General features: G+C 48.0%; 1 protein-coding gene and 1 pseudogene across 2 annotated transcripts; both read right to left on the bottom strand.

Moving 5' to 3' along the window:
• Positions 1–13,354: 13,354 nt before the first annotated feature.
• TMEM273 (transmembrane protein 273) lies at positions 13,355–45,939 on the bottom strand. Of its 2 annotated transcripts, none has more exons than XM_076010228.1 (6): positions 45,820–45,939; positions 26,031–26,084; positions 24,483–24,623; positions 23,409–23,439; positions 19,721–19,744; positions 13,355–14,513 (listed from the first exon to the last, which is right to left on the bottom strand). In XM_076010228.1, the coding sequence occupies exons 1-6, from the start codon at positions 45,863–45,865 to the stop codon at positions 14,489–14,491; spliced, it is 321 nt and encodes a 106-aa protein (XP_075866343.1). In that variant the 5' UTR covers positions 45,866–45,939; the 3' UTR covers positions 13,355–14,488. The 2 variants fall into 2 exon arrangements, with proteins under 2 accessions (XP_075866343.1, XP_012600023.2); XM_012744569.2 differs by lacking the exon at positions 13,355–14,513 and adding an exon at positions 17,319–18,569.
• A 7,534-nt stretch (positions 45,940–53,473) lies between these two features.
• Positions 53,474–54,297, bottom strand: LOC142875680 (small ribosomal subunit protein eS6-like; annotated as a pseudogene).
• Between the last annotated feature and the right edge of the window lie 17,472 nt (positions 54,298–71,769).

Here is a 71,769-nt window from a genome sequence, read left to right as displayed (position 1 = left end):
CACCATGCCACCCACCCAAGGCACCTGTGTCACCGCTGCAGCCAGCATGCAGGTCCACCTCTGGGGAGGACAGGGAAGCCTGCCAATGCCCGTGGGAAGGATGGAGTCAGCCTTGATTCCCCTCACCAGGGAAAGACAGCTATCTTCAGAAGCCAATTCAAATCCACCTGGGCCGTCAGAAATTCAACAAACATTGTAAAGATTAGAGGGAGCATCTATTTATTGTTTATAAGACAAGACTATAAGCATCTACATATTATTTAAATTTCAATGTATAGTTTTAAAATGATTCCCTGTGAACATAAAGATCATTCAGCAAATATGTTATTACTTTATTGGAACAAATATGTAACAGTCTATTTATGGGGCCCAATTCCACAGGTCGTGTACCTTACGGTGAAATACCACTGAACAGGCCAAAAGATAATTTCTTACATTACTTACCTGCTTCGGTGGAACAGGTATGAACGGCTCATGTTTGAGCCACAGCAGGAACACAGAGTCCACCTGGCGCATTTGGCAGATTGCAGGCCACAGGCATCAGTGATGAAATACAAACAGTCACACTGTAAGCTTCACCACCCAACCCACAACAAATCCAATCGATCACAGTAAAGCCAAACTAAGATAATTAAAAGGCAAGAATAGCCGCCGTTGAAGACGGATCTCTCAATACCTCAGTGGGGAGGTTCTGGACACAGAGCCTACTCCCCACATTGCAGTTCCCTCTCTCCACAGGTGTGGGGGCGCAGCTTGGCTGCATGTCTGAGCACCAGATGTCTGAGTAGGACCCCAAAGTTCAATCTTTGCAAAGCCTAATAATACTGGACTATTTTAAAATATAAGCGCCAAACATATATATCAAATAACTCAGATAACTGAGAATCAAAATAACTCAGATTGCCAATGTATAGCCCTCAGTCAAATGTAAAAATTCAAAGTCAGTGTAACTATTTCTCCATAAGGATGGAAAAGTGACTTGCATTTTCATGAGTTTATGACCAAGGGGGCACTGGTGGTACAGTGGGCCTGCTAGTGCTAGCTAATGAGGGCTAGTTGCTAAATCTTCCAAGAACTCACCACATAAACAGAAGCAAAAACAAAGACCATATGATCTTCTTAATATATGCAGAAAAAGCATTTGATAAAATTCAACACCCTTTTATGATAAGAATGCTAAACAAAATAGGCATAGACCGGGCTTACCTAAAAATGATACAAGCCATATATGACAAACCCACAGCCAACATCATACTGAATGGGGAAAAAGTGAAGGCATTCCCGCTTAGAACTGGAACAAGGCAAGGTTGCCCTCTGTCTCCACTTCTATTCAACATAGTGCTGGAAGTCCTTGCTATAACAATCAGACAAGAGAGCGGAATTAAGGGTATCCAAATGGGAGCAGAAGAGATCAAACTTTCACTCTTTGCTGATGATATGATATTATATCTAGAAAACCCCAAGGTTTCAACCATGATACTCCTTGAATTAATAAATGAATTCAGTAAAGTCTCAGGATACAAAATCAGCACACACAAATCAGGGGTGTTCATATACGCCAATAACAGTCAACATGGGAACCAAATCAAAGCCTCAATTGCCTTCAAAATAGCAACAAAGAAAATAAAAGTACCTAGGAATATATTTAACTAAGGAGGTAGAAGACCTCTACAGGGAGAACTATGAAACACTGAAGAAGGAAATAGCAGAGGATGTAAACAGATAGAAGACTATACCATGCTCCTGGGTCAGCAGAATCAACATTGTTAAAATGTCTGTACTACCCAAAGTGATCTACAGAGTCAATGCAATCCCTATTAAAATACCATCATCATTTTTCACAGATATAGAAAAAAATAATTTATGCTTTATATGGAACCAGAGAAGACCCTGTATAGCAAAAGCAATTCTAGGCAATAAAAACAAAATGGGAGGTATCCATTTACCAGACTTCAAACTATACTACAAGGCTATAGTAATTAAAACAGCTTTGTACTGGCACAAGAACAGGGACATTGACCAGTGGAACAAAACAGAGAACCCAGATATAAAGCCATCCTCCTATAACCATCTAATCTTTGACAAAGCAGACAAAAACGTACACTGGGGAAAAGAATCCTTATTCAATAAATGGTGCGGGGAAAACTGGCTAGCCACATGTAGAAGACTGAAACAGGAACCACACCTTTCACCTCTCACAAAAATCAACTCACGCTGGGTAACAGACTTGAACCTCAGGTGTGAAACTATTAGAATTCTAGAGGAAAACGTTGGAAATACTCTTCTAGACATTGGCCTAGGCAAAGAATTTATGAAGACCCCAAAGGCAATCACAGCCACAACAAAAATAAATAAATGGGACCTGATCAAACTAAAATGCTTCTGCACAGCCAAAGAAATTGTCAAGAGAGCAAACAGACAACCTACAGAATGGGAGAACATTTTCACAAGCTACACATCCAGTAAAGGGCTTTGGGGTCCTACTCAGACATCTGGTGCTCAGACATGCAACCAAGCTGCGCCCCCACACCTGTGCAGAGAGGGAACTGCAATGTGGGGAGTAGGCTCTGTGTCCAGAACCTCCCCACTGAGGTATTGAGAGATCCGTCTTCAACGGCGGCTATTCTTGCCTTTTAATTATCTTAGTTTGGCTTTACTGTGATCGATTGGATTTGTTGTGGGTTGGGTGGTGAAGCTTACAGTGTGACTGTTTGTATTTCATCACTGATGCCTGTGGCCTGCAATCTGCCAAATGCGCCAGGTGGACTCTGTGTTCCTGCTGTGGCTCAAACATGAGCCGTTCATACCTGTTCCACTGAAGCAGAATAACTAGAATCTATTTAGTACTCAGGAAAATCAGCAAGGAAAAATCAAACAACCCTATCAAAAAGTGGGCAAAGGATATGAACAGAAACTTTCCAAAAGAAGACAGAATAATGGCTAACAAATATATGAAAAAATGTTCAACATCTCTAATCATCAGGGAAATGCAAATCAAAACCACAATGAGATATCACTTATCTCCAGTGAGAATGGCCTTTATTAACAAGTTCCAAAACAATAAATGTTGTCATGGATGTGGAGAGATAGGAACACTCCCACATTGCTGGTGGGACTGCAAACTAGTTTAACCTCTATGGAAAGCAGTATGGAGATCCCTTAAAGCAATACAAGTGGATCTACCATTTGATCCAGCAATCCCATTACTGGGCATCTACCCAAAAGAACAAAAGACACTCAATTAAAAAGACATCTGCACTCGAATGTTTATAGCAGCACAATTCACAATTGCAAAGATGTGGAAATAACCCAAGTGCCCATCAATACATGAGAGGATTAATAAAATGTGGTATATGTATACCATGGAGTACTATTCAGCTTTAAGAAACAATGGTGATATAGCGCCTCTTATATTTTCCTGGATAGAGCTGGAACCCATTCTACTAAGTGAAGTATCCCAAGAATGGAAAAACAAGCACCACATGTACTCACCAGCAAATTGGTTTCACTGACCAACACCTAAGTGGACATATAGAAATAACATTTATTGGGTGTCGGACAGGTGGGGGGATAAGTATATACATACATAATTAGTGAAATGCATACCATCTGGGGAATGGACACACTTGAAACTCTGACTCAGGAGGGCAGGGGGAAGGGCAATATACATAACCTTATCATTTGTACGCCCCCCCCAATATGCTGAAATAAAAAAAAACTTTGTACCAAAATAAATAAATAAATCTTCCAAGAACTTTGCAAGCCAGTTGTTAAACAGAGCCATTATCAAAATTAAAATCATAGAAACCTATAATTAAATAAATTATGTTAAACAAAAAAGTAACAAATACTCAAAACTCTCTACTTCCTATTATTTTACTACATTTTAAGACAGAGGTTTGGTGGGAGTATTTACACCATGGTAAGAAGCAAAGGCTAAAATGAGAGCACCCCCTGCCCCCACCAGCAAGGTGTCGAATATTTACAATCACACTACTGGGGGCCTCCCACAGGCAAGAGTTCTGATTGTGAAGATAAGCCCTTAAGCAACATCTCCCTAGTAGTTCTAAGTTTCTGGAACAATTCCCACAGTATGGCCTGCGTCCTAATCCTCCAGGGAGATGTCTGAACCTCCCGCTTGCAGGTGAGTCACAGTTTAGAAAGGGCACTCCATCAACATTTCATGATTCTCACAGCAACCCGGAGCCGGGGGCCAGGCAGTATTCTTTCCCCTCTGACAGATGAAGAAACCGAGACAGACAGGCGAGGCAGGCTTCCTGGGTTTACACTCCCCGCACACTGGGAATCTGTCCTCATCGGCTATATTAGCTAGATGAGGTGGGCACATTTTATTGTTAATAGAAATAGAGAAATTAAATCAACACAAGGTCCAGAACTGGTGTCCTCTGTTGGAAAAATAAATTGAAACTAATTTTCTGGCAATAGGTAGTAAAACTTTAAACCTGTGATGCCATCTGTCTTGGCAATCCCACTTCTAGAAATTTACCCTTAAGGAAATTAAGGATGTGCCCAACATTTCAGTAACCCATTTTCAGTGCAGTGTTGTTTATATGAGTGAACTCAGAAGCAACATAAGTGTCCAAACCAGAGCTTGGGCTAAATCGGTGGGGTCACATTAGCTGCACTTGGGAACTTATGAGCAATGCAAATTCTCAGGTTTCACCCCAGAGGTGAAACCTGCCCCTGTCTGGAAAGGGTTAAAACCCAACTGGCTAGAGAGGGACTCCCAGAAAGACAGAAAGATGTGACATTTGTTTGCAAGGAAACACAAACAAGGACAAATGACGACAGTGGCATATGGCCCTGATCAAAGTCAGCCGGGCAAGCAGGCCAGGCTGCAGGGACAGAGATGCCCAGCCGCAGGCTTAGCTGGCCAGCACCTGGGGGAGGCCAGGGCAGCCCGCCCCTTCAGGGGTTGAGACCTGAACTAGCTGTTGCAGCTGCTGGGAGGAAGGCCCACCCTGATCGGTCTTCTCAGCCTCAGGCTGTCAAACAGAACAGAATCCGCATCCACCCGCCGCCATCCACGTGTGAGCACAGAGCAGGGACCTTCATTGTGTCACTGAGTCCTTATGACGGTCCTGGAGAAGAAACATTTTTCTCCCCCACTGCATTTCCAGGCTGCTGTGCCCGCGGCCGCGGCGCAGGCTTCGGAGCTGTGGGCCTGTGTGCTCTGCAGCGAGCAGGCTGTCTCCGTGGCAGCGAGCCAGACGGCAGTGCCCCTGGGGCACGCCTGTGCCTCCCCACACCCTGCTGCTCCGGGGACACCTGCCCCAGCCCCCAGCTCTGCACCCACACCTCCCGCCCCCTCTGAGCAGCAGAGCCCTTAAAGCGCTAGTGTGGGCCCGGCCCGCAGGTGCCAGCGCGGCTCTGCCACGTTTATGGAAAATCGCGCCACGGGAGAGCTGAGCACGTGTTGTGAATTGTCATTAACTGAAGACATATTTCCTTTTTGGAGACAAAATGCCTCACAGCTTCAACGAACAGCAGTTGTAGCTTAGACATCATGGTACAGTCACAAGTCTTCTCATCTGTCCCAGCCCAAATCCGACCTTTGGGTGTCTCCCACGCTGCTTTCAGATGACAGGCTCCCGCTCAGAACGCAGAGGGACGAGGGGCTCCCTCTGGGGCCCGGGTGATGACTGAGAATGTGACCTGCCCCACCTGCAGGTTCTGGGTGTCAACATTACCTCCTGTCACCGCCCTCTGATCGTGCCTGTTTCTTCCTCCCCGTCTCGCCCCGTCTTACCTTACACCGGTGAGTTGCCACCACCCCCCCACCCCCCGCGAAGTCACAGAGAAGGACGCACTCAGCTGGCCTGAGACCGCACCGTGCCCACCCTGGCCAGAATCCGTCTTTCCCTGAAGAAACATCAAGTGTTTTATGTGGTAAAACTTCCAAAAAATCCTCTTTAGACAGTATTCTGTCTCTAAAAATTTCACTCCCGTAGAACTTGTGAAGCCTCCGCCTTTGAGGACAATTCCCTCCTGCCATCCGCTCTCCCCCACCCCCTTCTCTGGGAAGCGGGACTGTCCCCTCGGCCTGAGCTTGCGTGTGGGGGGAGGCATCGCTGCGGCTCAGGTGCATGCACCCGGCCCCGGGCCGTCTACAGCTTCGGTCATTCCTCCATGGCTGGGCTGCGGGATCCATGGCCACCGTGAGGAGCTGAGTGCCTGCTCAGTGCCCGCTGCCGCTCCCAGAGATTCCTGCCCTGACTTAACACCGCCCTGTCTGTGCACCCGATTAATGGGGATAAAGGCCATCTCTCAGCTAGTTATTGAGTGACTAGCTTCCTGCTCGCTCCACCACTCTGACACCCACCGGGCCCCCAGCATGGCACGCCTGTACCTGCAGCTGTGGTGGCAGCATCCCCACCCCACTTCACCAGGGACTGGGCTATCTTTGATCCCTAATCTTAGCTTGTGTCCACCGCGCTGCTGCCCTTTCTGATCTCACAGGTCATTCTGTCTACACTGCTCTCCTACCCTGGGCTGCTCTTGGCCAAGACCACCTGTAAAAACAGCTCTCACCTCGCACAGTGTCCGCGTGAAGGCTGGCATCCTTGGAGCCAGACCTGAGGTGCAGACTCAGAGAGGCCAGAGAGGAAAGTGCTCCTGTTCCAAGTGAGGGGCCTTGCAGACCAGGCTCCCCTGAATAGCAATGCTATTACTCAAACCTTTTCTACACTAGTTACGCCACGTGCAAACTGCAGTTATAGGAGTCAAATTCTGTCCACCCCCAGGGAAATTCTCACGTGTGTGCCAAAAGAATACACATAAGAATTTTCATTGTATGTAGTTTATGGTAACAAAAAGTTAGAAAGGGCACACATTAAGAGACAGTGAAACAATGGAAATGATTTCAATGAAGAAAAGCATGGCAAAATGATTAGACGGCAAAAAGCCCTGGTGAATGTGGGGAAGGGAGCTATGAATGGGAATGGACTGGGAACGATTTGGTAATGAAGATTTAAGCAGTCTCTACTTTCATTTTTATTTTTAATTCCCCTCATCATAATTTACCTGTCTAGTTTTCCAGTTTCTTTTTAAGCCAAATGTTGTCATTTAAATTTTCTTAGAAATTCATTCATTTTATGCAGATTTACAGATTTATTTCTATAAACTATTTTTTATATTTGTTTATTCTCTGCATATTTTTCATGTCTGTAGTTCAGTAGCAATAAATATTTACTAAGCACCTATTTTCTGCCTCACACTGTGCTGGCATTCCTGTGAGGGATAACAAAAGGTAGATAAAAGCAGAAATATGTAACATAATGTTTGTGGCGACAAATCATTTCATGAAAAATACTGCATGGAAGTGGATACACAGCTATGGGCGTGCCCTCTGAGGGGCTCTCAGCAGGATGCTGTGAGGACAGGACTCAGGGTGGAGAAAGGGTCAGTCGCTTGAGACTCTGGGAAAAGATTTCCCAGCAGTAGAAACAGCAAGTGCAAAGACACAGGCTACATAATGCATTTTTCAGTTCTGGAAATTCCACATGATTCTTTCATAGAGTTTCCATTTACCCACCAAAGATTCCTCTATGTTCACCCTTCTGTTCATTTACCTGAAAAAAGTGTATATTTATATTAATGATATATGCATATCATATAAACATATTAAAGACTGCTAATTTGAATATCTGGAGTATCATAGATCCATTTCTATTGCCCGTTTTCTCTTAAGAGTTGCATTTTCCTGCTCCATTGAATGTCTGGTATTGCTCCACGAACACTGAACATTGTGGACGATATACCACGGAACTTCTGGATTTCACGGCATTCCTCTGAAGCGTGCCTATTTTCAGTTGTGCTGACTGCGTTAGATTCTGTGTTTGTCGATTTGGCATCTATTGATTACATGGACAAACTGACAGTCAGAACTGTTCGCACCATCCTTGCAGTCCGGCTTTCCTGAGTCTGGAAGCCGCCTGCTGCAGACTCCCGCTCTCGGGGGAGGGCAGTCTTCGCTCTGCGCTTGCCTTCACGTGGCCGAGGCCCAGCACGCCATCAAGCAGCCTGCTTCACCCCAAGTTCTCCAGGTCAAATGTGAGTCTCAGCCATGAGCACCCTCACGGAAACATCCAAAATGGTGTCGCATCAAACATCGGGGATTTAAGAGAAATTTTAAAGCAGACTTTGTGTTTCTCCTTCTAAGGTTGCTTTCTTCCTCGGGTTGCTCTTCTAAATTCTAGCCACTATGATGGTTTTAAACCCCCACCTCTGTCTTCTTGCCCAGCAAGACAGCCACTTCCTGCTCGAACCGTCTCTGTGGGCAGCATAAACTGGTCCAGTCCTCAGGGGCAGAGCTGAAAGATGTGACACCTATTTCTCTTTCTTCAGGTTGTCAATTTCCCTCTGGCTTACGGTGGCTCTTTGGTGACTCTGAACACTTGTTTAAGTGTATTTTGTACCGAGTTAGTAATTGTTATTAGCTCAAGGGTTGCAATGAGACACAACTCTGTCATTACCAGCTTCCGAATCCCTCAAGTTTTTTTTTCTAAGTATTTTAGGATGTGCAAGCAAAGAAATATTTTTGCACTAGCATTTTTGAATTTTTAGAATTTTTATTTCATTGTGGTCAGTGTAGAGCATATAATTTCAATCCTTTTTAATTTGTTGGGATTATTTTTGTTTCTGTGTGGCCTATCTAAGAAATTCCAAAGTTAGTATGTTGATATTTGGGAGAACTGGTTTCGAACCTCCTGCTATTTCTCGTTATGTGAATATCATGATTTACTATGATGTTATTTCAGAGCTATGTGGTCAGGCACATAAAGCGTCACGATGCTTTGATTATCCTGGTGGATTGTCAATGTTAAATATCCTTCTCTGTGCCTTGTTAAGTTTTTTACTTGAATTCAATTTTTTTTTGTGATATTACTATTTCTACATCTTTTTGTTTTTCAGTATTTGTCTGGTAAATTTTGTCATCCTTTTATTTTCAACCTCACTTTAATTTTTATTTTAGTTATGTCCTTTATAAATAGCATGTGGCTGAATTTTCAAAGTCAAAATATGTTTTAAATAGGTAAATTTAGTGAATTTAATCAGTTCACATTTATTTTTATGTATTATATTTATTTTGCCACCCTAATTTGTTATTTATTATGATGTTTGCTTGTTTGTTATTCTTTGATTTGATTGGATTTTCTTTGTTCTTGGTACTCTCAAATTTTGAATTTTCTGGATATAGTTGGCTTTGCATTTATCTCACTAGATTCTTCCCTCTAAACTAAGGTCTAGTGCCTTTCTGCAGCTATAGTAAATTTTATTCTCTCTCTTTTAATATATCCTTTTCTTTATTCTGTCTGCTCCCTCCTTCTAGAACACTTGTTAAATAAATATTAGAACTTCTGGATCTTTCCTCCACATCTCCAAACTTCCATTTAATATAGTCACTTATTGTCCTTCTGCAACTGGCTTTGTGAATGAGAAAACAGATTTCACAAACTTCAGACAGCATGTTAGCGCCTAGTTTGCACCAAGACTTCCCGACCCTCCTTCCCCTCGGCCGGCCGTGGCCCTGGGCACGGCGATTTCCTTGCCCTTCCGTCGCCTGCTGGGTTCTTTTGTACCCCTGGAATTGGCGTGCCAAGAGGCGGAAGGCTCTGCCCTCCTTCCTGACTGGCAAACTCCTCCGTGTCCAGGCCGAGACACCGCTCTGCTGGCTGTTAGGAGTTTCCCTTTTTTCCAGGCTCCAACAGGACACCGTTCACACCTCTAAATTTTAGAGCAGTGTTAGACCTGCCCAAAAGCTGGAAGTGTACTGAGAGTCGGCGCTGCCCCACAGCCAGCCTCCCCTGTGACTCACATCCTTCACCGGTCCGCGGCGTTCGTCACGGTCGATGAGCCGCCGCTGGTGCGTGATCATGGACTGAAGGCCACACGCTGTTTGGATTTGCTCAGCTTCCACCCAACACCCTTGTCCTGGCCCAGCAGCACCCCAGCCAGGAGGCCACGTGACTTCCTCAGCCTGCCTCCCTGGCCTGTTCAGACTTCCCTCGTTTCGGGTGACCTCGACAGTTTTGAGGAGCACTGCTCAGAGACTTTGTAGGCTGACCCTCACTGGGAGCTGTCTGATATTTTTCTCACGAAGATAAATTTCTTTTAAGCTAAACTTAAAATAAAATTGATTCTAATTATACAGAAGCTAAGCGTTCACTCATCTTTATTATTGCTCATGTAAATAAAATTAGCCAGGTAGCCGGCAAATCCCGCCGAGGTTCGCGGTGGGCGAGCTCTTGTTTAGCGCCAGCAAGGCAGCTGTTCTCTAGCGAGTGCGGGCGGCTGTGGCGGCTCCCGCGCCGCTGTGCTCCCTCGCCCAGCTCCGCCAGGCCCCTTTGCTCGCTCTGTCGCCGGGCGGGGGGCTCTTGGCAGCGTGGTGTGAGCTCCCCAGGGAAGCCCATCAGGGCTGCCCGTTATTATTTTTTTAGCAAAGAAGGAAGCATAAGGAAGCCTTTACAATGTGGTTCTGATTTTTTCCCTTTTCTGAGTTTAGATCAGGAGATGGCAACACACTGTGAGTCCAGCACAACTAGGAATTGAAACCATGTTCAAGAGTCACCCCAGAGCTGTTCTGATGGGGCACCTGCAGCCAGCAGCAAGGGCTCTGCTGCCGTCACCTGTAGACTCACTCTGAGAGGGGACATTCCGTGGACTCCCGCCTACAACGTCCAGAAGACGGGGCTGTGGGTGACACTCCTCTCACCCCCTGTTAGCCTCTGAAGTCCTGATGTCTGGCCCCGCTGACAATCCCTACTCCTCCGGTCAGGCCTTGACTGGGGTTCATTCAGTCTGGGCGTAAGCAGAATTGATGACCAGAAGGACAGTGAGACACAGTGGAGCAAGAGAAACCCTTCTCAATTAGAGGACAGTGACGGGCACCTGCTACCTTCATCGTAGCCTGTGGATCTCCGTCTTGCCTGCACTGCCAAGCCTGCTTCTTTAGACACGCTGCACTCTCTCCAGCAACCCGCCGCAACCACGCGCGTGCTCCTTTGGGTGGACGGTTCACTGGGGGTTCAGCGTGCGGGCTGGACCTACTTCCTGGTCCACCACTTACTGACCTCTGATGAGTGACTCAACTTCATCTTAGTTTGCTCAACCGTGAAATGAGGGTGATGATCACAGGGGACTGAATGACTTTCCAGAGTTACTGTATGCAAAACCCTTGGAACAGTGTCCAGAACTGGTAAACACCCTGTGAATGTTCCCTGTGCTAATGTCTGGTACGAGACTCTGCCTATGTGGGAAAGCACAGAACACAGAGATGCGGCCCTTAATCAGGGGAAACCACAGGCAAGCTGTCCCACCGCTAAAGGACCTGTCCACTCACACAGCAGCTTTTGGCTGCAGCCCCATGTGCTGCCCCACCGCCCCGCGCTGCACCACCGCTCCGCGCTGCACAGAGAAGGGCCACAAATGGAGAGAAAATCTCGAGTCGGTTGAAACTGCAGGACCATGAACGCTCGGACCTAAGATATGCCGCTAGGTGAGGCTGGGACATCCAAGGCCCGAGTGACATCCCTGCATCTGTATACGAGCCTGGGAGATGTGCCACTCAACTGTCATCTGACAATAATGTACTCATGAAAAATCATATTCTTTGAAGGAAGGTTAATTAATCTGACAAGTGTGAGATTATAACAAATGACCCCGAGGGAAAGAATCAGTCGTAGCGTGGGGCCAGCCCCGCATGGACGTCCCACAGCAGCCCACGGCTCCTTCTGCACATGCCACCTTAGGGCGCAGGAGCCTAACGACTCCTCCAGGCCAGTTGTCCCTGTTTTCTCTCATAAATCCCTGAGAAAGTCCTAGATCATTCTTCAACACATGTGTTCTTAACCCCACTTCACAGGCTCGAACACCTGCAGCAATGTGGGGCTCACTCTCTCCAAGTGCAGCCCATCCTTGGCCCCTAACAGCGGCCACAGCAGAGGCGAGACCCTGCTGCAGACCCTTCGCAAGTCCCAGGCAATGGCCCCAAGGCTGGGTGGTGACTGCCTTCTCCCTCCCTGTCCACTTCCATCCATCAGCAAGTCCTGGCATCTCTCCCCTAAGGTCCATCCCAAACCCACCATCCTCTGCCTCTTTGCCACTGGCACCCTACCCGAGCCACACTCACCTTTCCCTTGGACTGGGGCATGGACGCCCAGGCGACCCTAGGGGTTGGGACAGATGCTGACATGTGATGCCTCAGGCGAAACCACAGCAGCCCTGATGTCTTCGTCTCTGGCAGCCGAGCTCGGCTCAGCTGCTCCCAGATGACATGATGCAAGCTGCACCTTCGGCTCCACTCAGCTCGGCCGCCCTCTGCCTAGGCACCCTGCTGAGAAAGGAGCTTTAACTCCGCCAAACCACCATCCGTGTCTTAGAATCGTATGATTTATATTCCTTTAACACACAGAAGAGTATACACACACACGTTTACTTGTTAATGTATTGATTTTTATAGATTCAAAGTAAATATATTTTTAATTTATAGATCTATAGATTAATACACATATAGATGATTTTTAATTTATTGGCCTTGCCAGATAACCCTCTCCCACCTCGCCTTCCCCTCCCCTTGGTCCTGAGCCCTGCAGGCCCCAAACCGTGGCCATGCCGTTAGATGCAGGCTGGCTGCTGCCACCTGCAGCAGTGTGTTTGAGGGTCCTTTGTCCCCTTCCCTGTGGCCATGCTGCTCTTCATGCTGCATGGCTGGGGGGCAGCAGGGGAACCGTATGAGTTTTGGAGGCGCCAGGGCCTACTGGGCTGAGAGAGCAGGGGCTATCGCAGCTCTGGGGCTCTGCTCGCGCATCCCTAACAGCTGGACAGCACTCCCGAGCGGCCTGACTCCAGACGCTGCACCTGCAGCTTGTTGGGGCTGCCAGTCACGTCCAAGAGCTCCCTCTTGAAGGCCCTGTCCCCGGAGCTGCTCTGGGCAGGGGCTGTGAAGAGGGGCTTCAGAGAGCTTCCAGTGGCTCTGGAAGGACTCCCAGAAGGGAGCCGTTGAGCTTGGGTCTCGGGTACAAGCTAGGGAGAGCCCACTGCCAAGGGCCCCCAGCCCATTCTGCCTCCCAGATGACGTCAGCCTTTACCACCCAAGGCGAGGACGCTGGACTGCAGCATATTTCTCTGTTTTTCACACAGGAAACCTTGTGTGGGGCTGAAACAAAACCAGAGACCCGTGGTGGAGCTGGACGAGCATGTCATGAGTGGAGCGGGGAGAAGACCCACAGTTCTGTGCGCCGGAGCACTCACCTTCTGTTCGCTAGTGCTCCCGCCCTCACAGACCGGATGTCTTATTTAAAGTGCTGCTAAAGGAAGCAAATCAATTAGCGGATCCCTTACAAGATGGTTTATTCTATGTTACACACAGAACATTGCTCACGAACGTCGCATCACCACGCTCGGTTATCGGTTAACAAAGGCTGCCAATGAACAACATCATCACCAAGTCAGATGAAAGACACCCTGGGAATCCAGGCAAATTGTGATAAGGCAGCGCCCCGTGTTGAAATGTAGCTCCTCTTTCGTCACACGCAAGGAGGACAGCCCAGTCTCTGCCGATGAGAGGGCAAGGAGTCTTCTGTGACGCAGTCCCGGAAATACAGGCTTGCGTCACGGGCGGGAGGAATTTCTGTGGGGCCTGCACCGCAGAGCCCTGCCTTGACAGCAACAACATAGGGACAGGGGCTTCCTGAGCCTCTACCATGCGCGTCTTTCATGCAAAAGCCATGCAAGTTGTAATAATAACCGCAAAGCGATGACATCAGGCTGGTAGCGACAGCTGACATGTGCGTAGCTCTGCACAAGGCCCGGCGTCTGCCGTCTCACTTAGTCCTGGGTGGGCGCCGCCATGTGAAGGCCCGCAGAGCTGCAGGCCCCTTCCCGACCCGGCCCTTTCCACGGTGCCCCGCCTGCCGTTTCCCCTCCAGGCCAGACCCTCACAGGACTGGAGACTGCCTCGCGGTCGCCACGTCTCAGGGCTCCTGAGTGTTCACAGGATCTGTCTTTAACATGGGATTTTCCTGGAAGCTAAGAAGGTGAGGCCAACGGTTCTAGAAAGTGCTGCTTAGCTGTTGACAGGATGATAGTGCTCAGGAAGTTGTGTCTCAGGCGATTCCCATTTCCATGAGCCATTTGCTGTGGGACACAGTGCCATCACAAAAGCATGAACAGCTGCAACAGAGGGGACTACAACAGGTGGTGTGGACTTTTTGGCTTCCATCTTTTCCTACTGCTGGCTAAAGCGCTCAGGCCTCCCTCTGCGCAGCCAGCTTCTTGCAGAAGAGGAGTGACATTTTCTTCAGGACACAGGGACGTAAGTTCCGTTCTTTCCATTACTTGCCTCCGGTGTTGAGTCCACGTGAAGGTCTCTCACCAGCCACGGGTGTTCGAATTCAAAGCGTCCTGAGACCGCAGCGGCCCGCGAGTGGTCGCCCACACGGCTGAACCCTCCTGACGCGGCCGGCACCTACAGCTCAATCACTCGTGCATCTCTGGGAAGGAAGAGAACCAGCTGGAAGACACTGGCAGAGCGTGCTGTGCCTCATCGGCTCACGTGTGTCTGCGACCCACACAAACAGGTATGGAGGAGCTCGCCAGCAAAGCCCGGCAAGGCGGCATTTCCACGTGCAGCACAGGGAGGAACCTGAAGCCCAGGCCTCTGCGTCCGGGCCAGGGCTCGCCCCGCAGCTCGCCCCCGCCTGCCACGCTGGAGCCCACAGAGCCAGGCCTCACCCACGCTGCGTCGCAAAGGGAAGATGCCACCCCTGAGGTTAGTACGCATATTTCAGGGAAAGTGGCCCTTTCTGCTGTGGAAGACTTTGCACACATTTGGGCAGGTGCTACAGGGAACAAAGTAGACCTCTAGGGCTGTGGCTCCGCAATGACGCTTTCACGTCTGAACCGCAAGCTGTTGGCGAGGGTGGGACTTCTCTGTACTTACTGTCCCAGCCTTGATGGAAGGGAAGGGGAGGGCAGACGTATAAGAAACGAGGAACACAGGAGAAAAGATGAGGTCACCAAACAGGACCCTGAATAAGACAGCTTGGGCTGAAAGCCGGGCAAAGACCCTGCCGTGGCCACGCACGGCTGAGGGCCTCCCAGACCTCCACGCTCTGAGAACACATTCCCACCCTCACCGCAGCTCCACGCGACGCCACGTGCAGTGAGGGCAGACTGGCATGTTCGCACGCACGCTGAATGATGCGCGGTGTCTCTGACATTCCACTGCGCATGTTCAGCCACAGTCTCCTGACACCTAACTCACGTCTCCCCAGGAGAGAAGAGACGCCAGCGGCAGGAAGACAAGCCGAGTCGGAGACCGCAAGCTGGCCAGCACAGTCCCCCAGCCCGAGCGTGAGGACCAGGAGCCAGGGCAAGGCTGGCCCTGTAGAGCTTGACCGCGGCAGAGCCAGCACGGAGACAAGGCAGACGCTGGGAACAAGCAAGGCCGGGCGAGGGGAAGGGGAGGGCGCGGGTTCCAGGCGAGGGCCTCAAAGCTGTCAGGTGTTTGTGCTTCTCCTTTAGAGGATGGTGGGGCTAGCAGAACGTGGAATTTAAGTCAGCTGGGCTGGAGGCCCAGGGGCTGAGCAGAAAGTTCATCCCTCTTGTCTTTAATAAGCCCTAGTTGGAAGACCCCTCAGGTTCTGTTAAGAAAGGGACCTGGAGAGGCCGGACTTGAGAGCCCAGTGCCCAGAGCGACGGGCAGCCGGAGGGCAGCCTCCCCCAGCCCGGCGGCCCGGCCCCGTGCCGGGGAAGGGGTGCCGTTGCTCTCCGACAGGCAGTGACGCCTCTGGAAAGGGACACATCGCGAGCCACTGTGGAGCCAGGCACCACCTGCCGGGACAGGAAGGCGGGGCCGAGTCTGGCACAGAGTCTGCGGGCGGGCTAGCGGGTGGATGGGCTGTGTGACATCCTGTGCTGGCTCAGGAGAAAGAGCGAGAGAGTTTGGGACTGCACGGTGTAGCGGCTGCTACACTCAGACCTTTCAGCAGGCCCTCCAGGAATCATGTAGACAAACAAGGAGAGAAGAAAAACAACAAAAACCGAACTAAAACTGATGACGAGGGTGCCTATCCGTTGTGGTTAGCCAGCCCAGTCCCAGGGTGGATCTGTGGAAGACACCCACCTTACTACCTGTTAATACTGAAAAGACCTTTACAAAATCCAACAACCATTTCTGATTTTTAAAACTCAGTAAAATAGGAACTGAAGAATGCTTCCTTAACATGATCAAATATGTGCACTTCGGCCCTGACGCGGGTGCCCCGCTTGATGGAAGCCACCAGCGGGTGTCCCTCCAAGACCAGCACCAGGCGAGCACGTGCACCGCCTCCCTGTCAGCGATGGTGGCTTTAGCCGACCCAGCCAGAGAGGAGAAAACAATTAGAGGGATGAGAACTGGGAAGAAGGTCTACCTTTGGCAGGTGACACAGTATCATGAAAACTCAAGGGATCAAGGAGTAAACAAACACAAACAGTAGAAGCATTCAATAAGGCAGCCACTATCATGTTGATGTACAAAAGAAATCAATATGCAATCAATGGCCAGGGAAGAGACATAATGGGAAACTCCATTTAAAGAGCCACGGAGATATAAAATACTTAGGAATAAACTTAAGAAATGTGAAGACCCTATGAGAGCAAAACCTGAAAACTCTCTTGAAACACACAAAAACAGACTTCTTAAAAAAATTATCTCTTTTCCCTGATGGAGCGTTTAACACGGTAAAGAAGTCAATCATCTTCGATTTAATATGTAAGTGTAATGCAATCCCAATAAAAATATCAAGATGTTTGTTTTCTGTAGAGAGATTCTGAAATTGATTCTGAAGTTCACGTGGAAAAATAAATACGCAAGAATACCTGGAATAGAATAGCAAGAACATGCCCCTGGGAAAGAAACACCATGTGCACATGTGCTCGTGCGTGCAGGGAAATGAGCCCACCAGACGCAGGGAGCACCACGAGGCCTCTCTGGTCCACGCACTGGCACGTGAGTGACCTCGGACACCGGTGGAGAGTAGCGTAGCGCCTGCAATGGCCCTAGTACATGAGGAAATCGAGGGTGCCGTAAAAGTAGCAAATGAAACACTGGGGAAATAGGGTGGTTCTCAAAAACAATGTTGAAATTCTTGGATTGCCATTTTGGAAAAAGATAAAATTGGATCTATTGCTCATACCAGAATATATGCCAATGGATAGGAGATCTAAGTAAAAAATAAAACTATACAAGTACTGGAAAAGATATATATGCACACATTTTTTAATTGTATAAAACTATATATAATGTAAAAATATTATTTAATTAAATATATTTTTATTAAATTAACGCAGGAAGGATCAACCAGAAGTATAGAAAATAGTAACTTGTAGCAGAGGGACAGGAGACAGTAGACAGTTATGGGAGCTAGACTTCTCTGAGTTTACTTTCTACATAGCTTTGTCTTTGAACAATGTACATGTTTTACATTTTCAAAAATTAAATTAAATTAAAAGGATAAAAAGGGAAACATTTATAGTATACACATTAAAACAAGTGTTTCTTATTCTATCCAACTGCCAACATAACCACACAGAGAAAACACAATACTCTTACTGCATACAAGGGCTAAACTTCATAAGTAAAAAGCATTGCAAGGAAACCTTCAAGTTTATGAAGCAGGTCTATAGCTGTATAGTGCTGTAATTTCTGGAAGTATCTTGTGTGTATTATAGGATAGAGCAAATGAGTAAAAATATTTATATGGCTAAGAACTACAGTTTTTACTTTAGATGGGGCAATATAGAAATATGGACTGGGGAAAGCTTGGGGAAAGCCTTATGGTACTGAGTTCATAATTGAAATGCACATTTCCCGACTCTGTCCCTTGAAAGGGCATAGAAGCAATGGCACCTCAGTAGCCCTGAGCACACGGTGTGCCCAGATCTTGGTTCCTAAAAATCAGTCCACGGTAACAAAATGGAAGAAAAGGAAAACAGGGGTGCTTGGGAAAATGGGCGATATCAGCTTGGAGCAGCAAACGGTGAGCCTGAACTCCGGGACAGTGACAGAAGTCTAGGACGTGCTCAGAGGCTAGCAGGGTCCTGTCCACAGGGCACAGAAGCCACTAAGAAGTGACCTGCACATCCAAATGTGGGACCATTGAAGCATCAAAAAGAATCATGATGACAATGAATTAAAGTGCGTTGAAGTCCGCAGTAAGAGTGCTCGGCAAGCAGGAGAAAGAGAAACAGGAAAATCCTTTCCTCCCAAGAGTGGCTGCTAGTCAATGTAGACAGAATGCTAGAATTAGAAGGTCAGTATTTTGTAACCATCGATGACAATAGCTGATTCAAGCAGGATCACGAATCGATGTAAAATCATTGGGTGATGAACTCCTGGGGGTCAAGATATTCACAAGTTCTCAAAGTACCCCTCCCCAGATTATTTACTCATTGCAAAGGGGAAATCTTTATCTCTGCGGTGCAGGGAGCGAGCAGTCACTTTCTAACCAAGGGATCAGGTGAGAAGCATCGCCAACAAGCGTCCCGGCACCACACACCTCCTGCTGCAGCACAACGAAAGATACGCAATGTCACTTCTGGTACATTCTTGACAAGAAAACCTTCGGTCTGAATCTACTCAAGAGGAAACAATCAGACAGATGCAGAAAACGGGACATTGTATGAGACAACTGGCTCGCGTACTTCAAAATCGACAATGCTGTGGGGAGAAGGAGGCAGAGGGTGTGGTCAGCACTGAAAGAGACTAAAGAGAGCTGAAATCAAATACAAATATTTTTCCTAGATTGGAAAACAGAGAGATAAAAGACAGTTTTGAAACAGTTGGAGAAATACGAATGTGGACTGTATAATAGATGATATTGAAATAGCATTACTCTTCCTGGGAGTGGTCATTGCATTGTGATTATGTAGGAGATCAACGGTGATGTTTTGGGGGTGAATATCATGATATCTACACTAATTTTCAGGTGGCTCAGCCAAGAAAGGTAGATGTACACAGGGAGAAAGCAAACAGAGCACAGTGGTCGTTAGTGAATCTAGGCAGAGCATGTATAAATTTTGACTACATTGTTCCTGCAACTTTTTTGTGGATTTGAAGGTTTTTCAAAAAGCAAGAAGGTGAGAGAGAAGTGGAGAGACTGCCAGGCCTGCATGGCCATCCTGGCGCGTCAGACTGGGCCAGATCTCAGTGGGCAGCGTTCTGGGTAAAGCGCGTGCGGGGGAATGAGCGAGAGAAAGCAGCGCTGGGGACGGTGGACTGTGGAGCGGCGACTTGCGCAAACCCGGTGCGGATGCCTTCTTTCCCAGGAGTAGGGACCCGGGACCCTGCCCCTCCCGCAGTCCCTGCCCTGCACCCACGGGCTCTGTCCGCTCTGAGCCCCGGAGCAGCACTGGGAAGCAAACACTCAGCCAAACTGACAGCTTGATGACACAAACAGATGTTTTGGAATTTTTTTTCTTCATCAAATGAACTAAATTGGCTAATGGTTAGATTACCCACTGCCAAAAATAAGGTCTTGGAAAAAGAACAAAAAAATTAACTCTCCTGCTCAAGCCCAGTCTTCTCAACTGTAAGTAGGTAAATGCCCCACAGCTTCATTTTAAATCTTGCCGAATTACCCCTGCACCAGAACCGGGCCCTGCGGGCGGGCTGCCTTCCCTCCTTTCAGTACACATGATCTCTCTTCCAACTCACCTTTCAGAGAAATGGAGGTTTAGCCTGCAAAACAAGATAATAGGACGTTCATTAGCTAAGTCTTAGATGACAGAAAGCACATGGAAAGTTTTCCTGCAGGAGAACGGCTCGCTTGTCAACAGCTTTTTCTTTTGGATCTAGCTTCTCGGGAACTCAGCCTGACTCCATCTAGTGTCAGTTTTGGAAACTTGAATTGTGCCTCCCCTGTGTTGGGAAGTGCCTGTTTGTAGAGGAGCTCTGGTGTGACGCCTGCCAAGCAGGGCTCCGGCAAGTGACGCCCACCCTGCCACTGCCTCCCAGCACCCCTCGCCTGTCCTTCATCTCTTGTCTCCCTCCCTCCACCCATCTGCCTTCCTCCAGCATCCAACCATGTGCTTTTTCCCCTGCACTTCACTTTTGAAACGTTCACTGTTGAATATTTTGCACTCATGTTGCCTGGATTATGGAAATTTCTTCCCATAGCCCTGATGTCTCAAAATAATCCAGAGCTTCCACACACACAGAACATGGATGCTCCTCTTGCACGATCATGCAAGAACACAGTGACTGTTCATTCCGCAGAGCTTGCAGACTGGCTTGTGTGTGTTGCTCACAGCATCTTCCCTCACACACGTATGTGTCAGAGTCAATCATGAGTTGTCACATACACACACATGCATACACACAAACACGCATGCACACGCATGCACACACATCCACCGGGATTAAGAGTTGGGCTTTGTGAAATTTCACGCTGTGTGAATTCCATGACTAAGATGTCCCTGAGACATGGTCTGTATCAAGTTCTAGAGGTTTCCAAAGCAGACCCTTGATCCAAAGTGCCCCTCAATGCATGTGGGCAGTTTGCATGGTCAAGGTAGCCTGGCTGTGCCAGGCGGAGCTCAAGCACCTCAGAGCCCTTCCTAGGGGTGGTGAGCCAGTCACTGTGCTAAAGTCGCCACAGGGCTCAATGATCTTGACCACAGGTCCTCAGCTGGCTGCAGCAGTCTGCAGCTTCTGCTCCTGTCCAACTCGTGTCCTGCATTCCCAGCACTGAGGCCACCTGGACCCACAAAGGCAATGCAGGTTCTGGCTCTGGAGGTCACCTGTTCATTTCCAGGTCCCCTTCCACCTGGAGCCAATTCTCCTCATCCTTCCAGGCTCCATCCACAGCCTCCCTGTGTCCCAGTCCACCAAGAGCCAGCGTGAAAACCCTGCTGGAGGCCAGTGGGCCCCGGTTCCACAGTGGGGGGCTGCAACAGCACCCGACGCACAGCGGGTGAGCGCTGCCTCGGGTGAGCGCAGACCGCGACGCCCTTCCGGCCAGGCGCTGCAGAGGCACACTCAGGGAGCTGGCATCACGCTGTCCCCCAAGGGCTAGAAGAAGACAGAGCTGCCCCAGGGAGAAGTCCGCTAGGGGTGGGGCATGGAGCCCCACTTTCCAATATGAGTGGTCTCGCGGGTTTGGTGGCACTGTGGGATATTCAGCGTGTTTCTTCTACTGAGAGGAATGTGACAGCTTCATCCAGTGTGGGTCAGGTGTGTGTGAATGTGTGCATGTCTGTGAGATGAGATGCCTGGCACCCCAGTTCCCCAGCCCCAAATGTCCTCAATTTCACCACACATTTCCAAAAGACCCCTGCCTGGTGCAGAAGGGACATGGCTAGCCAGAAGAGAGCCATGTGGCCACCCAGGGCCTGGAGTCCAGGCCCACACCACCTAGGGTGACCACACGTCCCTGTCTCCCTAGGACTTAGCAGTGCCTCTTCTCACTTTCACAAAGTCCTACTTTGGGTGATAAGTCACATGGACTCCCAACTACACCTCTGTCTTCCCCAGCCCTGGCCCCAGTGGGGTAAGCAGACATAATGAAGGGGGTGAGGAGGGCAGGGAGAAGGAGAGTGGGAAGGGCCCTCGCAGCCAGAAAGCTCTGCCAAAATCAGAGCATCCGAAGAAGCAGAAATCCTCAAAACAGTGACCTTCTCCAGAAAGCCCATTGCTGGCTCATCCCCAGGGCGTGGACCCACAGGGGCTGTGCATCCCGACCTCTGACGACTGCGCCACGCATCCGTCTGTCATCCCATCCGTCCGTCCACTCCTGCACTGGACACCACTTGGTGCCTACCAAGCCCCAGGTCGCAGGGAAGAACTAGGGGGTGAGACTGAGCTTCGGCCCTTTCTAAAAGCCACCACCACCGTCTCAGCCCCAACCTCTGTCCTGAACATCAGCCATCTACTGAACATCTCCTCTACTTGGAAATCTCCAGAAACCTCAGGCTCACCATGTTCGAAAAAGTAGCTGCCATCTCACCCCGTCTCACCCCTAGCCCACAACCAAAGCTGCCCCCCCCACCTACTTGCAGAAAACTCAGAGCTGCTCTAGTTCCCTTTCTCTCCCCACATGGCCGTACCAACCCCCGCAGCCCCTCGGTCCTGCGCCAGCCACCTCCTCCACATCCCCCGTCTGCCATCTCCTCTGTCACCTCCACCTGGCCTTGCTCCAGCAGGATCTGCAGCGGGCCTGACTCTACCACCCTGCACGCGTCCCTGTCTCCCGCTGGGCCCTCCCCCATGCTACTGTAACACAAAAACATCGCATCCCTCTGCTCCTGCCCGCTGCGAGTTGCTGGCTGTAGGCTTTCCATAATGACCCGGGGTCCCCTGTGCCTACATGAGCTTCTCTCTGTCCTTCCACATGCAGACTGAAGCCCACCTTCCCAGCTGGCTGTGCGGCCTCTGCACCCCCAAGACATGAGGCGACATGCACGTTGCCCTGCCACAGCCCTCCCGTGAGCTCGCTCCCACGCGCAGCCTCCACCAGCGACCGCCTGGATGGAGGGAACTTGTCTTACTTCTCTGTTCTAAACCCCCAGCACCTGGCTCATGGCCTCGTGCGCACTCATTCATTCATTCAACAGGTACAAGAGCACCTACTCTCTTCTTGGCACTGAGCTAAGTGCTAGGGCCACAGAGGTGAAAAGGGAGACCTCACCCTTAAGTAGCTTGCATTTTAGGGAGGAAACCATAAAAAAAGACAAATCAATATAGCATGTAACATCAACTGGAGGAAAGAACTATTAAGAAACAATAAAGCCAGGTAAGGGGAAGAGAATAATGGCTGTGGGGGAGGGAAGATTCTGTTTTAAACAGGCCATCTATAATGAAGTGATGACATTGAAGTAGAGATGTGAAGGAAATGAGGGGTGAGGTTCGCAGCTATATGGGAAAAGAACAGTTCACATGGTAGGAAAAGCAAGTGCAAGGTCCTGAGGCAGGACTGTCCAGGAGGACGTGTACTCCGTGCAAAAGAGCAGTGTGGCTGGATGCCAGCAGAGAAGCCAAGAAACCTGGGACAGACCATGTGTGGCCTCCCAAGCGGTGGTGGCAGAGCCTGGGACCTCATTTTAAGTGGGGGATGGGGATTCCAACCCCCAAGTGGCTGGAGGGTTCCAAGCAAGGGGTGGGCCAGAATCTGACCGAGGGTGTGCAGAAACGAGCCCGAGTCCCCTTTGGCTGCTGTGCTCTGAAGCCCCCACTGTCATGACACCTGCCCACTGGTCCCAAGGAGAGGAGAGTGGGAGGACGGGGCCATGGCGCATTCCAGTCCCCCTAGAAAGCATGGCAGAGTGCAGAGAAGGGCGGGCGGCAGGCCAGGGAGTGGGATGCGGGGACAGCAACGGCCCTCCCTGCCCCAGTGCAGCGGCCTTACCTCGGGGCTCTCTTCTTCAGCAGCGTGGCGTCTAGACAAAGAGGGTGGTGTTAGGCGGGAGGGCCGGCACAGAGGAGGGACCGAGCGCTCCCTGGAGCCCTTGCCTCCCCCGGGCCCTGACCAGCAGCTCCCGGCCCTCTGGTTCTGCAGCGCCCCACACACAGCTGCCCGCCCGCCCCGCTCTGCGGACAACTGTCTTCCATGCAACTGGTCCCTGGTGCCAAAACGGCTGGGGACCTGGGCCCGCCGCTTTGGTTCCCTGGCGCCCTCAAGTGATGCGGGGCCTGTCTGCTGTGGGCGAGAGGCTGTTTCCTCCCCCTCGTTTACAGGGACACACAGTCCACGCAGTGGGGCTCCCCTCTGCTCGGAAACGCCTCCCGCGACACTGTGCCATCATTGCATTAAGCAGCGTGACACGACACGGGACGATTTTGAGGCGACACCTCGGGAGAAAAGCGTGCGAGTCAGCACTGCGTTTGCGGCTGCAACCGCAGACTGGCTGCGGCACCGGCCCGGAGCCACGCCCTGCGCCGCGGCCGGGCGGCCGGCGCTTCGCGGCGCTCGGGTCTGAGCGCACTTGCCCGAGGCACGGAAACAGGATGGTGCCGCCACCACCTATGCAGTGTGGGCAGCACCTGCCACCACCACCTGCCCGCACGGAGACCAGCCTCACCCCTCCGAGGAGACGCTGTCTGATCATGTCATGCGGAAAAGAGAACAGACATGTCTGTCTGGGCCCACCTGAGCTCCCCTCCCCGCCCTTCTCCAGGGGCCCGGTTCTCAGGCGTGCTGAGAGCCGAGTGGAAAGTGCAGAGGGTGGCAGAGACACAGACAGAGGCAGAGAGAGGGGCAGAGACAGAGAGATCAAAAGACAGAGAGACAGACAGGTGGCGGCATATGGAGACACAGAGACGCAGAGAGAGACGCCCACGCTGCACGGTGGCGGCATTTCCTGCCGGCCGCAGCTGCTGCGCGGGCACTGCGGCTTGGTGCCTCCTCGAGCGGGTGCCGTGGAGTTGCCCCCCTCTCGCCAGGCGGCTGCCTGGACGCTGTGCTTCCCGGGCCAGTCCTCACCACTGGGGGCCTGGTGTGCGCTTCTCAGGTCTGAAGAGTAGTCGTCGAACAAGCGTCTCCGGATCATGCAGATCTTCAGGGCCAGGAAGCCCGCAGAGATGGCGACGCCCAGCGCGGTGCCGATGAGGGCGTACTTGATGTCTGGCGCAGGGAGGAACCGAACAGCGGCCTCCGTCAGTCGCCACACTGCAAGGTCTTCCTCAGCTCCCTGTGCAAGCGGTGACGTCCAAAGCACGCGCGTGCACGCTCCCACCGCCGAGGCCAGCCTATTTTCCACGCCTGTGAGCCCCTGCCCCCAGCCTCCGCCACATCCCACCCTGTCCTCCTGGAGCACGGCCCCTGGTCCCTCCAGCTGTGGAAATCGTTCCCACCTCCCAGGGCCCTCATACTCACCTGCCACCCCAGGCCAGGTGGCAGGTGGCTGGTTTCTCTGGCTTCCTGTGGCCCTTCCTCTCTTATCCCTTCATCAACTCATTGACCCATCTGCCGAGTATGTGTTCATCACCTGCCTGAGGCGAGCACTGAGGGCAAGCGAACAGGAGCCTGTCTGCCTTTGAGGAGCCTGCAGGCATCTGGGGAGGGCAGGCAAAGAGCTCACTCTAAGGCCACACAACTGGGGTGCCCTGGGCCGGCTGGAGTCGTGGTGTCAGGAGCCCGTAAGGGGAAGTGCATGCAGACTGCACCTTGCCTGCGGGTGAGCCAGGCAGGGGGTGGGGGGAGCTGGAATTGTGTGGGTGGGGGATGCACAGGGAGGCAGAGCCTGCTGTCGGGGCTCGCAGCTGCAGCGCAGGGTGCTAGGGGTATGGGTCTGGAGCTGCTCATCCAGCACAGAGACCCGACAGGGGTGGCCCAGATGCCTCCTGCTGTAACCACACCAGACCATCTGGCTCAACTTGTATGTAACAAAGTTGTGAGTTGCTTCTCAGTTGCCCTGGGCCCCGGGGTTGAAGGTCACGCAACCTGAGCATGCCCAGATGAACCAAGTATGCAACCACAGAGGAGCCTAAGTGCTTGGACCAAGGAGAGGCAGCTGAAGAAGTGGGCACCACCCAGCAGGATCCAGGACCCAATCGGATTGGGTCACCCCATGGCAGGGTCCATTCAGGTCAGCCTCCTGGCATCACCTCCTTGCAGGATCCAGTCAGATCACGCCTCACTGCCCTATGCTCACAAAGCCAGCCCGACCCTCTTGTTCCGGGACACACTGCTTTGGAGCGTACCCCAGTGTGCTCCTTACTTGTGCCAGGTAATAAAAACTCTCTCGCTATAATCAGCTAGGCTGTGTCTGTTGATCTGATGTCCACCAAGCGAATGAACCCCTTCACTGGGGAGGTAACAGTGTCCCCTTTGAGCACAGGCTCCAGTGCAGGTCCCTGCCCCCTGGGATAAAGCCATTAGCCACTCAGGCAGGCCTGGAGGGAGGGTGGCCCTTGTTCTGCACTCACCAGTGTGGAACCAGTTCTAGCGCCGCAGCCACCTGCCTGCAATTTCTGGAAAGCCTCCTTCTGCCCCCCGACCCGGCACCCAGGGTTAGATGGAGTCACCTACCAATTTCAGCCCCAGCAGACTTGCCAGTTGCCAACACTTGAGCTCCCCCAACGTCTGTAAGATAAGAAAACCCAGAGTCCAGTGAGAGCAAAGCCAGCTGCGATCAGGCCAGGCGGTGAGGGTCCCCGGCCACCCCTCCCACCTGGCCACCACCCTCAGAGCACACAGGTGGGCTCCTGATTGCCACCAAGGGTCTTGGAGCCTTGCTGGGACATTAGAGGCCCTCTCAAAACCCAGTCCAGGAATGTGATTCTGTCGGTTCAGTTGGGCCTTTTAACACAGTTTCCAAGGCCCACACGCTGAGCCCAGCCTGCCTGTCTAGGCTTCTGCCTCGGCCCACGGCCCGCTAGTCCAGCAGGACTGTGAGGCTTCCAGTTCCCCACGCAAGCAGGGTGTCCGCTGCCTCTGGGCCGCACCCTCTGCCCGGCTCCTTCTTCCCCCTGCTCCCTCACTTGGTCTTGGTTCTGGGTCGCTTCCTTCCTGACTCCCGCACCTAGGTGAACTGCCCCATGCGCGCTGCAGGGCTGTGCTCACCCGTGCTGGCCACTCGCGCCCAGCACTGCCGTGCCCCGGCCCACGCTCCCCGGGCATCAGCCCGCGGAGCCTCTCCCGCTGCTCCCCCACCCGCTGCAGGCGCAGGGCCCAGGACTCGGTGCGGTGCCGGCCGGAGTGGGCATCGCTAGATGTCTGCTGAGTGAACTGTGACCTGAAAGACCAAAATAGATGCCCCTTTATCCAACTAAGACAGACCCTAGGGTTAAGGACACAAAAGTTACCTAAGGACCAAGGGTTCAGGGCTCAGCTGGCATGGCAACTTCCTAAATTCCTGTGGCCATAAGAAAAACCACATCCTTGCTAAGCTTGCCAACAATGGGAGCTGTCAAAAAATTTTTCCAACCCCTCCTGACTCTGATTTACAACCAGACCCTACAACTCTGATCTGATTGAACAGAGAAGCAGACCTTAAAAGCCAGTTTTAACCTGGCTCATAGCGACTGCACACAAACTGTCTTAGTGTTCAGTAGTTCACCTTGTGAGGTAAAGAGCCAAATTCCACCTCATTTTAATGCTGAAACCCTGCCCCAAAATCAAAGTGAACAAGGGGTGTGTGTTACATATTTGTGTGCCCATTGCACCTGCACGTGACCCCCTACAAATATGTATACCTTTCCCCCAAACCCGCTGAATATATACGACTCTATTGTGAGGTACAGACCCTGCGAGGCATAAAACCCAACCTGCCCTTTCCCTCTTCATAAAAAGCACCTTCACACCACACAGGAGAAGTTTGCAATCTGATATCTGCAATAAAGCCCTCCTTTCCGCTATTTAGCTATCCTGGTGGCCTTTTGGATGGCATAATGAATGAATGAATATGACAGAGCATGCCTCAGGGGTGCCTCACATTTCTAACCAGTGCTTGAAACCTTAACATGGGAGATATCACTCACAGCAGGGCCCGTGTCCCACAGAGGGGTCCTGCAAGAGCTATGCAGAGGTGTCAGCCTTGGAGAGGAAGGTGCACATTAACAGGCCGCTTGCTGTGAGTCAGATGCTGGGTGTGGTTCTGGTATTGGCAGATTTAATACTCACAGCAACAGCCCTATGAGACAGCCCTGTCACCATCGCCAGTTGATGCACAAGGACCCAGGGGCATAGAGGACTTGATAATGCATCCAAGGGCCAAGAGAAGTGGCAGTGGCAGGGCTGCACTGGGAGCCCAGGAAGCCCTGCAAGCACGAATCTGGATGTGGAGAAGCTGCCAGATGCAATAACACCAAAGCCTTCCAGGCCACGGGCTACAGTGGTGTGGGGTGGGGTGACCCATGGTGGGACCCAAGCCTGACTCTCACGTTCAGACTTCCAGGCAGAGGCAGAGGAGAGAACACCATGCCCCTGTGTGTCACAAAGGAAGCAGGTGTTCATCGGGGAAGACCAAGCTGCAGGACACCTGGCGGCCAAGGCAGGAAGACGTCCTCCACCTGCAGTAAGTACCCTGCCCGCCGTCCACTGTCAGCGGGGCCCAGGGTGACGTGGCAGATTGAAGCGCTACAGAGGACCACTTTGCTCTGTGTGGTGGCGGCAAGGATCATGAGGATTATTCTGCAGCCTAAATTGGTAGATGGATAAAGCTTGGGGTTCCAAAGCAAAGTTCACGGCTTTGTTCTAATCACGGGTCTCTTTGGAAATGCAGTAATTTCTGTCTTTCCAACAGATGCAAGCCCCCGAGTGCACCGCGCCCACTCACACGCGCTGACACACTGCACATGAGATGGGTGGGCCGCGTCCATTCACACTCACTGACACACTGCACACGAGATGAGTGGGCCACGCCCATTCACACGCACTGACACACTGCACACGAGATGGGTGGGCCTCATCCACTCACACGCACTGACACCACGGTACACGAGATGGGTGGGCCACGCCCATTCACACGCACTGACACACTGCACACGAGATGGGTGGGCCGCGCCCACTCACACGCACTGACACACTGCACACGAGATGAGTGGGCCACGCCCATTCACACGCACTGACACACTGCACACGAGATGGGTGGGCCTCATCCACTCACACGCACTGACACCACGGTACACGAGATGGGTGGGCCACGCCCATTCACACGCACTGACACACTGCACACGAGATGGGTGGGCCGCGCCCACTCACATACACTGACACACTGCACACGAGATGAGTGGGCCGCGTCCACTCACACGCACTGACACACTGCACACGAGATGGGTGGGCCGCGTCCACTCACACGCGCTGACACACTGCACACGAGATGGGTGGGCCGCGCCCTCTCACACGCGCTGACACACTGCACACCGGATGGGTGGACCAGATCCACTCACACGCACTGACACACGGCACACGAGATGGGTGGGCGCCCTCTCACACGCACTGACACACTGCACACGAGATGGCCGACCGTGTTTATCTCTGAATCCCCAGTGAGCCTCACACCACCACCTTTCGCTGTTTCTTTGAATTAACCCTCGTGCTCCAGCCAGGCTGAGAACCTCCCAGGGATGTGGCAGAGCCGTGTGACGGACAGACCTGTGCCCTAAACTCAGAGCCGCGCGTGCTGCAGCCCCACCTGCGCCCGGCCCTGCGCTGACACCTCCGACCTCTCTGCCCTCCGTGGGCAGAAGGCAGGGGCACGGGAGGCCGTAGGGGACAGCCTCCCCCACACGCTGACATGCCGCCTGGTCCCCTCAGGGCCCTGCGTGACCACGCCTCCGCCGCGGCGCACACACTGGTTCAAGAGGAAACATGGACAGAGAAAGAAGGAGGGAGCAGACGGAGTGGGAGCGCTGAGAGGCACGGGGAAACACAGGCGGACGCGCAGGGCCCCACGCGGAGGCTATGCCCGGGCGGCTCACGCCGTCCGCGGGAGGGAGCACAAAGAAAGGAGAAAACCGCAGTGTCAGAAAGCCGCGGCCCAGCCTGGCGCAGCCTCCCAAAGGGCAGCCAGGCCCCATCTCACCAGGCCAGCGACACCCTTCCTCAACCCCCCCAGTGCATGTCCTGAGCACGGGGCTCTTTCTGCCCCTCCTCGTGCCGGGGCCTCAGCTCAGCCCCCGCTGGGGGAGGGCTTGCTGGACACCACCCTCCACACCCATTCTGTGTCGCCTCAGAAACGGAGGCTTCCCGGTCCCTGCCCTGGCAGGCCTCTCGGGCGGAGCTCTGCTCCCTCGGGGCTGGCTGGGCCCTGAGTGACTCTCCCAGGAGCCCGCCTGCAGCGCACAAGCGTGCTCGGCGGACCAGGCCGGGCACCGAAACAGGCGATGGCGGCAAGGCCTGCTAGCCAGCCCCACGGACACCCGGCGGCAGCCTCTCCCCTCCCCAGGGACAGAAATCCCCAGCGCAGCCATCCCCTGCACAGGGAGCTGCCACCCTGCCCGCTACCACCCTGGGCGAGGACCCATCCTGAGCCACCCGCTCGGCCGCCTGCCTCCTGCCGGGACCGAAGCTGGGGCAGGCCCTCCTGGGCCATACGCCCGCTGCGAGCCCGGCGCTGAAGTGCCCTGGCTCTGCAGAGTAGCTGGTTGGTGGGTGTCCTAGCAGGGCCCATGGGCCGGCATGGCCGAGGACTCCACAATGCTCCTGCCGCCCCGGATCTGTGACGGCCACGGAGGAAGCGCACAGAAGCAGCTGGAGCCGCACCACGGCTCTCTGCTGGAATTCTCTGGCCTCTGGTCTCTGGTCTTTCTTGCAAAACAAAGAGTGGAATTTGGCACCCGGGAGAGTCCAGGGGGCTGAGCAGGGGTGAGATGTACCAGGCGGATCCCCCAGTGGTAGGAATAAGGGGTGTGAGGCAGGGACCCTTCTGACCAGTAGATTCAGGAAGACAGTAGGTGGCCAAATTGGCTTGACCCCATCTGACTGCCACCACTGGCCAAGTGAGCCTGGCCGACCCACCTCCCTCAGACCGTCCACACTGGCTGAGTGCACAAAGCCAGGGCATGGCCCTTGCTGCTGCCTAGGGCAGAGAGAGGAAGGCGCCTCTGGATGGCCCTGCTGAGATTCTGGGCCTTCTGCAGCTCCACCTGCACAGCCTCCCTGCATGGTTGGGTTAGGCCCTGAACAAAGGAGGTTTTTCTAATGTGCACAAAGGCACATTAGAATGACACAATGTATGGGCTCTTGACTCCAGAGTCTCTGCTTTCTCCCCATGCCCCATTTGTACCTGAAACTCTGCTCCTCCCTGCCAAAACAGTGGGCCCCAGCCCCTCCATGCACCCCCTCCTGCCTGCAGTACACAACCTGCTCTGCCAGTGGCTTCCCTGACAGCAAGGAGCCTCCTGCAAGAGTGCATGGCCCTGAGGCCTGTGGCCCCCAGCAACACAGGAGGACAGCCACACTGCTGTCTGCAGAGGAAGACGGCAGGGCTGTTCTACGCAACTGAGATGAGAGGAGCTGATTCAGAGTGAGCTGAGGGCGTGGCCCAGCCTTGCCCCTTCTCACTTGGAATCTGACCTGCTGAGAGCCCATCCCTGGCATCCAGACCTCTCTGTGCAGTCCACCTGTTGGGTCCACCCTCAGTGGGGGACTGATACTCTTTGCCACCCTTATTTGGGCAGAATCAGGCTGTGTGATTCCCAGCTGTGGGCCAGTAGGCGTGCATGCACCCATATGTCATTCTATAAGTATCTGAACTAAAAATAGGGAGAGGCTGCCCTAAGTGTTTGTCAATTGATGCCTGGCCGTATTCATTTTGGAACCTAAATATTGCAGAATGGCTCCTAACTTTAGATCTCATGAATTCCAACATTCTCCGCTAGAGGAAGCAGTTTCAAATGTCTAGAGCAGGCATCTTTGGTCTCCTGACAGGGTCCACACACATAAAGCACCTGCAGAGCACTCCAGGGGGTCCTGTGCCCAGGGGAGATCTAAGAGCAACCAAAGACCCACAGCCCCATGAAAGAGCTCACAGGGTGACATGAGAGACCAGATTTACACTGAAGAAAGATCAGAACATCACAGGCATAGCTTAGCACCCTCATGCAAACATCAGACAACACAAGCTGGAGGAAGTCTGAACAGGGATGCTGTAGTGGACATTGTTATATGGCCTGCCCAAACCTGAACCCGTCGTCTGCTACCAGTACCCTGGTTTTCCTCTGGCGAACCACCTCCATGTGACTGGAGTGTGAACCATGCCTCATCAATTAGCATAGTTCTTCTTCCTGTCAACAGTGATTGGTCAAGGGGTAAGGATGGCTGTGTGAACCACACCTCATTAATTAGCATAGTTCCTCTTCCTGTCAACAGTGATTGGTTGAGGGGTAGGGCAGATGTTCCAATTCAGACCAGTGAGACTCAACTCTGGGACTTTGAGGGGGACACTGGGAAGCAGGAATGTCTGCTGGATCCGACACCTGTGGGGCTGAGGGAAGCCTGAAGTCGCCCACTATATGGGGGGAGCCTGCCGAGACTGAAGTCCCCACTGAAGAGGGTCCAGCTGAGATAAGTCCTAAAGACAGCTTTTGAGCCCCTGAATCCAGCTGCCTAAGCATGTCTCCCTGGACAGTGAGGAAATGCCTTCTCTTTCTTATCTGAGCTCAGTAACTGTCATGTACAATTGGAAGAATACCGATGACTTGGTGGCAGGTCCTGATAGGGCGTCACTGGAAATCAGGTTGGCGAGGAGGAGACAGGAGCAGAGGATGCTGGCTGTGAGCCTGGAGCTCCCCAGCACGGCCTCAGATAGTCTGCCCAGGACCTGCAGCAGAGCAGCCCTGGGCCCCTCCGGGCCTTTGCACACGCTGCGGTCACTGATGCAATGCCTCTCCCTCGTATCTGTGGAAGTTCCTACTTCAAGACTTAGCACAGAAGCCACCTCCCCTGGAAGTCCCCTTTCGCTCTGTTGGTCCACCTCATCATACCTCTCCCCTGCATCGTTGCACTGGACACAGTTGCTCGGTGGCCTGAAAGCTGCCCATACCCCAGGGGAGCTGTTTCCCCCAGGAGCAGGATGATGGGGGAGACTTGGAACTTAGATTCTGCCAGCGGGAGATGCAGGGAGCAGGCGGAAGGGGAGAACAGCACTCAACTGACTGAGCCAGTACCCCAAAGTCACAGAGCAGTAAACCAGAAGTGGCTTGAAGAGACAAGATCAAGTGCACGGTTCTGAGTGATGTGGGGCCTCAGGAACCAAGTGAACTGCAGCTAGAGAGGAACAAATGGAGCGATAGCATCGCACATGTGACCCGGCCCTGTGACGCGAGGGGCTGCCCCTGTGAGCGGCTCCAACTTCCCCCACAGACCAGGAGCCCCGCGGGCCCGGCTGGCACCCCACAGCACACAAAAGAGGCTTGAAAAGGGGATGGGACGTGCAGAGTCACAGGGCAGACAGTCTAGCTATGCTGCACTCCGCTCTTTGACCCTGTGCCTCACTCTTCTCATCTGAGAACGGGACCCGGGACCCTGGCGGATAGGGAAGACTCACCAGAGACAGCCCTGCCTTTCCGCCCATTTATCCTGCGACTCCCTGCAATGTCGGCCGAGCCTGGGACCAGCGTGGAACACAAGGCACACTCTTGTGATTCAGCTGGTTTGGGTGGGAGGGGTGCCGGCAGCCCCCCCTCCTCAGGGCTCACAAATGGGTCTGCTTCTCAGAAAAGCAAGGCCAGTGGCTATGGCCTTCCAGCCTTCCACAGGGCTGTTTGAAGCTAGAAATGAAGCACATCTACCCCAAGGGCAGCCTCGCTTCTCCAGGCCTCTCCCGGGTGGAGTGCCCTCGGTTACATGGTCCTCCCACTCCCAGAGTCGCTTGCCTTCCGCCAGGGTCTGGAGCCTTCTCCAACACTGCCATGACTTGCAAAAACTCAGACTCCCCATCACAAGCCCAGAAACCACCTGAGATTGCTCTTCCTCTGTCACCCTCTGCGGTCTCATCAGAGCATGGCTCTAGCTGCCCAACTTCAAGTAAACAGGACATCCGCCACCCCCCTCCCCCACAGCTGCTTGTTCACCCTTCTTTCTGTGAAAGGATCTAGTCTGGGGAGGACACAAACCTACCTGGCAGAGCTGTGCGGGCCCCAGCGAAAGGAACACGAGAAGAAAGGAGCACAAAGCAGAGAGGGCTTGGGCGTAGCGCAGGGGTCTCTGGACCTCCTGCATGTCCCTGGATCCCCCACCCACGGAAAGAGGACACAGGCGTTGCCAGAGCAGGCCACCTGCTCTGCTGACCCGCCCAGGCCCCTGGCCCTGGGAAGGTGGGCTGGGAGTGAGTGAGGACTTCCACACCCGGGCAGGCTGGCGTGTGAGACCACACAGCAATTAGCCAGCCCGGAGGGCTAAGGGGGCGCCCAACCCGGCCTGGAGGGCTAAGGGGGCGCCCAACCCGGCCTGGAGGTGTCAGGGAAGCTCCCCTGGGGGGTCCTTATTTAAATCGAAGGCAACAGGACCAGTTCGAGGCAATGGAGACAAAGCAAGGCTGTGGGTGGCGGGGCTGAGAGTGGCCAGGCAGGGGAGGTGTCCCAGCAGAGGAAGAGGCAGGTGCAAAGGCCAGGAGGCTCACAAAGGTGCAGAGGGCCAAGGGACTAAAGAAGGTGGCTCAGCAGGGTCGGAGCAGCTGGGGACACTGGTGCAAGATGCAGCCAGCACCGTGGGCAGGTGAGGGTCCCGGACCAGCAGAGGGGAGAGTCTGCGGCCAGCTGCGAGGGACTGCAGCCAGACTGGCCACACTGCTCCCGGGGGTGGGCGGCTTGGCCTGGCTGGCATTTTGCCTACAGCCATGCCTCTGTGAGCAGGAGGCCACGTGAGCCATGCTCCAGGTGCTGGGAGAGCTTCCAAAGGAGCAGGGCCTCCAGGGGTGTCCCAGGGCCATTCTGATCAGGAAGTGGTGAGGTACCATGCTAAGCCACACCTGGCAGGGAAGCTGCTGAAACCTCGAGGGGGGACCTGAGGCTGTCGTGGTTGTGGTGGGTGGACGGGGATCAGGGAGGCCAGATGAGAGATCACAGCAGGACATCTCGCCCACCCTCACACCAGGGTGACTTTCCCCTATCTCCAATCCTCTCTGTGGGGGCCTGAAGCCCCCTCTGCCCCCAGGGTGCCTGGGAGGAAAGGCCCTTTGGAACCAGGAGATGTGAGTCCCCATTCTGTAGCACATTGCTCAGCCAATGGCCACAGCCAGGCACAACACGGCCCCAAGCTCAGTGGCCACATCGCCATAGCTGGCCAATTCTCTGAAGGCGAGTGTGTGCACTGAGGTGCAGGCGGGAGCTGTCCTTCCACCAAGCTCGCCACCCACTTGAGGTGGACGTCCCCCACTTTTCTAGGGGCCAGGGGAGAAGTGGGGAGCAGAGCATGCAAGGGGAGCTCTGGGGAGGTGCTCAGATCAGAAAGGAGGTATCCTTCTGAGACATGGCTGAGCTAAGATTCCAGTGGGGAAGGGCCCAGCCCCTCGACGTTGGTGCTTCAGACCAGCGCAGGCCTGTTTTCAAGAGCAAATCTCAGGGCTTGCCTTTGCAGAGAGACGGGGGGCTGGAAGCAGCACAGCAGTGCAGAATAACTAATTAATGATGGTAAAGTATTGTGAAAGAGGAAAGGTTACATAACCCCTAAGTGGTGGGGTTATTATTTTTCATGCAATATTCATACTGTGCTCTTCAGCCTCTGGGAAGCTTCTCTCTGAAGTCCTGGGGGACCTGGCCGAGGGGAGCACGTGCCCAGGGATCGAGGCTGTGGGATGGCAGCTGCCCTGGCCCACAGGGACAGAGCCATGATGCTGCAGAAGAAACTGCAACTTGCAGCCAACGCCGAGCCCCTGGCAAAGCCAGTGCAGCCACACTGAGCCACCTGCCTCCGTTCACCAGGAGAAGCCACTCACTGATCCCTGCCCTGCGCCAGCTCTGTGCTGGGCATCTCCACTCTTCTTATCGTTTTTGAGGCTGCTCTTGACATTTACAGAGCCCGGAGCACACCGCATGTCTAAATATTTAAGCTACACATCAAGACGCAGGCACGGCCCAGCCCCCATGCCCCGGGCCCTTAGTCCACTCCCTAGAGGCCCTTCCAGAGGGGCTCAGCCCGGGGTGGCAGGGCTCAACCAGCAGAGCTGCAGGACATAGGCCTGGCCTGGGCCACCTGGAGCCACCCAACCTTTCCAGACGAGGGGTGGGGACTGACCCCCTCGGACTGTGCAGAGGCTTCTCCCACTCAACCCCTGGCTCCCCCCTGAACTCCTGGGCACCAAGGGAGAGAGGCAGCTCCATTATCTGGGACTCTGGTCTGCTGGTAATTGAAACGAAAGCATGTCTTCCCTCCCTCTCTGGCTCCCACATGGCCACCAGGCTGCGCCTACTTCTCCCCCCTCCCCCCGCCCACAACTGCCACTTTCAGTTGCAGGGGACCCAGTGCCCACACAAGTCCCTTTCCCTTTACCTGTGTGTTGGCCCAGATCCTGGACTTTCAAAAGATTCCTGACAAGATCAAAAGAAAAATACATCTTTGCATTTGAATCTGCATGTATATGCAAGGCCCTTCGGCAGGGGACAGGACAGGGGCCCCTCTTGGGGGACAGTGGCCGTCATTTCATGGGAAAGCCCTAGGAGGTAACGTGACCTCTTCGGGACCACGTGCCTGAGTATGAGGGATCTGGGGTTTGAACCAGAGTCAGCCTGGCTCTGGGGAGAGTCTCACACCGATAAGGAGGGTGAGTAGTCACCACGAGTATCTTCATATGTCATGTGTGGCTCAATGATCAGGCTCACCTGCAGCTTGGGAGGGCCTCTGTCCCCCAGCACCCCAGGGGCAGCTTGGGACCCCTCCCTGGGGCTGCCACACAGCCTGGGCCTGCCCTGTCCAACAGGGGCTAAGCATGGGCTGGCCACAGGCTGTGACAGACACGGACAGTCCAGCCCTGGACACCCAGTCACCTTCCCCCGACCTCCAGCCCGCATGCGGCATGCAGCAGAGCCCTCTTCCTTCCAGGCTGGTGAAAGTCCTGCAGGATGACGTTCAACGTCCTCCCCAGGGCTGACCAAGCCCTCCTCCCTACTGGCCTGTGTCACCTCTCGCACGGCCCCGGCGGTCCCTGCTGCCCTCACGCCAGGCCTCGGCAGAGGCTGTCCTTTCTCCTCTCTTCCTAGAACGCCACCCCTCTGCTCCCAACCAGACAGACCCCTGCTCATGTTCTCACAGACTGGCTCCCGAGCTCACATTCCACCTCGAGCACCAACCAACTCACAGACAAGTGCCACTTACTGAGCAGGTGTGGGCGGTGGCCCAGCCAGACTGGATCCCTGCCCTGACAGAGGTGACAGTCCAGTGGGAATGAGAGTGTCTCCATGGCCCTAGAGGGGCATGGCACTCCTCCCACGCAGAGGAGATGACGTGAGGAAGTCTCGAGGTCGGACAGCCACCCGACGGATGTTCCCTGGGGCTGGAAGCAGGAACACCAGGGTTGGCCCATGGCAGAGCTGGGATGTCCGTGGGCACAGCATGCTTTGGTCTGTGCTGGCCACAGTGGAGCAGCTGAAGGATTTCAGCCAGGCAGAGGCATAATCAATTTGCACCCGATAAGACTCCCCGCCAGGAAGCCCTCCAAAATGCCCAGTTCGGATCAAGGGTTTCTCCTCTGCTTCTTTTTGTGCTTCCTTCAACTCAGCATGTCACACACTACAATGTAACTGTCCCCATAGACTGTCAACTCCTCAGGTTGGAACCTGACTCACCTATCTTTGCAGCCCAGCAAAGTTTGTTGAAGGCTATTGTTGCTTAAGCAAAGAGAAAGCTCTGGATGTCTGCACATCCCAATCCTCTGGGACGGCCTGTTGGCCCAGCTCCAAGCCCTTTGCCTCTTCCCGTGGACGGGAGGCAGCCGCCATCTGCTTCATCGCACGAGCAGGAGAGGACGGGCACAGTTCCTCTTACCGAGACCCACTAGCCAGTTATTTAGTAGACTCAAATTTAATAAAAGGGACCGTTCAAGCAATTCTGGCAGATAAACGAGGGTCTGGGTGTGACATTAATGCTTACAGTGACTTTAAAGAGGAAGCACAGATGGCTTAATTTGGGAGCTGGTGGAAAAGTCTGCATAGTTGTGTGTCAGCAGGGCGGGCTCAGCTTGGTGGCCTCCCAGCCGTGGCTGTCACTGGGCGTTGAGGACCAGGGGCTCACTCTGCCTAGGCTGCACCTACTGCCTTCACCCCACGGGGCACCCCCGTCTGGAGCCCTGTGATCAGGGGTGTGTGTCAGAGGGACGCCAGGTGGCCCAGGCCCCAGCCCAGACACTAAACACTCATTGCAGACTTCCACGTCTGGAACAACGGAATGCACTTACTACTCCCTGTTCCTCTCGCTAAGTGTAGCTAAAACCCTTAGCTATTTTATGAAAAAACAAAAATAAGAAAACCCCAAAAGGTGGAGAGAAGAAGGCAGAACAAATAGGAACCTTGAAACCCCAGAAGTTAAAGGACAGTGAATTTCCTGGGTTTTCTGTCGCCTCACGGATCCTGGCCCAAGTGACAGAGAAGCTGGCAGCCTAGAAACGCCAACAGGCACAGGCCCAGGAGCCACAGGGAAGCCATTTCTTGCAAGCCAAAAATCTGGGAAAGTGTTAGCCTAGAAAGACGAGGCTTCTAGACAATAAGCAATTCACAACGGTCAAATGGCACAGAAAAACTGTGCCCCCACCCGCCCCGCCACCCTCACACCAACAAATGCCGAGTGGGGACCTGGACTGCCACCCTCACTGGGCACTAACTAGGAGCCCAGCTCCCCATGGTGGGTGGTCAGAGAGCGAAGTGGGGCAGCGGGCCTCCATCCCCACCAGATGAGAAGGCCCCCACCCCCAGGCGGTGTCAGCACGTGGGGAACCTGGACTTCCCTCCACCTGGCAGTGACAAGGAACCTCTGGCCCTCCTGCTTGGGGGTGTGGTCAGAGGAGGGCTCCCACCACTGCCCACCAACCTCAAGGCCACCCCGCCCCACGGTGTCAGTGGAGAGCAGTGGTGAGCCTGTCTCCAGCAAGGGAGGTATGGGGTACCCCGCAGGGAGCCTGCCCTCCACCCCACACAGAGGAACGGCAAGCCCCTCTGCCAGCAGGTGTCAGTGGGGCCGAGGGAGGGACCCGGGCTCCCCCTGTCTGGCAACAATGAGGAAATGTCCCTCTTCCCCCACCAGAATGATGTCTGAGGAGGCCTGCTAAAATAGAAGATTTAAATAAGATTCAGAGTTTTATAATATAATACCCTAAATGCCCAAATTTCAATGGAAAATCACTTGTCATAGCAAGAACTAAGAAAATCTCTATTTGAATGAGAAAAGACACTCAGCAGATGCCGACACCTGGGTGGCACAGGTGTCAGTATTATGCAACAGAGAGGTTAGAGTGACCATCATAAAAATGCTTTAATGAGCAACCACGAAAACTTTCTCAACTTGATAAAGAATATCTACAAAAACACCTGCAGCTAAAATCAAACTTAATGGTAAGAAATGAAATGCTTTCCTACTAAGATCAGGAACAAGGCAAGGATATCTGCTGCCACCAATCTTATTTAATCTAGCACTGAAAGTTCCTAGCCCAACGAGGCAAGGAAAGGAAATAAAAGGCGTAGTGTTCCAAAAGGAAGAAATGAGGCTGACCCTATTTGCAGTTATGATTGTCAACATAGAAAACCCCAAGGGATCTAAAAAATATTCTTTTTAGAATAAGGGAGTTCAGGTAGAGTGTAAGATCAACACACACGAATCAATCATATTTCTATATACCAAAAATTATACACAGAAAGAAAATTTTAAATACAACAGGATTTGCAATCACACACAGAAATACTTAGGTATAAGCCCGATGGCACACCACTGAAGAGAGAAATCAAAAAGGATCTTAGCAAATAGAGACACATACCAAGTTCATGGGAAATTCAACACTAAAAATGCCAAGTCTCCCCAATTGATCTATAGGTTTAATGAAATTCCTATCAAAAGCCCAGCTTTTGATTTTTTCTGTAGCTATACAAATATTATTCTAAAATGTACATGGAAAGATAAAGTAACCAGAAATGCTAAAAAGTAATTTTGAAAAAGAAGAATAAAGTAGGAGGATTCATCCCTACCATCTTGAGACTTTGTAGCTATAGGAATCAAGACTGTAGTATCCCCAGAGGGACAGACACACACAAAAATGAGAAAGAAAAGAGAACCCCAAAATGGCCCCACACAAGTCTTACCAGCTGATTTTTGACAAGGGAAGATAATCAGTTCAATAAAGGAAGGACAGTTTTTTTTAACCAATGATACTGGGGCAATTGGTTATCCATAGGTCAAAAAAAATTTATCTAAATTTATATTTGTACAAAAAATGGATCAGAGATTTAAATGTAAAATGAGGAACTATATAAATTTTAGGATAATATCTTGAGGACTTAGAGCTTGGTGAAAATTCCTCAGACATGATATCAAAAGCACAATCCATGGCAGGAAAAAATCAATAAATTAGACTTAATTAAGTACTCTTGTTTTATAAAAGATGGAAAGATAAACTGTAGATGAGGAGAAAATATTTGCAGACCACATATTTGACAAAGGGCTTGTAACTAGACTATATTAATAACTCTTAAAAAATCAAAAAGAAAAGAAAAAGCAAGCAATCTAATTAGAACATGGGAAAAAGTCATTAGGGAAATTCTTGCCGGATCAGGAAATTTCTCTTACCTGCCTGGGCTCCTAGCCTCTTCCTCTACCTCCTGCTGACTTGCCAAGAGACCTGGCATGCTCGTTTTCTTTTGTTACATTTCTGGAGATTTGTTGCCACAAAAGAAAACTAATACATCAAGCATTCCTTCTCACTGAAATCTGCACACCACATGATTCTGAACCATTGCCTTGGCAGGAACTTGGAAGAGGGGAAAAGCTGTCAGGAAAGATTTTTACAAAGATCTCAGGGACTAAGAGCCAAGGAGTAAAGTGATGACTTTGACTTGTAAGATAAAAACGAATTTAATTCTCTTTACCCTGGCCTCTGCCATCTTTTCATTATAAATTAAGGAGGAAAAAAAGCCTCTTCTCTCTTCAATAACTCTGGCTCCTCCAGTGAAGAATGTTTTAGGCATGGGAACATAATTAAAGTGATATTGCATTTCTTTTATTATCATGATTATAATAATACATAGATTTCAGCAGATGCTTTCCAACAGAATTAAAACAGAGACAGATGGCTGACATTTTGGTTGGAATTAGAGTCCATAGACATATTTTATATGGCAGCTTTTTTAAAAGGAAGATGCAAAGCTCTAATAAAATGCCTCGAAATTTCATCAGATATTTTCAATAGCTATTCTTAGATCAATATTTTAGCAAAATTTAAAAATATCGACCAGTTGGTATTTGAGTAGCAAATAATTTATTCAGAATTGTGACAACCATAATCCAAAGCCTAGTTTTCAGTCTTTTGTCATTACATGAAAAGTCCATCAGCCTTTTTGAGATACCCCGTATCTCCAAGTGTGAGGCGCTGAGAAGGGCTGTCCTGACTATGCAGTCTTCCGGTAGGGAACGGGTAACTTGAATCTAATCACTAGGAAATATCTTGCAAACCCCCAAATGAGGAATGCTCTGTGGGGAAAATAAAAGGGTGGGAAGCTGTCTGCTTCAATAATATTTTTGTTGTGAAAGACAAACAAAGGCTGTGGGGGTGTTCCAGATTCAAGAAGGCTAATGTGGCACGTTCCTGCCCTGGGCTGGGGCATGGCCGGGGGCACAAGACAGGCTATAGGGGACATTACTGGGTCCACTGAAAGTATCGGAATGCGATCAATAGAGTATATAAAAGTATTTTGTCAGCATTAAATTTCCTAAAGTTGATAACTATACTGTGGTATATAAGAGAATATCTCTATTTTAAGAAATAAACACTGATTTATTTACAGGTTTAAAAACACCAATGATATATACAATTTGTCTTCACAAGTTTCAAAAAAATAAAAATTATGTGTATGTGTCTATATACATTTATATATAGAAAGAGAACGTATGATCAAGCAAATAAGGTAAATTGTTTAAAATAGGCAAATCATGTGAATGTTCTTTGTACTATTATTCTTGCAACTTTTCTTGAAGTTTGAAATTATTGTGAAATAAAAAATTGAAAACAATTTTTAAAAAGTTACATAAGTTTCATGATGTCTTTTCTGTTCTCGACTAGGAGACAGTTTGGTGTTAGAGCTAAAATTTCAGCTTTGGGGATCAAAATGCCTCAGTCTGAATCCCAAATCAGCCACTAATTTGCTACTTTGATCTATCTTTATCTCAGTTTCCTTACATGTAAAAATGGGTGTGACTATAATAAGAGCATCTACCTTTGGGGCAGGGCTGATAAATGAGTGCTGAGAGCAGCCCCTGCCCAGGGTGGGCTCTCAGGAAGTGGAATTTTATCTCCTTCCCGAGAAGGAGCTCTGCATGCAAGAGGAAGTGAACTAAGAGCCAAGATGACTCTAAAAGCAATGACAAACAGAAGGGGAAATGTTACCGGCAAGCTATGGTAAGCAAAACAGTGTGACATAATTCCAACAGAGACAGATGCAAAAGGAGACACAGAAGAGGAAGCGCGAACAGCTCAAGCATGTATTAATGGGTACGGAAGAGATGCAGAGTCTATTTGCAGCACAGAATCTTTGTCAAGCAGGGAGAAAGGAAAGGTTAGCACATAAATGATACTAGGAAAATTGATGTTCCATACAGAAAATATTAAAATTAGATCTTTTCTGTAAGCCATACATAAAAACAAATTCCAAATAAATTAAAGACCTAATCATAAAAAATGCAATAACTTAAAGAAAAAAAGAAAAAATGGTTTTTAGACAAGACATAAAAACCAAACACACAAAAAAGGAAAAAACAATAAATTTGATTATATCACATTGAGAGACTTATGCATAGCAAAGGATACCACAAAGATAAAAGATAAACAACATACCCAGAGAAGATGTTAGTAACTCATGAAACAGACAAATAATTAATATCCAGAAAAGACTACATAAAAGACCAGTAATCAAATAGACCTTGGAAGAAAGTTCTATATAACGAGGAATTCATTGAAAAAAGAACTGACTGGCTGATAAATACAGGGAAATGTATATTCTCAGTAGTAAGTAAGAGCCCACAACCTAAAACTTGGAGAAAATATTTTACACCAACTGGCGACAATGGAGAAGTCTGACAATATCAAGTGTGGCCAAGTATGTAGGGGAACAGATATGTCCACGGCAATTCGACAATATCCAATCAAAGGAGAATTGGTACAGCAACCGCCTTCCAGGGTGTCAGCCAGAACACAGCATCATGCAAGTTCTGGGAGGGGGGCCCCGAAAGGGTCAGGAACAACCTAAATTCCATGAGTACAAGAGTGGATAAGCAGACGGATAAACGACAGTGTGCCCACAGGAGTTACAGAGTGGCTGGGATAACGCGTGTGGTCTAATTACAGGATGGTAGAGAGTGCAGCATGTGAACCATGCCGTGGCCGGTTCCTGGGAAGTTTTGAACAGCTACCAGGCGGCACACAAAGGAAGCGCGGCCAACCATGCGGCAGCTCCCTCTGGAGGGGGAGGGGCGAGCAGGACACAGGAAGGGAGCCAGAGGGCTTTAATTCCATCCCTAACATTCTATTTTTTTTTTGATGGATGTGTTGATGTAGCTACCTACTTTTAAATACAGGTATCCAAAGAAAATTAACATTTGTTAATTCATGATGTTGGCTCCATAAATGTTTGTTCCATTAATCTCAGTTTTTAAAAAAATATTTATAGAGTATTCCAAAACTATTTTTTCAAAAACACTCCGGTGTTGCTGTGTGTGGAAAGCAGTGGCCTGGCTTCTCATCCTAGGGCCCTCGCCAGCCCGGTCAGCTGTGTGCTTTGGGAGCGTGGGTGTCACAGGGTGACCGGGCAGATTCATCGGCCATTAAGGAGAAAGCCCAGTTTTTTCTTCACTTGTGTTCAGTTAGCTGTCATGTTATTTTTTGTTCAAAGAAATGTATTTATTGGAGCTAAAAATGTATATGATCATTATGAAAAATTCCAATACAGAGAAACTAAGGTGCCCCATAATCCTTCTTCCTAGAAAGAGTAAGGGATACTCGGAGCCCCATTTTCCAGACTTCCTTCCAGTCAACTTTCAGATAGATCAGCAAACATGTGCCAACCATAACTACAACTACGTAACTCTATAGCTGTCGCTTTGTCACTCCTGTTAAGTCCACGTCAGTTCCTAGGAAGATGTGTCTTTCATCTAAACCTATCGGACATTGTTTGAAACATTAAAGTGTAACTGATTTAGCCAGAGTCCTACTGATACTCACTTTTCTGGATTTCACTGTGGTTTTAGCAGCGCTGAATAATATCCTATTAAATATTTTGGGAGGCCCTTATCCTATTATTTCATTAGGATCAATTCCTAGGGGTAGAATTTCTGGGCAAAAAGTTGTGAATAGCTTGCACTTTGCTACATATTGCCAAATTGCCCTCTGGAAAGATTGGATCAATTAAACCCCTCGAAGTGAGTGCTGACCACGCATCAGACACTGTGCTAAGAGCTTTAAATGTGATAACAGTTTTAATTCTCTCAATAGCCCCATGAGGTAAGTACAAGCATTATCCCCAATTTACAGATGAGAAAACTGAGCACAGAGAGAATGAATAACTTGTGCATGTTCTCCAGGCTGGTAAGGGGCAGAGCAGGGATTAACATGCAGGGAGTCCAGCCCCAGGCACACCCTCCTACCCACTGCATGTCTCTTCTAATGGCATGTGAAAGCACTAGCACGCCAAGATGCTCTGGCCAAATAATCCAAACCTTACTGATAAAATACAGGTAGTGGCGGTGCCTGCTTCGTAGAGCTGTTGTGGGACTGAATGAACTAACGGAAAGTGTTTTGTAGAGTACCTGGCACACCAGAAATACTCAAAATAAAGGAAATGGTGTCATTTCCTTTATTATTTGTGAGCTTGAGCATTTTGAAGGCATGTCTTTTATAATTCTTCAATGAATTGCTTGCTCATAAAATTTGCACATTTTTCATCGGATTTCTGAAATTTAACCTTGTTTTTCCCCACAGGACAGACTGGTTTGCTTATCTAGATAGACGAAAAGCAGAAACAAGGATCAGAGCTCCTCCCACACCCCCTCCCAGGCCGGCACACCGGACTCGCTGCCCGATGCACTCTTGGCTGCTGCTAGCGGTGTCTGCCGTTCCCTCAGGGCTGCTGCCGGGGCACGGAAGCTGACAGGTGCTGTGTCTGTCGTCTGTGTGCTGACTCCCAGAGGCCAAGGTCTTCCTTCTCCTCGGCCTCGTGCGGGCTTCAGGCGGAGCCCTGCTGCCCGCGGGCCTCACTCCGCCCGGCCGGACGCAGCCCGCTGCTCCAAGACGCAGATTTCGTCTGAAGACAGCGGCTTGCCTTGGAGTCTTGGCCCAGGGCAAGTTGTGGGAAAGAAATCTTTGTGTGTATGAGGAACATTTGCTGCTTTTTAGGAAATAGCAGTTGATGTCAAAGGGGACTTTAAAAAGTTGCATGTTTCTCTCTGTCTCTGTCTCAGTGCGTGTTGCTACCATCTCTCTGCGCCTGTCTCTCTCTGGAATTCCTCCTCTCCGTCTGCTTCTCCGGCCTGGGACTCTCCCTCTCCAGCGGCCCTTACTTTTCTGTCGGCCTCTGCCGCTCTCCCTTCTCCCTTCTTCCAACGCACACATGAAAGATGATTTTAAAAACCAAATATGCTCTCGCTCCAGGTAACAAGGAGTCCACTTCACGGCACAGTAACACGGATTCGCCATTGAGGGTGGGGCAGCATCCACATGCCTACGTTTTCTCATTCTATGTAATTATTTTTTTTGACTTGATTAAATTTAACTTAATTCTCTCACAGTCCTAAAAAGTAAGCATTATTATCTCCCATTTCATTGGTGCAGAAACTTACACTCAAGAGAGTGTCAGAAGCTTATTCTAGTTTATTTATAGTCTAGCTTATTCTAGTTCAGCAAATGGAGCCGTAGTTTAAACCCAGATTTTCCCAAATCCCAAGCCCAAAGCTCTTTCTGTCACATGATCCTTCCTATTCATCCTTAGCCCAAAAGCATTTGTAAGTCGCAGCTGAAATGAAACAAACAAGAGCACTGCTCACTGTCAAAGTGAGAGAGGCCATCTGTCCACAGGGACAGATCCATGCTTTAGGGATCGAGCCCCAGCGGGTTAAGGCTCCTCCAGTTGCTTGCTCACTGAGGCCCCCAAGGCCAGAGAAGAGCAAGCCCCCCCACGTCTGCACGCACACTCACCCAGGAGGAGCAGGAGGGCTCTCAGCACGCCGGCCCCTGAGCCCATGCTGGCGCTCTGCTCCTGGTCCTGCAGGCCAGGCACAGTGAACCCTGTGGCCAAGGCTCCGGGGACAGGAACAAAGCCCCACGTGACCGATGGGGAAGGAAGCCACGGCTGCTCAGTTCCTCTCAGCAATCTCTGAGGGCAGGGCTGAGGCAAGCCCCTGTCGCCCTGGGCTCTGCCTGGCGGTGGTGGGCAGCGTGCCCACGATGGGGACTCACCTGCACCCAGTGTCAGCTCTGTGACCCTCACAGCCCGTGTGGCTGGGCGCGGTTACTCGCCCAAAGACCCGTGCTGGTGAGCGTCAGGAGGGCACGGGGGCAAAGCTGGTCTGCCCCGAAGTCGGCCCTGGCAGCAGCCACCCGCCTCGGCAGGACCAGGAAGAACCCTCCAGCCCAGAGCGCGGCCTGGGCACCGTTTGTGCCAGCGACCCTCCCGAGTCTGGGGAGACCCATCGCTCTCTCCTCGGAGTAACAAGTTTAAACGCCCAAGGTAGAGCATATAGGGACTATAAAAGAAATCAGTGGTATTAAAACATAGTCATTAAAATATTTTTTAAAAACCAGATGTGTGGTATAGAAGTACACATGCTGCTTCATGCACACAGTAAGATCTAGTGGCAGATAAAACGGACACCACAGTCTCAACTTAGTGATGAACGCAAACAATATGTGAAGCTGCCTGTGACAGCTGGAGTGTTGATGCGCCACCTGCGATTCCCATGAGGAATGAAGTCACCGCTGGTGCTATCACTGTGCTTTGTTTGCTGCACCTGCACCCGTGTTGGAAGGAAATGTTAAGTTTCTGTCAAGGTCAGAGAACAGAGGTGTGATCGTTTCCTACCCAAGTTCACAGACTCCAGGTCACACGCCCTGCCTGGAGGAAGCTGGCGGTGACACAGGCTCAGCCCGCAGCCTGCAGCCACACGCTCCTGCAGTTCTCCCGTGTGCCTGCACATTGTCAAACGCTTCACTCCACGCACCCACCCCAGCGCACAAGAAATGTCACTTTAAAATATAAATCCACTGAATGACAAGTCTCGAGCCCCCGGGCGCTGCGCTGGCAGATCGGGCTCTTGTGGTTCTTGGGCTCCCTCAGTCACACCCCAGCAGCAGCAGCCCATCCACGGGCTCTTCCTATCTGCCTGGCAGTCTCTTAGAGTGTGACATTGACTCAAGCCCTTCACGACCCTATGAGTTAGTTACTCATGCCGGCCAGCCGCCCTGTGACAGAGGAGGAAACTGAGTCATGGGGGGTGTGGTGCCTAGTCCACACAGGTGAGTGTGAGCACCGGGCTCAGGGCCTCAGCCTACGCGCAGCGCCCTCTCTGCGCGGGCACCGCCCAAGCCGAGGTCGGGCCAGCGGCTGCTGGGTGGCCCGCTAGGTGCTGCAGTGTGGCCGCCGTGGCTCTCAGGTCTCGCGTAAGTGCCGGGCATGAGTGGAGAAGGCTGGTAGTGAGGAACCAGTCTCTCCACCCAGACACACTTTATTCATTTTATTTCATGAAATTAAGATCAGTTTTCACCTGCACAGAGAAACACACTCTCTCTCGTTTCCCCTGGAATGCGTGCATTTTTAAATGTCCCCCAGCTAGTGGAGGCATTTTCAGGAGAAACATCTCACTGTCCTCTAAGAGCACTGGAAGGAAACGCCTGTGCGGACGTGACAGCCCGCACGCTGCAGCTGGGCACGGGGAGCTGCATCCAGACCAGGCCGGGCTCCAGCCATGCCAAGTGGCTCCATTTTTCTGTGAAATCGCTAATTTTCAAATGTTGGCAACTAACTTTAAAATATTTCCGCATGGGGAGCATGAATGCAGACACTGGTGAGAACCTCTCCTCTAGATCTCCTCTGGAAACCCCCGCAGGGGCCCGGCCTGTCCTACAGACGTCGGCAGGAGAAGCATCTGCAGCAACTTCTGCTTTGCACTGGGCCACAGCCTCCTGAGTCCGGAAATGCGGAGCCTGCTACCTGCTGAGAAACAGGCTCAAAATGGCCCATAAGCTGGAGTCTCGCCAGACGACCCGGCACCCCGCCTCCGCGCCCCAGTGTGGCGGCTCCTTTGTCTTCTCCTGCAGTGCGATGTCCCCAGCTTGGGGGTGCCCCGCCCGGTGCACCTATACTGAACGCCCAGCGCAGCCCCCGAGGCTGCTCCGGGGCCGGGCGCAGAGTGGCCACCGCTGGACAGGGAGAGCACGTGGCCAGCACCGACGCCGCGTGGGCACCGGGTAGCGCCCCCGGAATGGGGGAGTCGACTCCCTCCTTGGCTCACACCGGCCCGGCTGGCACAGCCGCCAGCCCAGCAGGCAGGGATGTCATGGGTTACCCACATGGGGAGGTCACCTGCACGGCCAGTCGGAAGAGAGTGAGCCCCGCTCCGCTCCCGCAGCGCCGAGATTCCACTCCTCACTGGGATATGAGGTCCCTCCAGTGCTGCCAAGTGGAGACCCCTCCTCCCCCAGCGCCCTCAGGACCAGCCACGGAGCTCGCAGGATTGTGTGCGCCTTGGTGCAAGTCAGGAGAAACTGCCAAATCCTCCATCTTTGTAGGAGGGTTTTAAAAATGTGAAGACAGGGAAGATTTTACACACAGATTGCTGTACTGGCATTACACACAACTCTGCATCCAATGATTAAAAACAGCCATTCTTCTCAGCATACATGCAACATTTACCCCAAAACAATGGCCACATCTGGACCATGATGTCCCCAAAATTTCAAAGAATAGGTGACATCCAGACCACATTTCCTTACCACAATGCATCTGAATAAGACGACAGCTACAAAAACACATGGTCACATTTCCATAGGTTTAGAAATTTAAAAACATTTCTAAGTAACTCATAGATCAAAGAAAAAATTATAGTGAAAATTAAAAATAGCTTTGAACTGAATGATAATGAAAATGTTGCATGTCAGATTTTGTAGAATACAAGCCAAACTATAATTAGAAGGAAGGGTATAGACGTAAATGCATAGAAAGCAAGGACAGGAAAAGGAATGAGTTGAGCAACCAGTTTGAGAAGTTTGGAAAAGAATAAACTCAGAAGAAAGGAAATAATAAATAAGAGAGCAGAAATGAATGAACCAGAAAACAAAGATACGATAGGGAGAATCAACACATCTTAAAAGTTTCTCTTTAAAAAACTAATAATATGGCAAACTTCTCACAAAATAGATTAAGGAAAAAAGAGAGCAGACACAAATAAATAACATTAAGAATAAAAAGGGAACATAAGTACAGAAAAGGTAGCAATAATGGCATTATTAACAATCTTATGCCAATAAATTTGAAAACCTTGATGAAGTGCACACAATCTCAGGAAAATACAGGTTACTGAAACAGACCTGAAAAAACAAAAAGACAGTGGGTCCTAATACCTTTCAAAAAATTGAATCAGGCCGGGCGCTGTGGCTCACGCCTGTAATCCTAGCTCTTGGGAGGCCGAGGCGGGCGGATTGCTCAAGGTCAGGAGTTCAAAACCAGCCTGAGCAAGAGCGAGACCCCGTCTCTACTATAAATAGAAAGAAATTAATTGGCCAACTGATATATATATAAAAAAATTAGCCGGGCATGGTGGCGCATGCCTGTAGTCCCAGCTACCCAGGAGGCTGAGGCAGCAGGATCACTTGAGCCCAGGAGTCTGAGGTTGCTGTGAGCTAGGCTGACGCCACGGCACTCACTCTAGCCTGGGCAACAAAGCGAGACTCTGTCTCAAAAAAAAAAAAAAAAAAAAAAAAAAAAAAATTGAATCAAATAGTTAAAAATCTTGCCACAAAGAAAATGCCAAGTCAAACTGTTTTACAGAATTTTATAAAAATGTTAGAAACTTTAAGGAGTAGAAAATTCTAATATTAACAAACTAGTTTAGATAATAGAAAAAAAGGAATATTCTCTGACTTATTCTATGAGGACAGTGTAACTTTTTACTGAAGCCAGACAAGAAGACAGTAAGAAAGTAAAAGTATAGCCCAATCTCACTCAAGAACATAGAGGCTAAAATCCTTTTAAAAATTAGCAGATCAAATGCAGTTATGTGCATTTGTGCATATTAAGGGTAAATTATCATGACTAAGTCATTCACCAACTTTAATCGGTTAAAGCAGAAAAAAATTTAATTATCTCAATAGATACTGAAAAGCATTTGATAAAATCCATCACCCATTCATAATCAAAACTCCTAATAAACTAGGACTAGATAAGAACTCCCTTAATCTGATTTAAAAGACCGATATATAACAACAAATATCATTATCATGATGAACCACATAGATGCAATCTCTTTTGAATTAGGAACAAGACAAGATGCTCTTTACCACATTTTCTATTAAATATTGACTGGAGTTCTAGTTAGTGCAGGATTTTTGTTTGTTTTTAAAAAGAATGGTCTCACTGCCTTTTCCTGGGAAAGAAAGAAAATAAAAAAAAAAAAAAATAAAAAGAATGGGAATTAGGAAGGGAACAAAAACCATATTCTCAGTTTATATGTTTGTCTACACAGAAAGCCTCTAAGACTCAAAAATTAATTATTAAAAATAATAATATGGCCAAATACAAGGTCAATATTTTAAACATCGATTTAATTTCTACATAGTAGTAACAAGCAGAAAACATATTTTTTTAAAAATTACACAACCACCATTCCATAATATATACATATTTCTAAACATGTTTATCTAATAAGTACATATAATTTTTATTTGTTAATTATTTGAAACTCTAGTCTTTCTAGATGTTTTTAAACTATATGTTTAAAAGCGTACAACATATGTTAAAAGTAGAGGGCCAGAGTAACCCCCTTTTAAGTGTTTCTTGTTATTTCGTAGGAGTGGGTGCATTTGCGGCATGGATTGTTGAACTTGTTGAACTTGTGTCTTGGAGAGTATGCCCACTGTCACTGGGTGGGGGGCGGGGAGGAGGACGAATGCAGAGAGGGGTTCTGTGCCAGAGAGTTAGATTAGTTCAGATTGCTTAGCCATTGTTCCATGAGTGCATTGTTCTATGAGTTAATGCTGCTGTGTATTATATGATAAACAAATCCCGATGCTCGAGATATGTTAAAAGCAGAGGTAGTAAAATAATCCCTTTATCTATCTCTTTTTGCTAGTTTTTAAGATCTGTCTTTTGGGAGTGACTTTTTTGGGTTTTTGGGGGTTTTTTTGGTTATTTTTGAGACAGTGTCTTGCCCTGTCAACCAGGGCTAGAGTGCCATGGCGTCAGCCTTAGCTCACTGTCACCTCAAACTCCTAGGCTTAAGTGATCCTCCTGCCTCAGCCTCCCGAGTAGCTGGGACTACAGGCATGCGCCACCACACCTGGTCAATTTTTCTATTTTTAGTAGGGATGGCATCTTGCTCTTGCTAAGGCTGATCTCAAACTCCTGACCTCAAGCGCTACTGGGAGTTACATTTGTTTAGAGGTAGCCCTGTACTTAGTCACTGGATTGGGGGAAAAAGAAGAGGAAAGGTGAAGGGACGGGCGAGTATCTCCATATCTAGAAGATGGTTTTAGATTATAACCATCAGTCTATATGTGCATTTTTAGTAAAGTATCTGTGTTTATTGTGGGCAAAGTTCATTATTTTGCAATATCTGAGCTTTGGACGTGTCCTGAGGTGATCATATATGATAAAAAGTAGAACTAGTGAATTAGCCATTTTGTAAGTATCTTTTTCTTGTAATTGATGGAAAAGATGCATCTTGGACTTGGAATTGTTAAAGTACCTGTGAGTGGTGTGTATCAGGACTTGCTGGCTAGGTTGGCAGCAGGGGGGCAGAAGGAAGTATGAAAGGAGAAATGGATGCAGATGTCTTCGTATTTACATTTTTTTTTTAAGACTTTGGTACTAGTTTTAATAATTAACACTTACCCAACAGAACATTTGGAATTGCCTTGCATATAAAAAAAATTGAGGTTGAATAAAATAAAAAATTAAATTTGCTGTGCCTGTCTGTTACATTAAACCTCCTGAGATCTGTAGGATTAATTTGAATCTTTGTGATATTTAGAATTCCAGTATTTTGTTTTCTTCTCTGTAGTCTTCACAACTGTTATTTACCAAACCACTTCCCTTTTAAAAAGTCTATAATGAAAGCTTACATGTTTAGGCTGTATCAAATTATCTTTCTTTTAAAATAACTTTCAGCAATTATACCTTGAAAACTTTAGCCTGTTGCTACTTGTATGTTACAGGATTGATTTCTTGTATTAAACTGCTTAAAGGCATTTTCACAAGACTAACCACAGGAAAAAAGTACCACTAAAAATTTACAGGAAAAAAAAATCACCAGTCTATAAGAAAGACTTAGAAATGCCTAGCATGATTTGTGGCACTAAATGAAACCTTAATCCTGGTAACTTCTAAAAACAATCTTTCAATTTAGTCCAGATTATGTTGGTTTTGCACTATCTTTAGGTGCATGTTGTAGGTTGATTACATGCATGGCTAGTGACTTAACTAATGAACATGAATTAACAGGTCCCCCTAACTTCAGGATACTCAGTTGTTACCCTTTTGCATTTCTGGTGCACATTAGTACAAAATTGGACCTTTATTGTTTCATAGCTACATTCCTTGAAATCAGAGAGTAGGGTGGTTCTCATGTTTTGTGCAATCAACCAGGTACGGCTTAATACTTAACTTCAGAAACTTCAGGGCATATACCAGACTTGTGGCTTTTAAGTTACTGTGGCCTTATCAGTCCTTTTTACTTACTTAATAACACTACAGTTCCCCCTTTTGCTTTTTAAATTCTTCAATTTGTATTCATTGCTAATTAAGATTTTTCTCATGCTATGCAACTTTTTAACACCAAGTAGTAAGAGCAATGAGGATTTTTTACTATTATCAAAGGATCTTATAGTAAAGTGTGGGGCCCTATGCCTCAATCAGCATTTTAGCCAGACCCCTAGGTGATTCATATGTACATTTAGATTGTGAAACACTGCTTTAGGCTCTGCATATTACCTTTCGTTCAAATAGATACTAACTATAGCAAATAAGGAGCTTGTATTACATCCATCAGCCATAAAACCTACTGTGCCTTAGGATCCTGCTATTGTCTATGTTAGAATAGTTATTATAGAAACTATGGCACATTAAGAAAAAACATACGAATACTTTGCCTTTGTTCATTTTTCATTGATGCTAGAGTGTTCTTACGTAGGCGCAGTCACCTTTCCAAAATGTGAAAGAGAAAAACACAACGATTCACTAGAATTGAAAGGCTTTGTTAATACAATAAATTTGCACTGGTTTAAAAAAAGCTTTGAAGTGTTTAAAAACGGTATCCATTAAAACCATGCCTTAACAAGCTATCTTTTAAAGAATATGACATGTCCATCTTTACAAGGGCACTTTTTATGTATTATTGTGTATAGATGTTTTGAAAAGCTATATTCCTCAAAATAAACTGTATAAAAAGTGTAGTCCTAGTCATTTATTCCCCTTAAGCTGTTTGATGCCTTTCTGAAAAGGCAGATGTCTTACACCAGGAATCTTTTCCTGAGCCACCCATTCTCTCAAAAGAAACCCTTTATCCTTGCCATCTATCTCTTCTACCGCTGAAGTCTGTCTGATTCTGTCCACCACCGGATTGCTGCACACATTTTCTTTCTAACTTTATCATCAATGAAAAAGCAGTAAAGCAGATATAGGATATGGTCTTATTTATTATTTAACTCAAAAAATCTTACTTTTGGCTCGACTCAGACTTAGAAGTAGATGCTCTCAGAGGGGACAGCCTGCGTCTCTTGGCAATCTGTTCCTGGCGCTTTTCTTTGGCCTCCTTCATTCTCTTGGCCAAAAGTTTAGCATATTCTGCAGCCTCTTCCTTATTTTTCTTAGTGCGCTGCTTCTTCAGAGCAATACGCCGGCGTTTATGTGGCAGGACACGTGGAGTTACAAGTCGCCGAATCTTGGGTGCTTTGGTCCTAGGTTTCTTACCTTCTTTATTTAAGGGCTTCCTCACAACATACTGGCGAGCATCATCTTCTTTAGACAGATTGAAGAGTTTGCGGATTCTGCTAGCTCTTTGGGGCCCCAGACGACGAGGTACTGTAGTATCAGTCAGTCCAGGGATATCCTTCTGTCCTTTTTTTACAATGACCAAGTTGAGAACACTCAGGTTGGCATCCACAATACAACCACGAACAGATTTGCGCTTTCTTTCTCCAGTTCTCCGTGGTCTGTAACAGGAATGCCCCTTACTCAGTAGCAGGCGAACACAGCCATGGGTCAAGACACCCTGCCTCATGGGGAAACCTTGCTTGTCGTTCCCACCACTGATTCGGACCCCGTAATCCTTCCCTTCTTCACCCAGGCGTCGGCAGCAACTTCCGTGGCCATGCGCTTCTCATAGAAAGTACGAGGTTTGCGTTCACGTCCACTGCAGTGAGTTTCTGGCAGCCGGTGGCCGGGAAGGAGATACTCAGCTTCATCGTGAAGCAGCTGATTGCCTCGAGGAGCCACGAAAAAGAGCCGTATTTACATTTTATGATGGCCATTGATGTAAGTGCCTCTCTCTGGCTACACTATAAGAACATATTCAGTAATTCAGCAGAAACTTACCTTCTAGCTAATACTTTAATGGTATAGATCTGATAATGAATTCTCTTAGAAACATTACACTTAGTATACTCTGTTGCTTTATGTTTGGTTTTAAATCGAGCATTAAGGGAATGCAGTATTTTAATTGGAACTCTGCCAGTACTTTTATCTGGAAGTCTGTGGCCATTTTTGTCTTTTATGAAATTTTCATCCTGAAAAAGACAGGATTACATTTTTTTAACAGATTGAGTGGGTGTAGGGTATTCTTGGTTATCAAAATACTCACATAGCTTTGGGATTTTGGATTGGTAAATATTCATGATGTGTGAAAAAGCATGATACATTCCGTACTATCCCAATCCCATAACATTGGATGTTGCGTGTGTCAGGATCTAGAAGGACACGTCAGACTGTGAACTGCTCGTGACTGTGCATGACTTTGTTCTTTGCTTCTTGTGTTTTTCAGTTTCCTACACTGCACATATTAACATTTAAAAAATAAAGGTTATTTTAAAACTTCAAAACTAAAGAAATAAACAAATATTTATTGTAATCATAATGAATTATAATTATTTTATAAATAAAATAAATCATAAATGAATTAAATTATTTTATAAATAAATAAAAAATTTACTTATAACAATAATTATTATTATACCACCAACAACAAAATGTATATACATATCTATGGAATATAACAAATATATCATACATTTATTTTATTTACATATATGTATAATGAAACTAACAGAGGTTGCTCAAGACACATGTGGGGAAAATGTTAGTGCACAGCATTGAAGAAGACCTAAACAAAAGTGTGTTAATCATGGGTAGGAAAACTAAAAAATTGTAAAGACATCAGTTCTTCTCAAGTTGCCTCTAGTGTTACTACAGTCTTACATTCACCTTATTAGCAGTCAGAGAAACGCACATCAAGACCACAGTGAGATACATTTTATACTTTTCAGATAAACAATAATATAAATCTTGGCTAATGCTAAAATTAAGTGAGAATGTGAAAAAATACGGTTATATAACATCAACAATTTTCTATTCTTTGATAAAGTAAAGATTAGTATATCCCATGGTCCAGCAGTACCTGCTGGAAATACACCCAGGACTCCCACACATGAGCATTCAGAGGTAGAGAAAAGAATATTTATAGAGCGTAATTCATAATAACAAAGAAGACCTTGAAGGAACCGTAAAGTCCATCAATAGGAGAATGGGTAAAGAATTTGTGACAAATTTTTACAAGGGAATATTACATAGCTATTATATAAAAATGAATAAATGACAGCAACATAGAATAATTTGGATAAATCTTAGATAGCATTATGTTTTAAATCAAATTGCAAAAGATGACAGAATGATTCCATTTTCACAAAATACAGAAATGATAAAGGGTATAGAGATACACATATTGGGCTGTCCGGAAAGCATCCAGCCATTGTTAATATGTATTTTTCATATTATATGGCTGGATTCTTTCCGACAGCCTTTGTATATTTTTCATTGAATAGTATTTTTTAAAATATAGATAATGATAAACCCAAAAATCAGGAGGGGATTTTCATTCAGAGCAAGGCAGAGAAAGGAGACAGGGAAAGGGTACACAGTAGGATGCAGAGGTAATGTTCTAGCTCTTTAAGTAAGAAGTGGGTGCATGGATGTTCATTTTGTTGTTATGCTTTATTAATAGAAAGACCATATGCTGAGTTTTTCCTAGACAAGTCCTTGGGTTATGCCCATTATTTTAGTGCAATTATAACATCCCCTTGCTTGCCCAAAGGTTTGACAGAAGTCCTGGTTTGGGTGATAAATTATTTAGTCTCCTTACTCATAGCCCACATATCATAAAGAATTTGATATTTAGTAAAGATTACATAATTTAAATGTACTTAAAACAAATATCAATACTAGCAAGGTTGTGTTGATACAAATTTTAATGGTTTTGCTCATTCTGGCAATAAATATGAGCAGCTTTAAAAGTTTACCCCAATTTTGAACCATTAATCCCACTTTAAGGAACATAGCTTAAGTAAGTGATGGAACAAATGTATAAGGATGACTATATAGGATGCTCACCTCAGAATCATTGAAAATTGAAATTCAAAACATTCTTGTCATATTTCACTTAGTAGAATAGGCAAGAATGGAAAAACAAGCACCACATGCACTCACCATCAAATTGGTACTAACCAATCAACCCTTATGTGCACATATAGTAGTAACATTCATTTCGCGTCAGGCAGGTGGGTGGGGAGGAGGGATGGGTATATTCACACGTAATGGGTATGGTGTGCACTGTCTGGGGGATGGACACGCTTGTAGCTCTGATTCGGTTGAACAAAGGCAATATATGTAAGCTAAACGTTTGTATCCCTGTAATATTCTGAAATCAAAACAATTTACAAAAAATCAAAACAAGTAAAAGACAGGAACCAACCTAAACTGGTACATGGCTAATGAAATAGCAAGCAGACAGGAGGGTGTGTACCAGCAAATGAGAGTTCTTTTATCCTCAACATCTTGCTTGACTCTCAGGAAGCAAATTGGTGCAGACACCTGCGTCCACGCAAAGAAGAAAGGTGAAGGCCACGAGCACACACAGCCAGTGTTTGCAGCCCACTTGTCCAAGACTTTTGCAATTAAGGAACTATGTGACCTTGGACCACAGTTAGCAGAAGTAATAAGGTAAAGTAAGGATATGTGTACATTTAGGGAGGTCTAGAGGGAATCTGATACATAAATGTGACCCGATCTTACCATAAATACATATATATGTGTTGTTGTTTTAATATTATTTCCTGATTATAAAAATTCTATTTATGCCTTTACATACACATGCCTTAATTTCTTTCTCTACCTCTGCATGGCTGTGCACACTTCTGTTACTGACCCAAGAATAATATTGTGGTTCTAAATTTTTCTCAAATATGGCCAGGTCATAATAAAAAGTATGAAGTCCATTAAGGTATTAATGCAAATTTCATTATTAAAGTAATAAATCTTGGAATAATGAAACTACTAAAACCCAAGAGTAACTTTCACCTTCAATTTTTGTTGAGTGCCCCCTGGGAGCTCAGGAGCTGGTCCTCTACTGGCCAATTTTGGGGAAGCCATAGACCCAACCCGTGCTCAGTAATGCAGAGGGCTAGCACCCAGGAGGCCTGGCTCAGGGGCTTCTGGCAGGGTAAACTGAGGCACAGCTTTCTGCGAACCCAGTTCAAAGGGAGCTCAGAGGACAGGGCAGTTTTTTCAGTCTGGGAAACCAATTTCATCCACACTTGGCCATCTGAAAGCTGTGTGATGATTAGTCAACTATGGTCCTTACAGTCTTTTCTTATTGTTGAAAACAGGACCTTCATTCTCAGTCTTATCTCTTAGAATGTTGCAAAAATTCTCATTTTCCAAATTTGAAGACCAACAAAAATGGGAACCATCCAGATAGATGCCTGCTTCTTGACTTTGGCCTTGAGTAAAGCTATTTGGGCATCTGACATGATGTAGGAAGCTTCTTAGAGAACACTACCAAATACTGGGGGTCTCACACCCCCACCTCATTCTCAGGAGGATTTAACATTTTCCTTAGCTTCTCTGCCTAGGACATGAGCCTCGAGTCATCCACAAATACTCAGTTTGGATTGGATTCTGCCTTGGAATTCAAAGACTTAAGTAAAAACAATAATTTCTTTTATATGAAAAACTGTCATCTTATAAATAAGGATTCTGAAAATGGATCGACATGAAAAATTTCTTCTTACCTACACAAACGCAAAGACCTATCTTCTTGGGTAAAATTCCCAACAGGATATATTGTTTACTAAGCAGTAAGACTTGGAATGGGGAAGAAGGCAACAATTTTAGAGAAAGTTACAATGTTGGAACTGAGTCAGGCTTTTTACAGTCAGATATAATGCAGTGATTAACTGCAAAGACTCAGGGGCCGGATGGCATTGACCCTAAACTTACCCTGTGTCTTTGTTTCTTCTTTTGTATTAATAAAAGAGAAATGAAAATGTACTCATAGGGTTGTTATGAGGATTAAGTGAATCAATACGTGTAAGCCTCTTGAATAAGACTGGCACATGATAAATGTGTGTGGTGTGGATGCAATCATTGTTATTTTTTGTAATGCTGATTTATAAAACTCAACTCCATTTTGGGTAACCTACAAAATGAATACTGCAAGTCTGTACAGGAAGATATAAAGGGTGACTTAAATAAAGGAAGCGTTACCACAGGTTTCTGAATAGACTGGCGTAGGGTCCCTGGCAGGCCAGCAAAGGGCTTCTATGCAAGAAGAGAGAGAATGGATGAATTCCCAGGGTCTGCACTGAACACACGAGAAACCCTTGAGGAGACAGAGGTGGCTGGGCTTCAGCCTGTACAGGCGGGCAGCGGCTGCCTGGAGCTAGAGGCCCAGGTGCCATCCGGTGGGCAGGTGGTGAGCTCACATCAGGGAGCACAGGAGACCGGCACCAGCAGGTGGCTGCCAACCGCCTGCCCCTGAGCACTTTCTAACACTGTCTCCACCTTCCCACACTCACTTGCACAGCATTGTGCCGTGAGATATTGACACCCAAGAGCAGGGCCAAGCGCAGCTACAGAGCAACCCCATGAGGGCCCATAAACGTCAAGGTTCCGGGGCAGGGAAAAGGTGTGCAAATAAGCAGTGCTTGGGCCCAGGTGGGAAAGGCGCAGGCGACAGCTCCCCAGCACGCTCCCAGCTCCCTCAAAGAGGCCCCAGCGGGGCTGGGACGGTGCTGCAGCAGCACGGGTCACCAAGCCCACAGCTGATCATCCTAAACCCAGGTGAGTTCCCAGGGGGAGGTGACGACACACCTGAAATGCACAAGAACAAAGCAAGAAAATTAAAAAACTAAACATATGACAGCAGAGGAATTAGAGTTAACAGAGCAGGAGGAAAACCCCAATAATTTAGCGTGCGCGCGCGCACACACACACGCACACACAGGAGAGGGTATTGGAAACATGAAGCAGAAACAAACGAATTAGGAAATAGAATGACGGCGGAGTCACTAGTATGAAAGTATGCAGATAAGGAACACAGTCAAGGAGATAAACAAAGGAAAGAATACGGCAGAGCAATTCATTAGTGACTCTGAAAGAACAGCTTTTCCTGAAAGCGCTCAGAGTCATCAGAAAGAAGAAAGGAATGTGGGAAGAATAAAATAGATGTCAAGAAGTTTGGAGCAAAAGTGTCAACATGACATCACTGGAAAGTTGGAAGAGGACAAAAAAAAAATGGAGAGGGAAGGAATATTTGAAGAAATAATAAATACAATTTCTCAGAAATAAAGATTAAAGATTTCAGACAGAAATGGTTCAAGGAATCTTTAAAAAGGATATAAAAGAGAGGGGGAAATATCTGTATATATTTTATTAAAATTTAATATCACAGAAAAAATGGAAAATTCTAAGAGGTTTAAGAGAGAAAATGAACATCACTGACAGAGAAAAATGAATCAGAATATATGTGAAGTAAAAGGACTTGAAACCAAGAATTCTATATTCAGCCAAACTCTCATTTAAATGCAAAAAATAAAATAAAGATATTTTTGGTCATGCAAAACTTCTGAATCTCTTTGAAAACACTCAGAAGAAATACTCTAGCAAAAGAGAAATTCAAGAAGCCGAAGAAAGATACTAAAAGTTAGTGTTAAAAAAAATTTTTAAGGCTGTTGTTCAAATGTGGGATTATCAAAAGAATGGAGAAAATATATACATATTTAAAAAATCCCTCTTTTCTCCATTTTAATTTCCCTACTATTTTGATTTTTAAGATGATTATGGAGATACAAGCACGCATATTTTCAGAATTAAAATTCTATACGACATTGATATGGGAGGTTGGAGGTAAGAGACTGGAGGACATCAGATGGAAGTTATCATATGCTAAATGAATTAATTTATTCCAAAACAGAAAGGTATTGACAAGCTCAAGAAATTGAGGGGTAGAAAAATCACAGGGATGGATCATGATAGGTCAGGGATGAAACCTCAGAATCATAAAAACAGGCTATTTAAATTTTAAATGAACAAAACTCAGTCTGACGCAAGTGGAAGATGGGTACCACATGAATTAAATGAGCGTCAGAAGAGAAACCATCTCGAAGTCTGCCTTTCTTTGCTGTCACGACATAAAGGTGAACCATTTCTACACTGTATTGTTATGTGTGATGAAAAATGGATTCCTTCTGACAATAGCAAGCATTTGGCACAATGGTCGGATAAAGATGAAGTGCTAAAACCCAGTTCAAAATTGAATATTCATCAAAAAAAGCTAATGGTGTCTATTTGGTGGTCCGGTGCTGGTATTATCCACTACGGTTCATGAAACCTGGTCAGTCAATTACGGTGGATGTCTACTGCAACCAATTGAACAAAACGAGGAGGATGCTTGTGATTAAGCAGCCGAGATTGGCCAATAGGCCAATCCTCCTGCAAGACGATGCTTGACCACATGGTGCAACAACGCTGCTCAAACTACAGAGGCTGGACTTGGAAACTCTGTCATCCCCTGTGTTCACCAGGTCTTGCACCCACTGCCTACTGTTCCTTCCAAGCTTTGGACCACTTCTTGCAAGAAAAAAAATATTCATTTCTCAACAAGCTGTGGAAAACGCCTTTTGCAATTTCATCAACACTCGCTCTCCAGGCTTCTTTGCTACTGGCATAAACAAGCTGCCGTTAAGATGGCAAAACTGTGTGGACAGTTTAGGCACAGACTTTGATTAATTGTACTGCTTCTTGTTTGAGATATAATAAACTACACTTTTGATTCAAAATCAGACATTTCATATTTAATGACTTATGGATAAGCTTATACTAATTCATTTATACTCAACAAAAAGAGAATACAAATTTTGTGACATGTTATTTTCTCTTACATTTCATTGGCAAGAACTTCATCATATGACCACACGTAACTACAAAGAGGCTGGGAAATGTTATCTTTCATCCTAATGTCCTAGGTAAAGTTGAGAGTTTTATTACTAAGGTAAAAGGGGAGAAAAGAGGCATACAATAGAAATAATTAACAAAACACTGGTTACTTACAAAGATTAATACAATGGATCACTAGCAAGATTTATCAGGGAGAGAGGAGAAATAACATATAAATATATAAGATATTATGACAAAATTGAGAGTTTTTAAAAAAATTATGAAGATTTACATTAATATAATTAAAAGCCTCAAAGAAATGAACAAAAACTGGTAAAAATAGAAAATATCAAAATTAGAATAAAAATAAATAGACAATTTAAAGATACAATGGCCATGAAAAAATTGAAAAGGTAATCAAAGACATTATTCCTTTAAAAAATCCATGTTTAGATGGCCTTATAAGTGGGCTCTACCAAATTTTACAGGAACAAATATTTCTTACACAAATTTTTACAAAGAAAAAATGGAGGAAAACCTACTCTATTCATTTTAATAAAAGCTCATATCGTCTGGGTGCCAAAGCCAACAAAGAGAAGTACAAAAAAAGATATTCACGTATGAATATATATAATATAAAATATTAACAAATCAAATTCTACCACTCATTTAAGAAAACTAATAAACTATATCAAATACAGTTTATTCAAGAAATTCAAGAATGGTTTGAAATTAGGAAATCTACCAATGTTATTTACTGTATCTGTGGATCAAAGGACAAAAATATATGATTATCTGAATAGATGCATAAAATATATTTAATAAAGTTCAATACTTGTTTATGGTTTTTAAAAACAAAAAAAAGTTCTTGGTGTTGAAAAGGAAGAAACAAAATTGTCATTACTTCCAAATGAAATAATTATCTGAATAGAAATCTCAACAGAATTAGTATACAATAATGAAAATTAATAAAGGAGCCAAGCCAGATATTTGAACACAAAGCAACTATATAAAGCAATAGCAGCAAAAATAAATTTAAAAATCTATGCAAATATTAAGATACCATTCGCAATAGCAACTTCAATTGCATATTATCTAGAAACTTACTTAATGACGAATGCACAACTCATTTATGGAGACATATAAATCTCCAGTGAATAACATTAAAGAAGACCTGAATAAATGCAAAGAACAGCACATTTACATATGGGACAGTTTAACATTATAAAGATGATAGCTCTCTGAAATGTATAGATTCAATATAATGACAATAAAAATCCCAGATGAAATTTTAGGAGCTTCATATACTGAGTTTAAATCCAATATAGAAAAATACAAGCCTATGAGTAAGTATATTTTTAAAGAGTGTAGGGTAGGGGTGAGGATTGTTGGTGGAGGGGAACTTGCTCTGCCAGATATCAACACCTGCTAAGTAATAGTGAGAGTAATGAAAGATGATGATGATGATGATGATGACAATTCCTTTATATAGTAAAATGTTTTTTTGTTGCTCTTTACTCCTTCCTACATCTGTAAGTCCATCTGGGAGCATTTTCCTTCTTCTTGAAGAATGCTTTTGTATTAATATATTTTTCAATGTGAGTATGCAGGTGACAAATTCTCTTATTTTTTCCCTGAAAGAGCCTTTATTTCATTTTCATTTATATAAGATTTTTTGCTTAATATTGCTGGAATTAAACATGAGCAATAATTTTCCTTTACCACTCTAAATATATTATTTTATTGACTTTTATTATTTTGTTTAAAAGCTATCTGCAGTGGAAGATCCAAGTTTTGTGTGTTCTGAAGAGTATAAAATTTAGGAGAGTTGATTTAAGAAAAAGAACACAAAATCAGGTTTAAAAGTGCACATTTACTTAGAATGAGAGAAGAAATCACAGAAAATTACAAATTTATAAAATTTGTAAAAGCTAAACATGCTACAAACATCAAAAATCTTAAAAATCAAAATATTATTTTTATTAACGGCATGACAAGACTATACAATACTTTTTCTCCATTTTTTGCTACATATTCTTTTATGTCTCTTTTTATAACTATTTTTATAGAAAGTTTCTACTAACATAATTAAAATTTATTTTTTGTTGCTGATTATTTATGAAAAGTTTCTTTAGCACCACTCTTACTAGTAATGCAGCCAAAAAAAAAAAAAAACTTTATGATTGTTGCCGAAATTGGGAAAACCCCTATCAAGTTTCTTTCATATTTACAAGGTATAAGATTTGGAAGAATTTCCATAGACTAGATTCTGGATTCTGTATGTTTCAGATTTTTTGTTTGTTTGCTTGCATGTTTTTCTCTACTACCCACATACTTCCATTGCTAACCAGCATGGGCACATTGGTAGTTAGATGCAATCTATGACCCTGCACCTTTGTGTCATTGTGAGTGACCACAATAGGCAGTAGAAGAGTAGTACTGAGAACTGTTTCTGTATCTTAATGATATATGTGAAGGTAACCAAGAACCATATAACTATATCCCATTAAACCAAAACTAAATGAATCTCTCAACTCAACTTCACCTTCACCTGACCCCCCTAAATCCTAGAACTACTTTAACCCAGTCCATCAAAGTGTCTAGTACATGGAGAGAAATTGGAGTGGGAAAGGAGTGGTCTTAATCAGTTAACATTAAAATTTCTTACCCGCAAGTTCTCTAAAAGGCTTTAACCATGTAAACAAATGTCCCAGAAGAGTCCATGCAAGTGAAGAACTCTCAAGTTTAAGCCTTATTGCTGCCACAAAAATCCATCTATGGCAATCTTATCGTCACTCTTTTGAAGATAATTTTTCTTCTCTTTCTGTCTATGACTATTCTTTTCCTTTGTCTTTCACTTTCAACAGTTTTACTCTGATATGCCTAAGTAAGATTTTCTTTTGATTTATTGTGCTTGGAATTTTTAGAACTTCTTGAATATATGGCTTGATATTTTGTGTTAGTTTTAGAAAATTCTTAGCCATTATCTCTTAAAATATTTTTTCTGTTTAATTCTCTTTATCCTCTCCTTCTGGTACTCTAGAATTTTCATTTGATTAAAATTTATCAAAAGAATCATTTCATTAATCCTTTTTTATACTTTTTAGTTCTCTGCCAAGATTTACAATCTTATATTTTATTTCTTATACAAAGTAAACATAGTTCTTCCAAAGTCTATATTCTGGTAGCTTTATTTCCTGGACCAACTATGGGTCTGTTTCTATTGCCTATTGTTTCTCTCATGTGTGTGTGCACACACACAGACACACTTTACTGTCTTCTCGTGTGCCTGCTTGTTATTTTTTAATGAGTCTTTGACATTGTAAAAACAATTATAGAAGTAAAATAATTTTAAGCTGAGGACTATGATATCTTCCTCCAAATGGATTCATGTTGCTTCTGACAGTCTTGTAGGTTTCCCTAGCAAAACTGCAACCCCTAAATATGATTTCAGAGATTGTGATAAATTAAAGCTGGCCTTTGGTCCTTTTGAGGGCCAATTTGTTTCCAGTTCACCATTCTCCTAGGGATTAGTCCTTTAGCATACTGACCTAAGGTTGGGAGGATTACCAGCATTCCTCTTCCTTGGCAGGTTCTGCATTCTACCCCCTCAAAGCTACTCACTGCTTTACTCACTTCTCAGCCTCTCAGCCACCTCTCCTGGCATTGAAAGATGCCTCTGGAAAAACAACTTTTCAAATGCCAGGTTCATTTTTGCCTTTCATCTCCTAGATATTATTCTCATAATTCCATATTACCTTATTAGCTCTCTGATATCTTTAAGTAGATGTTTAAAAAATGTATTTTGTCTAACTTTTCTAGTCATTCTTAATGGGAAGAAATATTTAAATTACCTCGTCTATATTCCTGAAAGTCCAAGTCTCCCAAAGCCAAACCTGTTGCACTACAATACTTATAACTATGGTAGTATTTTCAAAGCTTTCTATTCACAGAGATTAAAGACTGCAAACAGATTTCGTAAAATTGCCAACCAGCTGCTGACTATTTAAAACAGTCTGATTATTTATATTAGCATGGATTGATCAAATCATTGAACCCTTTTAAAATAGAAGTTCAACCAAGCATGGTGGTGTGCACCTGTAGTCTTAGCTACTTGGGAAGCTGGAGCAGGAGGATCACTTGAGCCCAGGAGTTTGAGGCTGCAATGAGCTATGATTGCACCACTGAATTCCAACTTGGGAAGCATATTGAGACTCTGTCTCTAAAAAAATAGTATTCTAGAAATTCAGGCCACCATTCCTAAGTAATCTTCTGATAGCAAGTCTTCCTCTAACCTATAGAAAAATAAGCTAAGATTTTTAAAGCCAACCAGAGCTTGGAATGCACATGCACACCTAAGTTCATCGTCTAAAGCTTTGCCCTTCTCCTCCTATGCACAATGCTTCTGCTTCCAGAGATCCCAGACTCAGAGCACCTGCCCAGTGTCAGTCTGCCCTCACCTTTCCCAGAATTTTTTACATAAGGTGATCTCAACCGACATGCTTTCTCCCTCTCTTTGAACTCCCTCCCCACCTATTTGTTGCAGCTCAGGATATATACATTTAATTAATTCAACTTTACCTCCAACCTGTAAAGAGTGGGAGAAATGTCAGATTTATAGGTAGATAAATAACAAGGGTTTTCCCAATAGACTCCATCCTGGTGAAAGAGGGTAACTATAATTTTCAGCTGTGAATAATTGTACATAATATAATCCTAAATGATTTTTCTTCTGTAATTTCATTAGAGTTTAGAAATTTAATTAGATTTTGAATCACTCTGAAATAAAGTAGCAAAACACCGAGAGACTGAGAGCAGTGGTTATTTTGTCCTTCGAGGCCGCATTCTTGGTCTCAAATTGGCATGTCTTCATTAGGAGGAAGTTTGCAGAACTTCTTGATATATTATTGTCTTTCAGAATGGACTCTGAATAGGTCTTTGGAGAGCATTAGAAGAGTACACAATTATTATGCACACTCTTCTTGAGGTTTAAGATCATCTGCCTTGCATATACTTAATAAAAATGTGTCTCTGAAGTTGTTTAAGAAACTGTGGAGATAGGAAAGATGTTCCTTGAATGCCCCAATGCTGTTCCTGGGTTATTAGCAACTACCTGTACATTATGGTGCAGTGAGGGGCTGTTTGCTTAACTTTAATGATTATGTAAGGTTTATGGTTATTTTTATTGCTACAACATATGAACTGTCATGGTGGCTGTAATTAGAGGCAAGCTAAAGTGTTACTGTTACAGTCCTCTGGGACTGGGGAGGGACCACTTCCTTCTTATCAACTTTGCCTCTGTGCAAGAGTTGGCAAAAAGAAAAGGAATCAAACTGCATGAACAGTTCTTACCTCAAAACACGTTATGACGGAGAAAAAATAGAAAGAACATTAACACTTTAGGCCAATAGCTTGCACCTAATGAAGCTGCAAGGAAAAAATCTCCTGTCCCCTGAAATATTTGCATTTGTATAATTCCCAAAAGGGCCATTGCCCAAGTCTCTTCCCAAAGACCCCCCAGGTGGCTCAGTGACGGTGGAAATGCTCTGAGGAGAGTCCATCCGTCTCGGCTGCAGTGTCGCAGTGCCTACCAGACGTCCTCTCTGCACCCCGGCGGCTGAGAGCTCAGGATGGGCTGAGAGGTGTGGAGAAGGGCCCAGAGGCTGTGGCTGTGCAGGAGTGCCCAGGCTGCAGAGCAAAAACAAAAGACACAGCAGCCGGAGGGGGGCAGGGGAGACAGTGCTGGGCTGGCTGGGTAGGAAGCTGAAGACAAAGGCACAGATGCGCCAGAGCTGAGAGCTCCGAGGCTCCAGCGTGGGCACCCAAGCGGGGCAGCGGGCGAGAGAAGAGGTGTTCTAGAGAAAGGACACGCAGGGGAGGTGCTCCTGGAACACTAGGGTTAGGGAGGACGCTGGGCCGGAAGCAGAGCTGCGGCTGTCTGCACAGGCCGCCCAGCACACGGCCCTCAGAGCACGCTGCGCCATCCGCCTTCTCTTCCACACGGGGTTCTTTGAGGAGCAGTGACGTGCCAGATTCATTTTTGCTTCCACTGCGCACAAAGGATGCCCGGCATACAGCAGAGGCTCAGTCACTGTTGGATGACCGAATGAATGAATCAGAAAACAGCAAAGAGAAGCGGAGCCTGTGCCGTAGGGCGGAAGCTGACGGCGGCTCCGGGCTGGCCCAGGACGGTGACACTGCAGACTGGGATTCTCCCCGGGAAGGGCCGCTTGGTAATTTTCAACAAAAGTTTTCAAAATAGTTATGCTCTTTGATTCTCTAACTGTAGTCCTGGAGGTCTTTTCTAACGAAATAACCTTAGAGATGGAAAATAGTCCTATGTACAAACATACTTATAACAGTGAAAAACTAGAAATGACGCAAATGTTCGAAGAGGAGCTATCAAACCAGAACTCATGCACTTGATGGGATGTAGTGCAACTAATAAAGTAATTTTTACAAAGCAATAACACATGTAAGCCCATTTAGGGGGAAAAGAGTATATAAAATTTGTTTGCACAGTGTGATCACAGAAATACATGGGGAAAAAAAGACAGTAATGAAAAATAATAAAATGACAGTACCAGCTGTGTCTGGGCTATATGCTTAGGAGGGAATCAATGTCTCCTCCTCCCACCTTTTCTGTATTTTCCAAACTTTTATTAATGCCACAGCAGGGTCCCACTTCTCATAGAGCCCTCAGCTCAGTCCGACTCAGTCACCACTCAACGCTTTGTACCTGTGGGTCCTGCCACGCAGGTGGGTCAGCCGGCCCTCCAGGGAGCTTTTCCAAGAGAACCATCTCTGGGTTCAGCCCCATGGTGATTTCTGCCCACAGAAACCTAAATCTAACCTCTTTAGAAGTGTACAGAAACTCTAAGTCACGGAGCTGAAGTAAGCTCAGTGTATTTGTCCCTTGCTTTTGAGATTTTATTGCATTTTATTTTATGCATGTCACCAAGGCTCCATGTATGTCAAAATTCTGCCTTCAGTCCCAATTGGGACGATTATCTTCTGCTTCTCTGCATCCTCTGTCATTTCCACTGGAACTCAGTCCTCTTCTCACACACATCCTGCTCTGAGCTTTGCCTGCTTCTGAGCAGTTGGGAAGAGCTTCCTCGAGGGTCAAGCATCGTCGCCTAACGTTGCTTTTGTGGTTCCAGCCAGGCGTTATTCTCTGCTGTCCTCAGAGGCTCATCTTGCAGATTACCTGAGCTCTAAGCCACCGAGCCACCCCCACACTCATCAGCTCTGCGAGGAGCGAGAGACAGGAGCAGTCCGTGCCGGGGGAGCTGATGCATGGAACGCGCTCTGGACTCGATCGTGAGCTCTAATTAAAGCTGGGGTAGCGGGTGGCAAGGGAGGATGCAGGGCCCAGGATCCAAAATAAACAGTCAGGGAAAGCAAGCGGCTCACAAACGAACATGGAGGCAGCTTAGCCCTGTTTTAAGCTTTTGGGGCTGAGATCCTGGGGATCCAGCCCATTCTTGAGGCCTAAAAATGGGACCTGAGCTTTGGAGTCAGAGAGTGCTGGCCTTGTGTCCCAGCTGTGTCCCCCGCTGTCCCCCAGCTGTGTCCCCCTCTGTCTGCGCCTGGGAGCAGGGCCCATGGCTGTCCCACAGCATCACCACAAAGCTGTGCAGCACAGCACGTGGTTGGGGCTGCACTCGGAGCCAAACTGCCTGGGCCCCAGTCCCGGTGTCCCCTTAGGGGCCTCACGCGGATTCTCCCGGCCTCAGCTCTCCCGGCCTTCCTGGCTGTCTCAGAAGCAGAGAGGTCTGTGCTCCTGTCCTCCTGGGTCCTCCTAGGTCCTCCTGGCCCCAAATCCAGCTGTCCCTGGGTTTGGCCACTCTTGCACTCCCACCTTCCCAAGCTCGGTGGCTCTGTGGACACAAACAGTAGAATCTGGTGACAGAGGCCCTGGGTCCCAGCCACTCTGTGTCCTTATCTGGCCTTACCACCCCTGACTCCTGGGCTGGCAGTCAGAGCAGCGCATGGCTCCTGCAGCTGGCTCTCCATGGCCACCACCCTGGCTGCATGGAAGCAGAGTTCCCACCGGCCCTTTCTCTGCTTCCTCCAAACCACCCGTCCTTGCTCTGGTGCCAGCGGCGGGCAGGCACACAGTGGGTGGCACACACCCTGGCACTCCACCACCTCCCCCCAGGCAGAGCCGCCGAGCTGGGCGGGGTGTGGAATCCAGGGTTAGGGACAGACCCTGCCCCAGTGAGGAGCCACAGCGAAGTCCTAGCCCTCACTGCCAGAGCTGCTACAGTGGAAGTCCGAGTGAGTAAACATTCTAGAAAGATTTGCCTCGGGCTTCTGCCTCCTCGCCAGGGCTTTCGCAGGAAGAGACAGGGAACTCTCCCTTCCTCAGGGCCTGGATGCAGGTCCCTTCCCCTGGGGACCCCACACTCGCAGTTGTCTTTGCTTCTCCCCAGAAACATCATTTAGAACAGCAGCCGCTAGGAATGCACGATCATTCCTTGGTACCCTTCGGGTATTGGTCCCAAGAACCTCGCAGATACCAAAACCCGTGCTGCTCAGTCCTGATGCAACGTGGCGCAGTGTTTGCACATAACCGCGCCCTCCTGCGTGCTCTCCGTCCTCTCTAGATCACTGCGACACCGAGTACAGTGCAGACGCCACACGCAGCTGTTATACCACACGGTTTAGGGATAATGACAGGGAAAACAGTCTGTATGTGTTCAGTACTTACACAAACCATCAATTTTATTTTCGACTGTTTTCCGCCTGCAGGTGGTTGAAGCCGAGTCGCGGAACCTGCGGTGTGGAGGGCTGACCGTGTTGAGCAAAGCCCTGGACTTGGCCGTCTCTTTGTCAGATAAGAAAACTGACTTTCAAAGTGCTGAGCAGCTTGCCCAGGGTCAGCAGGACTGAAAGACTCCTGAGCCCATGATCTTATCATGAGAGAAACCCCAAACCACCCTGAAGCGCAGCTTGGAGGTCATGCAAGAAGTTGGACCAAGGGATTATCAGAGCCTCAGCCCAGCACGGCTGCTTTGGCTACAGCGTGGTGTCTGGGTGCTGTTTGGGGACAGGAAGTGGCTCCAGACTTGGTCTGGCCACTGCTGGCCAAGCTGAAAAAACTGAAGATTGAAGTGAGTCTTCTCCTAGCCCTGCAGCCACACTCATAATCGGGACCGCGCCTTCAAACAGGGAAAAGCCCAGCTCCCAGCACTGCACATTCCCTCCTCCCACTACAGAAAACCTAAGAGGGAGGCGCTTTCCTGGTGCTCCAGCGTGAAGGCATCAGCCGCTGTCCTCGTGTGGACTGCTCCTCGAGGGTGGCTTTGAAGCGTCCCGACAGGGAAGCAAGCCACTGAAAATACCTGTGGAGGCTAGGAAAGACGCTGCATGGCCACGGCCCCAACTGGGCGGGACCCTGGGGACACTGCTCACATCCTCCACAAAGTTCTCAGGGAAGAAAAATCCCCAGTCGACAGAGCCTGAGCAAATAGACCAGACCCTGAGCGCTGGGCAGCAGCCTGCCGGCCTTGCTGGGGAGAGGGACCCTACAGCAGCTCCTCCGGTGCCCGAGCACCCCGCAGGGCCTGCGCCACCGGCGCCCGTGCACCCCACAGGTCTGAGCCATCGCCTACAACCTGGTTCTTGCCTTAGGGGATTTCGGTGTGGGCTTTGTCTTGCCCTTCTTCCTGGAAGGGAGGTGCTACAGAGGCAACGGCTACAGATCAGACCCTAATGGGGAGCAGGCAGTCACTAGTTTAATTGAACCATGGTGAGAATTGAGAATTCTTTAATCTGCCATGAGTGTCTTGCTTGAACTTGGTCACCTCCAGTTTCAGCCACGGTAGGTGGGCAGGTCCAAGCACACATCCAATGCAACTCGAGGCAAGGGCCACGGTCCTTTTGCTTTTCCGCTTCCGAGTTTTCTCTGAGGGTGCAGCATCTGGCTCAGCTCCTGCAGCCTGGGAACGGGATCTGTTGCTTCCTGGACAACTCTTAAACAGTGGCGGGGCCCACATGCCTCAAACTAGGAGCTTCAAAGGGCAATTCCCACTGGCTTTTCTCACACATCCCCGCAGAGCTCCCTCCCGCTGCCTGCCGAAGCTCTTGCTAATGCCAGCCGCAGGTGTCTTCCTGCCCTGCTCCTCCCTGCCTCCCTCCTGCCTCCTGGCCTAGCTCCACAGTGGCTTCTTTGCAAGGATTTGTCTCAGGCTCTGGTTGGGGAAAAACACAAACAAAAGCAACTCAAACATCAGAATGAAAACTTTATGTTCGTAGTTGCCTTCTGAGAAAGGTGAATGCTGTTGAATCCAACCCCATGCGGTCTGCTGAGTCCCTGAAGGACCAGATGTGCAATGCGGGAGAAGAGCGCAGAGCTCCTGCATTGCCTGGCGCAGCTGGCAGGGGGCAAAGAGGAATGAGAGGCCCGTGCGGACGGACGCGGGTGGAGACGAGCTCAGCAGGTC

Source organism: Microcebus murinus, chromosome 14 (genome assembly GCF_040939455.1).
Source record: "Microcebus murinus isolate Inina chromosome 14, M.murinus_Inina_mat1.0, whole genome shotgun sequence".
Taxonomy (NCBI): domain Eukaryota; kingdom Metazoa; phylum Chordata; class Mammalia; order Primates; family Cheirogaleidae; genus Microcebus; species Microcebus murinus.
The sequence above is the reverse complement of the archived record's forward strand: the minus strand, read 5'-3'. Positions and strand labels throughout refer to the sequence as shown.

Coding starts and splice junctions, on each gene's coding strand:
- TMEM273 (XM_012744569.2), bottom strand. CDS start 45,865: ATGGGCTCAGGGGCCGGCGTGCTGAGAGCCCTCCTGCTCCTCCTGG. Junction 24,624..26,030: donor GTCTGCTGGGGCTGAAATTG/GTAGGTGACTCC, acceptor TCCCTGCGCCAG/ACATCAAGTACGCCCTCATC. Junction 23,440..24,482: donor CGCACACCAGGCCCCCAGTG/GTGAGGACTGGC, acceptor CTCTTTGTCTAG/ACGCCACGCTGCTGAAGAAG.